This window comes from Vombatus ursinus, unplaced genomic scaffold (genome assembly GCF_900497805.2).
Source record: "Vombatus ursinus unplaced genomic scaffold, bare-nosed wombat genome assembly UNPS02014789.1, whole genome shotgun sequence".
Taxonomy (NCBI): Eukaryota; Metazoa; Chordata; class Mammalia; order Diprotodontia; family Vombatidae; genus Vombatus; species Vombatus ursinus.
The window spans coordinates 19,345,389-19,417,477 of NW_020954567.1; the positions used below are offsets into that span (position 1 = coordinate 19,345,389).

A 72,089-nucleotide genomic window follows, 5' to 3' on the forward strand; every position below is an offset into this window, starting at 1 on the left:
AGAATGTCAGTTTCCAAAAAGATCACAGAGTTAGAGCTCGAAGGAATGTAAACAGCCTCTTAATTTTAAAGATGAGGAAGTGAGGTGCCCAGCAGGACTAAGTGAAAGTAGTCAAGCTGCAGAACAAGTCATCTTAAGTCAGCTTCTCCGACTCTTTCCACGGTACCAAGCACCTAGTTTTACAAATGTTTTCTGTCTGTAATCCGCTGGCAAATTTGCAAGCAAGCCTCTTCAGAATCATTTTAGTATCATGATGTGGTTGGCGGATAAACTTTCTTTTCATTTCTTGCATTACTCAAATATTGCTTTCGTTCTTCGGGTAGAGATTTCCCATATTCTTAACGATGGTCGACTTCAACGTCAAAAACCGAGTAGCTTTTGCTTTCACTAAGTGACTGAAAATACAAACATTTCACCACGATAGGACATACACAGCTCCACTTTACAAATTTATTTTATTTTTTCAATTAACAATTTTTTCCTCTCCCACTCCCACCCCTAATTTACCGGGGGGGGTTAAAGCAAAGTTGAAGTTAAAGCAAAAAATGAATCCCCGAATTATTCATGTCCAAAAACATCAACTTCTCCGTCCGAACCCTTCACCAGAGTCAGGAGGTGGGCAACAGAGCCTCGGGGGTGACGGAACCGGCTCCTATCGGCTCCAGCCGACGGTGGAACGGTCAGCGTGGGCACTTAATGCCACAAACCAGTAGTTTTGTTGACTGTTCAGATTTAACAAAATGGGGGAGGGAAGGGTAATAACGCAGGCTGGCCCTTTAAAGGCGCGTGCCGGCTCTCCCGGCTCCCCCTAACCGTGGCTTCCCGGCGGGGAGAGCCTCGGGAAGGGCTCGGACGAGGCGGCCGGGCTCAGGAATGCGGCGCCTCAGCCTACGGCTGAGCCCCTCCCCGCCCCCCGAGCAGGAGGGCCAGGCTCTCCCTTCTCCTCCTTTTTCGGGCCTCCAGCCAGGAGGGCGGGGGTGACACCCAGCCAGCAGCAGCTGACCGAGCCCCGGCACTGCCTGCCTCACAACCCTCGGGAGCTACCATGGGCCCAGAGGAGGCCGGACACCGCGGCGGCTTCAGCGACGAGAGCGGCGGCGGCGGCGGTCCCGGCCACTCCCAGCTGCCTCCGTGACGGGCGCGGAGCCCCCGCCGCCGTTCCGGAGAGGGACCCGGCCGGCCGGCCCAGGCCCGCGGACCATGGCAGGCGAGGGCTGGGCAGCGCACGTCACGCCCAGGGCCCCGCTACGACAAGGGAGACGCCCGCTCGCCCCTCAAGATGGCGGCGAAAGGGACGTGCTCGCGTACGGAAGCCCCTCGGCTCGACGCAGTCGCCGGCGGGAAGTGAGGTTCTCCGAGCTCCCGCCCCAAGTGTACGGCGACTTCGAGCCGCTTGCGTCCAGAGGAAGTGCCCGAGTGGAAAAGCGGACCCAGACACAAGAGTTCCGCCCTGTGCCCGAGAAAGAGGAAGTGGAGGAGAGAGCCTATTATTACCTTAGGTCTCGGCAGGACGCTCATCTCTCGCGCTCGCGACCTGGAGAGATGAATACGAGGAGAGCGACCCGGCTCCAGCAGCAGCAGGAGGCTCAGCCACCGCCGCAGCCCTCGCCGGCCACTACCAGGAGAGGGCTGCGGGACCTGCAGTCCTCGGAAGGTGAGGGCGGCGGAGGCGCTGGCCGCCGCCGCCGAGGTAACGGGCTGGAGAGGCGCGCGCGCCCGGGGTGGGAGAGAGGTTTCCCGCCTCGGGTGGGCACCACTCCGCGCCCTGCGGGGGGTCCTCTTCTCGCGCCCTGTCGGCCTCTCGCAAGGGATGAGCTCCCGGCTGGGAGACCCAAGGTGGAGGAGGGCATTACTCGGGAGCTGGTGGGGCGGGATGGGCACCAGGGTCCCGCGGAGGATGCGGGCCGTCCCGGTAGGGAGACAAAGGAGGGGCTGGGATGGCATAGACGGAACAAACCGTTTCAGCAGCCCCCCACCTCGCCGGGGCTCCCCGGGCGCGTTTCCCCCGCGAAGGGTCCCCTGGATGCTCAGGCTAGTGACCCCACCCCCACCTGTATCCTTCCCCACCTTCCGTAGAGGAAGAAAGAAAAGAGAGGAGGGGGCACAGGGGGGCAGTAGCCCCCGGAGAGTGGGAGAGCACGGGCACTTGGGTTCTGCTTGACGGGGGGCATTGGCCCCACCCCAGGCTCAGTGAGAATTTTGACATTTGTCTTGATTCTTGAGAGACCTCTTGGACCCAGTCAATAAGTATTTCCTGAGCGCCTACTATGTGCCAGCCTACTATGTGGCTAAGCGCTGGGGAATCAGAGAAAGGCAAAAGACATCCCTGCTGTCAAGGAGCTCACAGTCAGACGGGAGACAGCGCGAAAACAATAGGTACAAACAAGAGCAGGAGAAACTGGAGATGATCCTCAGAGGGAAGGTGCTAGCGTTAAGGGGGACCAGGAGAGGCTTCTAGTAGAAGATGGGGTCTTAGCGGGGACTGGCAGTAAACCCGGAGGCTGAGATGAGGAGGGAAGAGCGGTCCAGGCATGGGGATCAGCCAATGAAAATGCCCGAGGATGGAGATGGAGTGGCCGGCTTCACTAGACCTGGTAAACTTGAGTTAATACCCCTTTCCTCTTTATGAGATCTCCTTCCTAAAATAATATGACCTTGCCCTGGAATATTTGGGGGGTGGCAGAAGAGGGGTCCCCATGGTTGAGAAGGAAGAGAAGGAGAAATGAGAACCCACTCTGGTTATGAAGAAACCTGACACAAGGTGAACTCAAGTCAGGAAGCATCTGTTAAGTGCCTGTTATGTCAGGCATTGTGCTAAGTGCCAGTGTATGGAGGAGAGGAGGGGGATACACCTGGGTTTGTAATTCCAGGTACAGTTGAGGTAGGGAATTACCCCAATTACCCCAAGGGGTGTGTGTGTGTGTGTGTGTGTGTGTGTGTGTGTGTGTGTGTGGTGTGTGTGTGTGTGTGTGTGTGTGTGTGTGTGGAGGGGGGGTGTGGGGGTTGACACTGACTCATAGGCAAAATGTCATGCAAAGGATGTGAGTCACCATTGAGGTTTGACAGACACTGGTTGAATTACAAGGTGATGTGATAAGTTGCATTGATTGGTGCATTTATTAAGCACTTACTATATGCCAGCCACTGTGCAAAGTGCTAGGGATACAAAGAAAAATTAAAAACAGCCCCTGCCATCAAGTATCTCACATTTTAATTGGTGAAACAACATGTAAACCACTATCAAAGTACAAGATAAAAATCTATTATTAACATAAAAATATATTTGCAGGGTAAATTGGAAGTAATCTCAGAGAGAAGTCACTGTATTGAGGGGAGGGGGCAGCAAAGGCAACTTTCACAAGATAGGATTTGGACCTTGAGTCTTGAAGGAAGCCAAGAGGCAGAAAGGAGAAAAAACATTCCAGTAATATGGAACAGGAGATGAAAAGGCACAGAGAAGAGAAATTGTGCCCAAGGAATAGGTGCAAGGCTGGTAGTGTCTGATCTTGTGGGGGCTAGTAAAGTATAAGATTTTAAAAGTGGGAAGGGGCCAGGTTATAAAGGGCTTTAAAAACCAAAGGATTTTATATTTGATCCTGAAGGTAGTAAGGAGCCACTGAAGTTTATTGAGTAGGAGAATGACCTGTGCTTTATGAAGATCATTTTGGCAAATCCTTTAACCCACGGGTGGGGAACCTTCAGCCTTGAGGCCATATGTGGCCCTCTAGGTCATCAAGTGTGGCCTTTTGACTGACTTTAATAAAGGCATTTGTTCTGTAAAACTTGGACTCAGTCAAAAGGCCAAAATTCAGGCTAGAGGGCCACATGTGGTTTTAAGGCCGAAGGCTTCCCACCCCTGATTCAACCTGATTTGTCAGTCAGTCAAGCTCCTGCTATGTGTCAAGCAAAAAGAGACAAAAAACAGTCCCTGTCCTCAAGGAGTTCACTGTCTAATGGAATTTCTGGACCTCAATTTCAAGTTCATCATAAGTAGAATGAAAATAAGTATAGGCCTTATCTACATCATGATAGGCAAAGGGAGGTAGTGGATATCTGTCCAGCTGGCCTTGAAGCCAGGAAATGCGATTCAAGTCCTTCCTCTGACATAAACTGACGTTGTGACCCTGGAAGTCATTTAACCCCTCAGTACTCTAGGCAGCTTTCTAATACTGTAAGTTGCCAAGAAGGTAGAATGCTGCCCTGAATTGTTAGAGGGAGTAGCCCCCTCCCCCAAGTTCTGTCATAATGGATAAAACTCCAGATCCATTCTTCAGCCTTATTGTCTGTTAAAAGGGTGTTGGGAGTAAAGTTCATTATAAATGTGAGCTATATTATTCTTTATGGGCATTTGATGACATTTAAAAGCTTGTTGATTTTAGAGATCATCACCCAAGTTTGCATGATTATTGCACATTTTGTATGTTTTCTCTAAAATATTTTATTAATTTGTGTGTGTGTGTGTGTGTGTGTGTGTGTGTGTGTGTGTTTTCAGCAAGATCACACACTTAAGGGCAGGGCTGGGGTCCTATCATTTTTTCTGGATCTTACCCCCCAGCACCTGTGCACATAGTGAGTGGTTCAATTGGTAGTCATTGAATGAGAAAAGTAAAAGAATTACTGTTTTCTACTCTTTAGTGGATCCTTCATCTCACCAACTTAAGCATGTAGTCCTTCAGTGCAGATTGTAGCCCATCCTTCTTGTACACATAGAGCCTCCAGAGGAAAATACTAGTTTCACTTCTTTAGTACTACTTCTACATACTTTGCTAGTAAACCTCAATATATAGAAATAGTTACTCTTTCTGACCACTTTCATATGTCTTCACTACTACTTGCAGTGTTTCTGACTTTTTTTTAACCTCAATGTAATTAAAATTTACTAAGTGCCTACACTGTGTGCAAAGTATTGTGCTAGGTGCTAAAAAGAATGTAAGTGAATAAAGCCTTCTAGTTTGTGGCCCTGCAGGAGACATTTAGAGAAGTAACTTTAAAACATTAACATTTAAATCTTTAAAATTTTAACATAAGTGCAGAAGATACTGCATTCAGCAGTTATTTATTCAACAGCTACTATGTGCAAGGCACTTAAGAGCTACAGATACATGAAAAATTATACAGTTTTTCTCCTTAAGGAGGAGGATGAGGCATATAACAAATAAATATAATACAAAGTGGAATGTGATAGAGCAAGGTAGAGATGAAGTTTTGTTTAAAAAAAATGTTGAGGAGAGAGCAATGATTTCAGCCCAGGGATTAGGCTTCATTAAATAGGTGGCACCTGAATGGGTGTGTTGTGTTTTTACACACACACACACACACACACACACACACACTCTCTCTCTCTCTCTCTCTCTCTCTCTTTCTCTCTCTGTTTTAACTATTAACATGTTTTGTTCTTTAGAGGATGAACCATCTTCCCAAACCATCATGAGCCAGACAGTCTCAAAAAAATCAATCAGGAGACTACAAGAGATTACAGGTGAGAAAAGTCTGCTTTTCTGACTGCATCAAGTCTCTTAAAGTTGATTGTTCAGAATATGTATGATTTCTGGCCTAGCACGCTCTCCAGCTTAACATTGTCCTTCTTGAACTATGGCACCCAGAAGACTAGACACATTATTCCAGATGGAGTTTGACTGCATTTATGATGTTGCTTTGCATTTAAATACCATCGCTATCTTCCTATTTTGTTGTTAAGTGTATTTTGAAAAAAACTTGCAAATATTTTTCCTGCTTCCTGATGATAATACTGATAATGCTAACAAAGAACATCCTACTAGACCATTGGAATGTAGTCATTGATGAACTAGACAGAGAAAATGAGGATTTATAGATGTAATGAGATGATACAGGGTAGTGGGTAGATAATGAAAGAAGGCTAATCTATGTTTGTTTAGTTGGAGGATCTCACAGACCCATTACTGACTAACTTTTTTGCTGATCTTTTTTTTTTAATAAAATGCTTCATCTAGTTTTATTAGCAAGATAATATTTGACAAAACCTATGCAATTTTAAATTTATCTTATAGTGGAGCCAACTTAAGTCCTACTTCAGAATAAAGAAGGCCAATTATTAAAACTGTAAATTGTTATCCTTGGCCAGTGGGTGACTGAAATACATTACTGAGTGGCTACAGAAAAACATTCTCTTATTCAAGTCTGACCAAATGCATCGGTCCCTATATATAAAGCACTTTGAAAATCTTAAAGCATTATATAAATGTTTGCTGTCAATTATTATCGTAAGTGGAAGTTTGAAGAAGAACTAGAATAACAAATGCTGTGTCATTTTCCCAGTAAGGATCGATGATTGACAGAGTAAAACACGACATGATGATGATACACATTGTGTTCTCTTCTTGAAAGATGCTGCGTTATCCAGCATAACAGCATTGTGTCATCAAGAGCAGTCAGTTCCCACATCAGCTAATAATGATAATAATAACCGCTAGCACTTATATATTGCTTTAAGGTTTGCAAAAGATTTTATAAATATTGTCTCACCCTCACAGCCACACTGGGAGGTAGTGGCTATCATTATTCCCATTTTACAGATGAGGAAACTGAGGCTGAGGTCCAGTAATTTGCCCAAGGTCATACAACTAGTAAATGTGAGGCAGGAGTTGAACTCAGGTCTTCCTGACTCCAAGTCCTGAGCTCCATCCACTGTAATACCTAGCTGTCTATATCATAACAATAGAAAATTCTTTAGAATTTTGATTCCTAGCATATGTGACTCACTTGATCAGTATAGCAAAATTTCAACGTAACAAAATAATTTGGAGAATCTTTTTAGAGTTATTAATGTAAATACTTGTACTTCATAGCTTTTTCAGTGTGGGACCTCTACCCACCAATGCAGATTGGAATCCCTCTGTGCCTTAGTAAACTGTTTCTGTGACTTGCTGTGGCCCAGAATATTCATCACCTAATTGTTAGTCTTCCAGTGATAAGCCACTCTGTGCTGATCCTTGGACAGTAGCCACAATTCATTGGCATCTTGTACTTAAAGCCTTTCTAGATTGGTAGAGCCAACTAAACTTTGTACTCCCTTAGTGTAGCTTTTGATGAAAATCCAAAGTCAGCTCTGTTTTATAACAAAATGTCTGAATAGGACTTTAGTTGAGATTTATACACTTTTGTTGCTTTCTAGTTAAATAATCAATGTGTTTTTATTGAACATCTCTTATCTGGGCTTGAATGTTAACATCCTTTTATTTCCCCCAAGTTTTAAATTTGAATTATTTATTGAGCTAATTTTGCATATTAAAGTCCTACCACAAGTTCTACTGCTCAATTGTAGACAAGCATTTCCACTTGGTGGCACGGTATCCGAAGTGCCAGACTTAGAGTCAGGAAGATCTGAGTTCAGATGTGGCCTCCAAGACTTATTAACCATGTGATTCCCCGAAAACCACTCTACCTCCCTCTGCCTCAGGTTCCTCACATATAAAATGGGAGTAGTGAGAACACCTGCCCCCTTGGGTTGTTGTGAAGATCAAATGATTCCATATATGTAAAATACTTTGTAAACTTTAAAAAGCTATGTAATGCTTATTGGTGTTGTTGTTATTGTTATTTACAACTCAAATTCTACATACACCAAGCCAAATGCGTTATTGTTAGTTTCACCACTATTCTCTGAGGTACCTGGGCTCAAAAAATTTAAGTAATAATTGAATCTTTCCTCCTGTCCCTCCATATACCATCAAAAGTCCTCCTTTATAGTCAACAAGCCTAATAATTCTTCCTTAAAAATCTGTCACATTCCACCCAGAAATCTGTCACATTCCACCCTTCCCATTTCATCTGCTGCCTTACCTTCTTCAAGTTTTCATCTTCTCGTGTCTGCGTTAATGCAACAGTCTCCCCACTGCCACCAGATTAATCTTCCTACAAGCTTATTACATAATGTTACTCTTTAATTACCTGGAGCAACTGACCTGCAGGGAAAAAAAATCAAGATCACATGAGAATCATAGAGAGGATCTCAATTTCCATCCCTTCCTATGTAAAGCAGCAAAATTTAATATTTTTCTTTCTCAGAGAAAATAAAATATTCAACTCAGTAATTATTAAATTAAGGACACGGAGCATAGAAAGAATTCAATAAGTACAAGAGATATTTGAAAAAATCAGTTCCATGTGATGATCAAAGAGGTAGAGAGACTATGGGAGAAGAGGAGAAGAGCCTTGGGGAGAGTGACCGATACGTAAGGTGACTATTTAGTCAGGGTTGTTTTGTTATAGAAAGAGCAGCAGACCCGAGATCCAAAAGCTTGGGTCCAGATCTGGGCACTCCGCTGCTCATTAACCCAAGGTGAGGGCTATTAACAATAATAACTCCCTAAAAGTAGAGTGGACAACCCTTGTCACTGTTGGTTTTCTTTCAACTGCACCTCTAACTCTACTCTCCCTTCTACTCAAATTGGAAATCTTACAGACAAAGATGGAATGGCCACTGGTCATGGGTGCTGTTGAGGGGCTTCTCATTCAGGTTAAATTAGAGTAGGTGCCGTTGAGAGTTCTTCCAACAGAAGTTCTGTAAAGATTGTCTCTGTAAACCTCAGTTTTTTATATATAAAGAGGGGATAATGATGCTTGTATTGCCTGTCACGCCGAGTTGCTGTAAGGATCAAATGAGATGGGATGCTTTAGACTCTAAATCCCTTTAATAAAAGGATTTGTTCTGTGAAGTTTGGACTCAGTCAAAGGGCCATACTTGAGGACCTAGAGGGCCACGTGTGGTCTGGAGGCCAAAGGTTTCCCACCCCTGCTTTAGAGCATGCAAGTTTATTATTACTAATGTTATACATACTTCAAAGCCTCACCAGCTCTCTGACACCAAATTGGTTCCCAGACTTTGGCCAAAATGATACATACATCTGTTTATATTATCACTTAAATCTGGGAAACCAGATATTTTACGTAATCAGATATTTTAAAAATATCTTAATATTTTAATAACTGTATTTCAGTATAATTGGTTTCCTTTGTAATCCTATATGTTTCATATTATGCATTTAAAAATGTTATTCTAAGAAGTCTGTGCCACCAAAACGGGTACTAACCCCTGCCTTAGAGGAATAAACAAATGAATGAAAAAGCTTTTATTGGGCAGCTAGGTGGCACAGTGGATAGAGCACCAGCCCTGAAGTCAGGAGGACCTGAGTTCAAATCCAGCCTCAGATCAAACACTTGCCACTTACTAGCTGTGTGACCCTAGGCAAGTCACTTAACCCAAATTGCCCTTAAAAAAAAAAGAAAAAAAGAAAAAGCTTTAAGTGCTGGGATATATATACAAACAAGTAATATTGTCCTTGCTCTTTAGAAACTGTCATTCTAATAGGGAAAGACAACACTTCTAAGGAATCAGAGTAGGGGCGGGGTGTGTAGAAAATAAGAAATGGGTTCAAAGTGGATAGAGGGCCAGAGGTAGAACCCACTCTCTGAAATTCCCAGGGAGTCTCCAGTCAGAGGAGCATAGATTTAGAGCTTGCAGGAACCTCAGAACATCATTTAGTTCAACGTCCTCATTTTACAGATGAGGAACTGAGGCCCAGGAAGATTGAGTAATTTGCCTAATGTTGAAAAAGGAATAGGCATAAAACCATAGGCATTTGAACCTATACCTTCTGGCCCCAGAGTCCTTTCACTGTACCATGCTGCCTTCCCATCAACTAAGCCTTGAAATAATAAATTTTCTCATTTCTCTTCTAGGCAGACTTGTAGATGGGCTCAATAGGAAAGATAACAAGAGTATTTCAGTAATATGGAAGTGAGTCTTTCCACCACTGGTGACCATAGTAAATCACCCTGAGGACTGACTGAACTCAAGCTCAGGGCCTGAAATCTGACCCCCTTGTTCTTCTTCTCCCCCAGCTTCTTGGGCATTCTAGAGTCTGAGTCCTCCCTACTTCCCTAACCACCTCAACTTCAGCCAGAGCTGATGTCTCCATTGTCCTCTTTTCCTAACTCTCTAATGAGATGTTTGCTAATGATCCCCATCCTCACACCACCTCTACATGAGAGAGAACTGTATACTGCTTCTGTAAATCATTCCTCAACACTGGGCACTGTAAGCATATGCACAGTAACCACTCATTTAAATATTTGTTGAATTGATAGCTGTGGATTGGAGGTAATCTAATTGAAAAGTACTCTTTAAAGCGGTTGCTCAGCTCTGAAAAAAAGAGAGCAAAGAAGGCATATATACCTTGAGTATTATATTTAATTGAACCTAAAAGTGTTTCCTAAAACCTTAAAGTCGGCGGGGGGGGGGCAGTAGTAATAGGGAAGATTGCCTAGTAAGATAGGAGAGGAATGGTCACTAACTAGGAGTACTCTCAGTCAGTTTCCACTCATTTTCACAAGTACAGGCTTCCTTTCAGAATTACTTCTAGAACTCCTAGGCACATCGAAATGTGGGGTTGAAAGAGTTGAAATGGGACTCAAAATAGACTGTGGAATGCTGGTTAAAAGCCCTGTTGAGAACAAAGTTAAATCTACTTTGTTCTGTGGATTTGACCCATGCATTATCTCTCATGTGGCATTTTTGTACTTCCTCCACCTCAATCCAGTCAAGCCTTCATCCCTTCTCTGCTGGGCCATTGTAATAGCCTCCAAAATAGGCTCCCTAGCCTAGAGTTTTTCCTGTCTTCCATCTATCCTTAGCACAGCTGCCCAAATCTTTCTAATGCATAGATCTGACCATGTCGCACCTCTGACTTCAATGGCTCCCTATTGCCAGTGGAGCACAATGCAAACTCTGACATCGGTAAAAATTTATTAAGCACCTATTATGTCCCAGGCACCTCTTATGTGCCAGGTACTAAGTGCTGGAGATGGGAGCCAGGGAAGCCAAGAGGTAGAGGTGAGGAGAGAGAGCCTTCCAGGCCTGGGGACCACCATAGAAAATGCCTGCAGTCAGGGGATGGAGGGTCTTGTGCAAGGAACAGCACGGAAGCCAGTGTCACTGGATCAAAGAGTATGTGGGGGAGTGTAAAGTGTAAAGAGGACTGGAAAGATAGGGAAAAGGCCTGGTTATATAGGACTTTGAAAGCCAAACAGGATATTATAATTGATCTGAAGGTGATAATAGGGAGGCATTGAAGTTTATTGAGCAGAGGTGTGACATGATCAGAGCTGCTTTTTAGGAAGATCAATTTGACAACTGAGTGGAAGTTGAACTGAACTGGGGAGAGGCTTGTAGCAGAGAGACCAACCAGTAGGCTATTTCAGTAGATCAGGCAAGAGGTGATGGGGGGGGGGTGGCATATATGAGCAATATTACAAAGGTCCAAAGAGCAGGACTTGACAACAGATTTTGTATGGGGTGGGGAGGGTTGGTAAGAGAGTGGGGAGTCAAAGATGATACCTAAGTTTTGAGCCTGGGGTACTGGGAAGGATGTGGTACCCTCAACGGTAATAGGGAAGCTTGGGAACACGAGAGCTCAGGGAGAGAGATAGTTCAGTTTTGGACATATTGAATTTCGGGTGTCTTCAGGCCATCCAGTTTGAGATGCGCAGTAGGAAGTTGGAGATACAAGACTGGAGGACAGCGGAGAGGTTAGGGCTAAATAAGTAGATTGGAGAACCATTAACATAGACAATAATTGAATCCTTGGGTCCTCTACAATATGGGTCCAACTTACCTTACTAGTATTTTACACGACTCTCCTACACATACCCGTAGGATGACTTACAAGCTTTTCTTCCGTCTTGTCCTGTATCCTTCCACCTCCATGCATTTGTGTAAACTATCCACATTTCCCATAGGCCTGAACTTCACTCCCTTTCTAGCTTTGCCTACTAAAGAAATTCTTCCTTCAAAGCTCAACCCAGGTGCTACTTCCTCCAGTTCGGTTCGAAAAACATTTATTAAGCTCTGAATATATATGAGGCACCGTGCTAGGTGCTGGTGATACACAGATAAAAAGCAAATAAGCCCTGTCATTAGGGAGTTGATATTTCTACATAATATCGAGGGGTTGGACTAGATAATCTCTTCCAACTCGAGGTATCTGGTCTTATTATCTTATTTTGTTATCCAAAGATAGGAAAATACAAGGTAATTAGAGAAGGGGAGTGAGACTGGAGAAAACAGCAAAGATTTCATGTGGAGGTGGCTCTGATCTGAGCCCTGAAGGAATCCAAGAACTCCATGAGGCATTGGAGAGGTGGGAGCCTCTTCTGGCCGTGAACAGCCTGTATAAATGCATTGTCATAGCAATGCCATGTAGGCTATTTGTCAAGAATGTAGAAAGCATTTGTAGAAAGGAGTTAACGTGAAACAAGCATCACAAAGGTAGGTTGGAGCCATGTTGTTATGGAGCCGAAAGTGTTCTGCAGTGAACTAAGTTTTTCTGGCTCCCTCCTTTCTTCCTATCATGTTCTGCCTGTTACTTACTTATAGTTATGTCAGATCCCCTATTCAGAGCTGATGCCATTTCTCCTCTTTGTATCTTCAGCATCTAGCACAGAATAAGGTACATAATAGATTATTAATTAATGTTGCTTAGTTGAACATTTCAGTTTAATGAAAAATATTAATATAAAGGATATATATTTTTAAATTATGTATATTCAACTCAGTTATCTGTGCTGTAGAACTAGGGAAGTGACGCAGTCAGTGCAGAACCTATTCTTAGAAGGTCTTACAACAGTTGCTGCAGCCAAAAAATTCATCACCCTGAAGTAAAGCCAGCTTGGTGATGAATCTCGCCAAACTGATGTGAACCGGTCTTCAGGTCATCATCGGTTTATACGCGAAGCCTTTGCAGATTGATAGTGCTTAGCAGATCTTGCATTCCACCGGCCATAAGAACCCGAAATCAATCCCCTTGCCATAATGAAGGAAGGAAGGAAACACAAACATTTATTAAGCTCCAACTCTGTGCCAGGCACTGTGCTAAGCACTTTACAAACAGTCTCTGATTTGATCTGTAAAACAACCCTGGGGAATAGGTGCTATTATCATTCCCATTTTGCAGTTTTGAGGAAACTGAGGTAGATAGAATTCTGATGACTTGCCCAGGATCATATAGCTAGTAAGTGTCTGAAGTTGGATTTGAACTGTGGTCTTCCTGACTCCAGGTCCAGTGATCTAACTATTGCACCACCCACTTGACTCATTGAAGTGCTGGAATAGCACTTTAAGGATAGTATTTGGCAAAAATTCATATAGAAGAAAGGTATTTGATGGTTTCTTAAATGCTAATGATTAATGTAAAGCATTAGCTAAACTAAGAGATGTGTTATATTGGGTTTGAGAATACTTTAAATTGGGGGGAGGGGCCGGTTTTGTTTTGTTTTGAGCAAACGACCTTTCTGATGCTGTTTCCCCTAACTTAATATTAAAATTTTAATAATTAAAATTAAGTTTCATTTCCTGAGTGTGTTCAGGCTAATCAAGTAGAATAAGAATGTGCTAGGCACTTGGAAAACAAACTTGAATTTAAAATTTCCATAGATAATCTGTAAAGCAGATAGTGACAAACATATCGGATAAATTTCGTATTGAGTTACACGTTTTAGGATTTAAAAGAATTTTTTTGAGTTGAGGAAAGTAAAGGACTTGTATTCAGTGTTCCCCTTTATCAGTGTAGGATTGCTCCTTCACTGTTGTCCCTTTTTTTTCCCCATCATGGTATAGAGATGTTAAATGTCCACACAGTATAAACACTGGCAAGCTTTGGAAAGGCTTTGAGCACAGGACAGCAAAGACTGCCTGTTGTCTGTCTAAGGTCGAGCCTAGCAAAGGGCAGTTTGATTGGAGGTTGGGTGTGGGGGGAGTAGAGTGTGAAGTGACCTACCCCAGGTTTAAATACAGTATTAAATCACAGATCTTTTGACATTGAATTATTCTTTACCATGTGGCAAATTTAGAGTTGGTTAGAAGTGAGGAGAGCACATACGTGTGGTATATTTACTACTTTCTAATCATTTAAATGTATTTTTTTCCCATGCTAGTAGCTAATGAGAATTCTGCAATTATTGTTGACCTTCGCAGACCACCTATAAAAAGTTCAGGATCTGGTAAGAGCTTATTTTCAGTATGTTTCTATAGTTCCATTTATTACTATGGTGATTTTAAGACTAAGAAAAAGCTTTTCGTCTCTATTAGTTATCTTGGTAATGAAAAACAAAAGGTTGAAGATTTTGTCTTAGAACCATAAAATTATCTTATGCAGAGTAATCATATATATGCCTTTGCTACATGTATTTTATAACTAAAACTTTTTCAATAATTGTATTGGCTATGAGTTGCTTTCCCATCTGGTGGGAAAAAAAACACTGAAATATTCCTTATAAGCATATATCTTTACTTAATGTCAGTATATTGACTGGTACTAAAAGATATGGTCATGCTGTGACTGTACTAATATCAGATGAATTGAAAAGGCACCTTACTCTCCTTTCAGAGGGTTTCTGCCTCCATGTGCTCCTTCCTTTTTTTCTTTTTAAATTGTATATTCTACCATTTTTTATTTTTTAGAAGTACACTGCTTCTTGCTTCCATGTGTGTGGCTTTATTTTCTTCTGGGCTGTAATCATTTCTTGCTCTTTGTTGCAGATTACTCCTCGTTTGGGACAAATGGAAATACTAAAATGAAGGAAACAGGTTGGTGACTGTGCTTTTAATTTGTTCTTTGTGGAAGTTCTGATTTGTGGCTGTATGAATATAAATGAGGTTTGAGGGCTTACTATACCATGAATAAGATATTCTTTATTACAACAGCATCCTGACTTGTGAGTTTTGGTTTCAGCTTTACAAAATAGGCAAGTATGAGATAGCAAGTTTGTTTGTTAAACTTTTGTTTCTACTCATGAGTTTACACAAAAAACGTTTTGTTCATTTTAGCCTCTTTCATATTCACCGTATTGAGGGGAAGGAGGGGTAAATGACCTAGCTAGGAAGCAGCTAATATGGAAAAGACCTAGGAATTCTTGAATCTGTAGCTCAATAGGCATCTACTGATGCAGGCTGCATCCAGCAAAAAAGCCCGTATGATTTAATGCCACATTAAAAGAAGCTTAATGTCCAGAGTGAGGGCGGTGACGGTCCTAATGTGGCCTCCCCAGTCAGGCCCCATTTGGAGTACAGTGGCCAGTTCTGGGACACATCTTAGCAGGGCTTTTGACAGACACATCCAGAGAAGAGAGCAAGCAGGATGACAAAGGGACCAGAAGCTGCCATTTGGCGTAGTTTAAGGAACTTGGGATGTGTTTAATCTGAAAAGGAGAAGACCTGGCAGTGGGGGGTAGGGACAGCGAGGCTTAGGTTTTGGGTTTAGACTTCAAAAAAAGGCATCTCGCCCAGCCTTCTTGCTTTACAGACGAAGAGGCGAAGTCACCTGTTTGAGGTCAGTGAGGCGGTACCCGACGGAGCTCAGATGACAATCCAGGTCCTCCAATACCACAAAACGTCGCAGAGCCCCATGAGGAGGAAGGGCTGGGCTTTGTCAGCTGAGGGCCGTGGGGAAGAGTTCTTGGACTGATGGGTAGAAGCTATGATTTCTTCCACCTAAAACCTTCCCAGAAGTTCATCCAATTTGACTTTTTGATAATATTGTCTCAGAAAGTGATTGAGTTTCCTTTTAGCTTCAGAAGGAAGTTGGATAACTAAGTGTTTGTGATTTGGAAGAAAAGATTCATGATTTAAGCAAGAATTTTTGGACTAGCTGACTCCCTTGATCCCTTCCCAGTTTTAAGCCTGTGATTCTTTGTATCCCGCCAGGCTGACTTGCATTGAGGTGAAGCTGCTTTCATTGGGGGAGCTGCTAGGAACATTAGTTTCGATTCTTATCATGGAACAGCTTAATTTTGCAATGAGTCACAAAAGGAAAGGGTTGGCATTTTCTTTAAGAAACTGTATTTTGGTGTGAAGCTCAGCTTAGAGTTGAACAAAAGTGTTGCTTTCTTCCAAAACCTTCCTCTTTCGGCTACTGAGCATTGAAAGTGGCCTTTGAGAAAGGGCCTCAGGATCATCTACTCCAATGCCCTTATTTTGCAGATGAGCATTTACAAATGGTTTTTTTTTTAAACTATTCTTTACAACCGTAACAAATATAAGTCACTGTTTAAAACACTGAAGTAAAATTGTTCTATAGTATTCACAGAAGTGGTGCCTCCTGATTAGTTGTACCCTAGTTCCAGTGCGACTAGGAATATATGATAGGAACAGTAAGCTTCAGTGGAAATGATTTCCGCAAATGTTGTATCCATTCTGTCCCCATGGTCCACCCCCCACCAAACACAAACACCCACTTTTTTCTTTAAGGCATGACTAGTACTGAACATATCTTTTAACTGTCCTTTTTAACCAACCTTTGTGTTACTTTCCTTCATATACTTGGCCACATCTAGCCAGACTGGACTGAGAGCGGTGCTGGACTCCTGCTTCCCTTTGTCTTCTTGCGTTTGTTTAGGCCATCCTGAGGGCTTTGAATGACTATGTTAACTCTATTTTTCAAGATCCTCATCTTCCTTTAAGGCTTATCTGGATGCCATCTTCTCTGTGACATCTCCATCTCCTCTGATATTAGCCCCCAGCTGAAAATTCTCTCTCCCTCCTCACACTTTTCTAGAGCACTTTTTTGTGAGTCTGCCTTTGCCCACATCCCATCCTGACCTATCTAGCTGTGTGTCTTACTTCCCTCACCACACCCAACAGATTGTAATCTCCCGTGGGCAAGCAACTGTGTCATTTTTAAAAGTCTTTTAACAACAGTACCTAGCACAGTGACTTATTACCCTAGTAGGTTTTTAGTATATGTTTGTTGATTTTGAATTTAAGTTATCTTCTCTAATAGAATAAGGGTAGTAGGTCATTCAAATTGTCAGTAAACAAAAATTCATTCATATGAATGATGAAAATGTATTCAGATGCAATTAAATACATCATAGAGCCACAGTTGGAAAGTACCTCACAGGTCACCTAGACCAACCCCCACTTGAACAAGCATTTCTTCTACAGCAGACCAACTGTGGCCCATGAGCCCCATGGACCTGTGCTTGAAGTCAGAGGGTAGAAGGCTGAGAACCCCTTCCATTGGAAGCCATTCCATTCCAGTTTTTGGATAGCTCTTTTGTTGTTATTACACAACTCCTAGGTTGTCTCCACAAAAGCTATGGTTTCTTCCATAGCTTTTTCTCTTGTCCAGAGACAAGAGAAATGCCGTGCCCTTGGACCTCTGGGATCCATCTGCTTTAGAAGAGTGTCTTTGACAGTGATTCTTTATGGACTGCATCATGATTTCCTTTATGATATCATTCTCATGCGTTTGACCCCTAGGCAAAACAGGGACCTGAACTAAGCCCTCTGTTTTTGCTAAAGCCCTCCCTTTCCCCTTGCAGTGCTCTCTCTACAGCCTCTGGCGGAACTCAGAAGTCACTAGGTTATGAAGAATGTCTTTTATGATGAAATGTGAGACACTTGTATGTAGTTATGGGAAGTTCTTTGGCTTACAAATTCTTAGCTATTACTTCTTAAACAGATGATCTATTTATTTAGCTTTGTTTCAACACTAAGAATATACCATAATCATCTCTTATCTTCTTAATTATTTTGGCTGGGGCAGTAAAGGATGAATTAAAATGAATATCACTGGAAAAGATAGTTATGAGTTAGTCTCATGAGGTTAGAGATGGAAGCACTGGACTTGGAATCAGGAAACCTGAGTTCAAATCCTGCCTCAGATACTTAGTTGTGTGACCCTGGGCAAGTCACTCTCTTTGCATCTGTTTCCATATCTGTAATGTGAAAATAATAATAGGACCTACCTCCTAAAGTTGTTGTGTGAGTTTTTAACTGAGTGAATATTTATAAAGTATTTTACAAACCTTAAAGCACTTACATGAAGTATATATAAATGTTTTATAAATGCTATGTAAATATAAAATGCTATTATTATTATTATATCAACAAAATCACCATTTTTTTGTTGTCCTTAATCATTATAAGTCAGTCACCATAAGGATACTAGAAGAGCCTAGAAATCTCTATTTTAATATTTTTAAAAAAATATATCTTAAGACAATTGTAATTCTCTTTTGTCAAGAACATTTTTTGTCCCCAAATAGGATTTTTATTTAACAAAACTTATGAATGATCATAAAAAGAACCAAATTTTATTTCCTGTATTAGAGAAGCAAGTTAAAATATAGAAAGCTGGAATAGCTGTTAGGGAAGTGAAATTGAAACTTAGTTAGATTGAGAAGTTGCCAATTCATGGTCAGTTTGCTTTTAAATATTTATATTTGTTCAATAGTTTTTGTAAATTTCATTAAATCAGAGATTGCATTTGAAACTTGCATTAAATCTGAGCTCTGAGCCCAACCTTAGCCTGTTGGATGATGCTTTTCTTGTTTCTGGCCACTGCCTCCTGTTGCATAAGAGTCTTTAAAATACAGGCAAAATTATCTTTCCCACCGCTATTTGTAATATGGCTTTATAGCAAATGACCAAATTGTATCCAGGAATTGCTGTATCATGATCCTAAAATTACAGAGTGAGCTTTCTTATACCAATTCCAGAAATACTTCCTGAAGACCTTTAGGGGCTATGAAATATGAGAAGTTAATTCATTCTTTGTAATAAGATAGCATTTTAAATTTAACCATAACTGTTATAGGAATTAATTTTTGGCATGAGAGTCTATATCAGATTTGACTTGGAATTTTTATTTACTAAAATAGGATTTCTAACTCTATTAAATTTAAAATGGTTTATTTAAAAACTAGATAAGGCCAGTTAAATAATACATTGTTAAATAGCCTCATTCACTACCCAGTATCCTGTTCTCAATGGAATACTTTGAGAATATCTAGTTAAACAGCTATGTTAGAATGTAATCTCTTTGAGAGTAGGGATTGTTTTTGTATTTTTATATTTGTATTCCCAGCACCTAGAACATAGTAGGTGCTTAAATAAACACTTGGTGATTGAGTGTCTGAACTAAGGAAAAATCTAAATTATTATATCTTTTAAAAATATATAAAAAATTATGGTTTTGTTACTTTCAGGCATATGCAATGAAATAGAAATAGGCTGGCAAAATATTTGCTTTTGGAGGATTTCAAAAAATTCTATCAATGATCATCTTTATTCTTGATTAATTTTCTAGTATCATTAGTTTTTACTACAAGAAAAAGCTCATTAAATATACAGGAGAGGGAAGGAATATATTCAGTAATGAATGTGATGTAAAAACAAAATGCATTGTGTAAAAAAGCTTTTCTTGCAACTCAAATAAAATGCTTCATTTATAATTGCTGGATTTTTTGCCCATTAGGTAAATTCATTTTTCTTGGTCAAATAAGTTCTATCAACAATCCAGAGAGAAGCACCAGGCATAAGCCTGTGCTTACCCTGCAAGAAACTTGTCTTCTCTCTTCCTTTGTGATGCATTAGTCGATGACGGTGACAGTTCCATCAGAAAAGTCAGTTCTTTTGGCCACTTGTCTAGTTGTTTTAAAAATCCAACTTGTTTATGCTACAGTCGTTGTTGTTTAGTAGATAAGTCAGTCGTGTTCAACTCTTCATGACCCTGTTTGGGGTTTTCTTGGCAGAGACACTAGAGTGGTTTGCCATTCCCTTCTCCAGTTTATTTTACAGATGAGAAAACTGAGGCAAACAGGGTTAAGTGACTTGACCAGGGTCACGCAGATAGTAAGTGTCAATAGCAAGTGTCTGAGGCCACCTTTGAACTCAGATCCTCATGACTCCAGGATCAACACTTTTATCTACTGTGCTACCTTGCTGCCCCTAAAAAATACAGCAGCACATATTCTCATTCCTAATTTTTATGCTAATTACTTTTCCCTTTACTCCTTCAGTTTCTCATTTTGTAATCAGAAATTTAACATATCAGTGGGAATTGCTGTCACTGTTATGCCATAGGAGCAAAAATTTGTTAGTGTCATCACAAGCATCCTCCAGGGCAATTTCTAAATCAGCCAAGTACACATCTAATAATAATAAAAGCCAACATTTACATAAAGCCTTCTATGTGCCGGCACTGTTGCCGGCACTTTACAAATATTATCTAATTTGATCCTCACAACCACCTCTGGGAGGTAGGTGCTATTATTATCCTCATTTTACAGATGAGAAAACTGAAGTCAACAGTATTCAAGTGATTTTTCCAGGGTCACACAGCTAATAAGTACCTGAGGCCAAATTTAAACTCAGGTTTTTTGACTCTAGATGCCCAGCACTCTATCCATTGTGCCACCTAGCAAAGATGTCTTTCTTTCTTTCTTTTTTCTTTTTTTTCTTTTTTTTTTTTTTGGTGAGGCAATCGGGGTTAAGTGACTTGCCCAGGGTCACTCAGCTAGTAAGTGTCAAATGTCTAAGGCTGGATTTGAACTCAGGTCCACCTGACTCCAAGGCCAGAGCTGTATCCACTGTGCCATCTAGCTGCCCCCTAGCAAAGATTTCTGGTTGAGTCTTGAAATAACTCTGGAGAACATGAATAGTTTATCCAACTGAAAATGTTGGAGTGATGAGACTCATATTTCTTCATTTTTACTTTGCATAATTATTACTAATCTAGGTATAATTGCAACTTTATTTATTTTTTTTTGGCCGTTGAAACTTTTGAAACTACATTCAACTTAAATGTGACTTTCTTTTCTTCCCCTAGGAGTCACTAGAATGCAGAAGGTTGATTTCTCTGAAGAAGGTACTGTCTTCACGCATCTGTTATCTCACAAGCTATTTAATACTGGTTATAAGTAATATTATACCCAGAGACTGGGCTAAGAAAACGAAATGTCCTTTGGGGTCGAAATTCATAGAAAAGGGATGGTGAGTGGGTGTCTGCATGGGCTTGCATGCATTTCTTTTTCAGCATACTTTTACAAGGTGCAAATGAGCAGATAAATAAAAATAGTTTTTAGGAATTGATAGTTACCATTCTGTATATATATGTAGTATCTTTCTCAAAATGAATTAGTTCTGGGAAACCAGAAACTCCTGGTATATCCAGAATTTGATTACTATAATTTTTTAAATCATATATTCCAAGGTTTCATATCAGTCTGTTTTTGAATAGGTCACAAGTTATATTTAGTCTTTTGGAGTCCTCGTTTTCAACTGTAATCTGGATTGATCGACCAGCATTCATTGGCATGCTTACTGGTCTTATCAGAATCTCAGTTATATATTAAACTGTAGGCTTTTAGTTTTCCTTGCTCACATTTCTAATACCTAGTGTCTATTTGTTCTCTCTGTGGTTTCCATGGTAAGCTTTGTGAAGTTAATCTTTTAGATTTCTCGTTTGTTCAGGTAATAGACGCCTCGAGAACCACAAAATGGATGTGGCAGGCCATGTGTGGTTGGCGCATTCAAAATAGATAGCGAGGGCACAGACAGAATTTGTAAACCACGTCTCACGTGTGTTCCTGTTAATTATGAAGTATGACTAACCTGTAGTCATATTTAAAAAACCAAGATCCTTTTGGTAAAAAAAAATTAGTTGACATATACATTGCAACAATGACAAAAAATAAGCATAATAAATAAAAAAGCATTTCTGTGTATAGTGTGATGAAAAAATGGACTTTGTCTCTATTGATAAATGCCTCAGTTTCCTAGAAACATAATCAAATTGAGGCTTTTGAACACTGGACTGTAAGCTCTTTGTACCAATAATTCTTTAAACAAATTATGATACAATCCCAGGGGAAACTGAAGAGGAGGAGGCAGAACACCACAACATCTCCGACAGTGACGTGAATCCTCCCAGCCATAGTGATGAGGATTCTGCTAAGTCAAGAGGTAAATGATGGTGTCTGATTATCTTGTTGACCTTTTTATAGAGAGCATATAGATATTTGACAAATTATGAAAACCACTTTGGCATGAATTTTGCATGTTAAATGAGCATTTGTTAAAAGTTTTTGGTCCATTTATATTCTGGAGTAACTTGATGAGATGAATCATAATGTTTGAGCAAGTTAATCAATTGTTAGCCTGCTTGCATCACAAGATCATAGAGCTGAGAGGGACCTCCCTACTCCCCTCATTTTACCCATGAAGGAATAGAGGTGCAGAGAGATGGTAAGTTACCCAATGAGGTCCCACCGGTAGTAAGGAGGTAGGACCAGGCTTTGAACCCAGGTCCTTCGACTACAACTATTCTCTCCCTTCTATCATATTGCCTCTCAGTATTGGCAAAACTATCTAACTTAAATGTGTGAGTAAAATATTATTTCGATCCACACCCAAAGAAAGAACTATGGAAGCCGAATTATTATTTTTTTTTTCTCTTCTGTTGAGTTTTGTTTCCTCTTTCTGATGGTTCCTCCTATTGGCTTTAATTTCTACTTACACCATCACTAATGTGAAAATATGTTTAATATGAATGTAAAAAAAATTATTTTGCCATTATGCTAGTTTTTAAAAAGTTAGAGAAATTATGTTGACATTGGTACTCCAGTTTCTAAAGATTTTTCTGACTTTGAGAAATTGATAATGGTTTTAGCCAGAATTTTATCCCTGAGTTCTGGTTTAAATTCAGCCTCACATCAGCAATTGTTATTCTGTGGTTCATGAATCCAGAGTTGGCAGGTACCTTGCAGACCATCAAGTCCAACTCCTTCATCCTACATATGAGGAAACTGAGGCCAAAGAGAAGGGAAATGATCTGTCCAAGGTCACTTGGGTTAAGTGTCAAAACGAGGGATATGAACCCAGGCTTTGATTCCAAAACTGGGTGCTCTTTCCACCATACCATAACGGTCTTCTCAGTTGTTCAGCTCCTAAACCAGGAAGAATTTATCCAAAGAGAGAAAAGTACCAGTGATATTAACAAGATGTACAAACACAAGCAAAAAATTTTAAATCTCTAAAAAAAAACCAGTAGTCTTAGACTTTAGTTCCTCTGCAATGTTGATTCTCAGACTTTCTTCCCATGATCCCTGCGAAAGCACTGCAGTCCCTTCTGCGCCCAAATAAAAAGCTCATAGTTTTGTCTTGTAGCTGTTACTCTTAAGTGACAGTTTGAGTCAGTGGTCTGCATTTCTGTCATTCCTCTTATTAGCAAAACAGATTTTTCTAGCCAAGAGAGTGAAGCCAGAAAATGAAGCTTTGGGAGCTTGAGGGAGGTGACTGGCCGTTAGTAGTTTTATGCCATTACTTATCTAGGGGAGTCTGTAACTCCCTGGGACTTCTCAAGGCTTTCTTCCATTGCTAGTGATTGTCCCCAGTGACACGACTGTCTATTTATCTGTCTTAATGTTATCCCTTCCTCCTCTTCTCTCAATAGAAGCTAAGCTCCTTGAGAAGGTAGCCTGTGTCTTTGTATTCCCAACTCCTAGGACATTGTCTAAGGGCTTGAAAAATGCTGCTGAAGTGAATCTTTTACACTAAGATAGGTAGGAAAAATATTTCTGTAGAACAGAAATGGAGCGTGTTGATTGACAGAGGAAAGCTATTGCTGTGTTATCTAGGTATGTTTAATGGTGCCACCTTGAAGGTGACTAACCTGCTTCATCTTCTAGCAATATATACTAATTGGGCAACTATATGATATAGCGCTGGACTTAGAGGCAGGAAGGCCTGAGTTCAAACTCAGCCTGAGACATGAGCTATGTGGCCCTGAGCAAGTCACTTAACCCTTTCTGCTTCAGCTTTCTTGGTCTGTGAAATGGGAATAATAATAACTGCCTACCTTCACAGAATTGTGAGGACTAAATGAGATAACGTGTATAGTGCTTTGCAACTCTTAAAGCCTTATATAAATGCTATTATTATTAAGCAGTACTAAGTTATTCAGAACTTTTTCTTGAATCAAATGGAACAGGTTTTGGAATTTTTTAATGATCCCCAGATTACTTAGTATTTGCCTGCCATCTGTCTGACTTAGGCTATAGTTAAAGCACTTTGTAAATCTATAAATATTATAGAAATGTGAATTTATTACCTTAAAAATTTCTTATGTGTAAAGGAAATATTAGTTTTATCATTTTGAAGTTATTTCAGACACTAATATAGTACAGACTCTAAAGGAAGATTACATATAGTGGCAATTAACAAGTAAAATTAAGTAAATTAATTTTAAAATTACAACCAAAATAGATTATGTTGCAGCATAATATATCACAAACATGAAAGTCCTCAAGCATGTAGGAAAGTAATACTTTTTTATTTATTTACTTATTTTTTGTTTATTACTTTGTGAATGTTCATAATCTTACCATAAAATGGGAGAACTCAGATTAAAACCATAACTTTCTTTTACCACGGGCTCAAGGAATTTGTCATTTCTCTGAAGTTCAAGGATCCAAAAATCTTACTGTGTTTAAATGATCAACAACTTGAATCAGTTGAGGTCTCACAGAACATGATACCAATTAAGAGTTATTTGAAGTATATAGTACCTGAATCTCAAGGATTAATAAAACAGTTTCACAAATAGCACATCCATTTTAGGTAGTTGAACATAAAAGACGAAGACAACTGTAGCTTTACTTTTCTGATCCACTTCTTCATCAACGTGAATTTTTTTTCCTCCAGGATTCATTATTCTATGTGATGTATTAAACTTTCAATAGTTTGCTAACTTTATGTTATTTCTAAATCTAAATCTTTCTTTGTTTACCTGTATATACTTAAAAGAAAAATAACACTGAGCTGGGACCTAGGCTCCAGTCTCAGCTCTACCATTAACTCCTTGTATTACCTGGAGAAGTTATATCCCTTCTCTGAGCCTCAATTTTCTCATTTATGAAATGAGTGAGTTAAATTAGAGAACCTATCAGATCCCTTCCTACTCTAATGTTCTCATGCTCTGCTATAGCCTTGTCATTTTGAATTACTAGAATTTTTTACAACTAGAAGATTTTTAATCACCCCTCCTCTATGCCATATTCTTTGTCTTATTATATTTATCTCCAAAGAGTAATACTAGGGAGAAGGCCAAAACCATCTATTAATTTTTTTTTTAATATATAACTGGGACTTCCCTGTGACTTCTCCTACCCACCATCACACCCATCCTGGTAACAAATAAGTACAGTGAAGAGAAACAAGTCAGCATGTCAGCCATGCCTGAAAATGTATGCCTCCTTCTTCATCTATAGCTTTTCACCTCTCTGACAAGAGATGAAAGTATGTTTTTCCCATCAGTCATCAAAAATCATTCCTGTTCACTGCATTGATCAGCATTCTGAGGATTTTCACTGTTGTTTTCCGTCACATTCATGTGCTCATCGTGTAAATTATCCTCATTACTCTGCTTACTTTGATCTGCATCCACTCAGACTTGTCTTCCCATGCTTCTCTGAATTCTTCATCTAGGCTGTTTCTTATGATGAAATAATTTTCCATCAAGTTCATATATGAATTTGTTCAATCCACTCCCAGAGAATGAGCATCCCCTTTTTTTCTCAGCTACTTTAAACATTTTTTTTAATATATGAGATCTTTCCTGCCATCTTTGACCCTTCCTAGTCACAATTATGCCTAATGATAGTGTCACTGGGTCAGACATAATACAGGTACAATTCAATGACTTTTATAGTATAATTCCAAATTATTATTTACCAGAATGATTGGACCAACTCACAGCTCCATAAACAGTGTGTTACACAGTTCTAGCAAATACCTTCAGGTACCATGATAGATTCAATCATTGCCTTGTGGTATGGTTTATTTGTTTTTTTAATTGTAGAACTGTGCTTTTAAAACATGAAATATGTCTTGTTATTCAGTATGTCTGCCTGTATTTTTAGATCTCCTAGTCAATGTCCAGAATGTCACGCAAGAGTTATGTTTTTTAGGCATGTTTCCTTCTTTCCTCTTTACCTTTCTGTTTATGGGTAAGTTCAGGTGCTGTTCTTGTTTTTTCCAGGTCATCTATTGCAGTTTAAGTGTAGCAAACAATAAAGATAAATCAGTGAGAAAAGAGGTGAGAGGGAAAAGCGTGCATCTTAAAGTGTCTGAATTTCTTGAATTCCCCATATCTATTCCCAGGCTTGAATTTGAAATTAAAAAAAAAAAATGTCACTTTCTGTGACCTTCATAGGCGTTGATTCATGTTGATAATGGCCTTGTGATTTTATTCATTGCTTTTGATTACATTGACCATAAAACAGTTTGAACCTTGTGTCCTTTGGTTAGGAAAAGAATAACTTCTTTGCTCTACTCTCTTAGGTAGGATGCACAAAAAAATTTGGGGTAATTATTGGCAACCCCCAAAGTACTCTGTGTGTAAAATTCCACACACGTTGGAAGTTTATTCCCCAATTCCCTTTTTCAAAAGTTGTAAAATAATTCAAGAAACCTTGAGGGTTGAATTGTTTCTTTTATAACCTTCTTTACAGATTTTGATTTTGTTCTTTCATTCATCTAGTGCCTGAATTTTAGCTCAAACATGGCACTTTAGAGATAATGCTCAGAATGGAATAAGAACATTTGAAAAAACTGCTTTTCTAAATCCTCCATTATCTTTATGTGCCTTTTGCTTCTAAGATCTTAGATTTTAGATTTCAATCTGTCTTTATACCAAATGTCACTAAGGTAAATACTTTTCATGGAAACTTGTTAAAATAAATCATGTCTTAGTAACATCAAGATTTTCATACTTGGTTGTACAAATTTTATGGTTCATAACTCACCTTGAAGTTTCACCTGGTAGAGTAACGTAACTCTTACCTTATGACTATCTGGCAATGGCCACAAAGTTGCTTATAGGTAACATCTAGGTTGTCTAATTGATAAAGCGTTATGTGACCCTGGACATAGTTTCCTCATATATGTGCTAAGGTATCAATCATATGACAAAAACATTATTAGTATTGGACAGGTGGAATATTGAAGAAGCCGGAGTCTTGGCCTCCTAAGAGAGGGAGAGAGAGGCAGTCTTAGAATCAGAAAGACCTAGAGGCAGTTGTCTGGTCACCTTGGGCCAGTGAAAATCTTGGGATTGTTATTTTGTTATTTTCTGATCTTTAAAATGAAAAAATAAATCAAAACAACAAATACCATATTCTGGTCTGTAAGAACACTTTTGTTTTAGCCTTCTAAGTATTCTGTGTTTTTTCTACCTCTGCTTTCTGTTGCAGGCCAAGAAATAAAACTTCCCAATAAGCAGTCACCATTGCTAAGTAAGTACATGAATGTGTTTGCTTTTTTTTCTACTGGCAAGGGGAGTAATCTTGCTTTCTTTCCACAAAAAGCATCACGATAGGACCTCAAATTATTTGACTTCTTTTTCCTCTTAAATCATAGGTACGTCAGAGATACACTGTATGTGGCAGTTACTTTTGTAGTATGGATGTGTTATCATGTGTCATCCAGACTAATCTTGGGGTTTTTTTTTTGTTTCAAAGTGGGACAGCAGGGTGGAAAAATGGGAAGGGTCCATCATTCATGGGCAGTTTATCTACAAGTCATTAAATGCATCCCATTTGTTAAAAATTACACTGGAAGATGAAAATAGAATTTTATTTGTGTCATTCATTCTCAGTTAAAAAGTGGTCCCTCCCTGATTAGATATTTATTTTCTGCCTAACTAGTGCCATGACATTTAAGGATGAGTAGAGTAAACACATGGGTTTTAAGGAACACGTCGGATGGGGATTAAGAGGTTTCACCTAACCTTATGTTGGTATCCTGCCTCACATATCAGTGACCCTGGCCCATCTCCTTACTCTCTTGCCTTTTACCTTTATTTCTGAGCTTCATGCCAGTAGTTGTCTTGTTTGGGCCTTTCTGAGTCACTAACTTCATAACACTGTAGTCTTAATGGACATAATTGTTTCTAAAAATCTGTGCATTGAAATCTTGATGTTTTTACTCCAGCCTCCCAAATTCCAATAAAACCTCTGGAATGGTCTGGACAAAATGCAAGACTACGGACAAAATCACCAAGTAAGTGGATAAATCTCCACTTGTTATAAAATGTTCTTAAGGTTATTTGCTAAGAGATATAATCTTCTTAAAGTTCTACTTTGTCTATGGAAATGTTAATTTTTTTGTTAAGTTGAGGATAAAAAAGATTTTTAAAAAGAATTTTTAGGTTTTTTTGCCAGTGTTTGGTTAATTGGTTAGTGATAGTGTTATAAGAATTTGGGTGCGTGATGAGCAAAAAACAAAACAAAATTCCAAGGTTGGGCTCTGACTTGCTCTGTAGACTTGGAGTGACATGTAAGATGCCTTGGCTCTTTTTAAATGGACAGAATGACAATTCCTATGGTACATTGTTCTCGTACTATATTGCCATTTCTTTACTGATAACACCTTTTTCTCTAGGTTCCTTCTCCAATAAGACATTTGAGTTTAGTTTGCATAACATACCTACATTATTTAGAGAAGCTTCACTTACCACAGTTTGAAGTAATAATGGCTATAGCCTTTGGATTTTGTTTGCAGTTATATGTTTGGGGTAACTTATTTTATCAGTTTTTAAAGAACTTAAGAAATGTTTTACATTTTCATCATGGATTAGAGTGATATTAAAAACTCATTCTGCACAATACTTTCAGCAGAAATAGGTCAAAAGTAAAATCTTGTTTTTAGAAGAAAATTGATATAGTACTTAGGTCTGAAGTGACATTCAACCTGTCTATTCTGCATTCATTCACCTAGAGCCTAGGCCAGGTAAGTCCCCTTGGATTTCATGGAGGTTCATGCCATTGCGAGTCTCCTGAAGTTAGATGAGTGAATGAATGTAGAGTATACAGAGAAGGTACAATTTTTTATCTAGGTTGCATCACCCATGTTTTTCCCACAAAGTAAGAATTGGACTTCAGAATAAAGTTGGCCTTCTTCTGTTAAACCTTTTCATATCCATACCTGTATTTTATTATAATTGGGCTTAAGTATATAACATAGGTATCATTGGCTATCATTGTTAAGCCTTGCTAGTTGCTATTCCATTCCCCCGACCACTTGTGTGTGTGTATTTATTGTTGTTAATATTTCTTATTGTCTCTTACCCCTAGAGCATCTCTGTTTTTCTCTTCTGCTCAGTACAACATGGTCTCCCTATGTTTCTCCTTATTTTATGTTCCTACTATTTGCTGCTATTTATCAGGCTTTGAGACAGACTCCATAGACTTTCTTAACGTTCCTTTTTGAGGGGCAGAGCCAAGATGGAGGAGTAAAAGCAGTGACTTGCTTGAGCTTTCTCCCAAACCCCTCCAAATACCTGTAAAAAATGGCTGTAAACAAATTCTAGAGCAACAGAACCACAAAAAGACAGTCAAACAAATTTCCAGCCCAAGACAACCTGGATGGTTGATTAGAAAGATCTATCGCGCTGGGCTGAGAGAGAAATGCAGTTTAGCATAGGCACACGAGCAGGCAAAGACCAGGCTTCAGTGAACCTGGAGCAGACCTCAGAGGACTGAATCATGGGCAGCTGTGGTGGTTTCCAGACTTTTCAACCCACAAATGCCAAAGACAGCTTAAAAGGTCAGTAGGAAAAGTCTGTGACTGTAGTAAGAGAGAAGCTCGGTCCTAGCCCCAGTCTCAGCGCAACCCTGGGGGCAGCAGCTGCGTTGGGAGTTTCTAGCCTACAGACTAAAGGGAAATCGAGTGGCTGATCAGAGGGGGATTTCAGGGATCTCTTTGCTGGTGCTCAGGCAGGATTCTCTTGCTTTGCCTGCGATTGGATCTGGGTCACAGTTCTGAGTGGTGATCCTGGGGCAAGGAGGAGCACTGGCATGGTGGAGCTTGTAGTGGTGGTAGAGAGGGAATCCTCCTCACAGTTCCAAGTCAGAAAAGAGTGCTTGTGATCACTCATAGACCAGAGCACAGGCCAGGAAAGGAGTAAACACCTCACCCTTGATCATACCACCTTGGAAGAACTGAAAACTTACAGGTCCCTATGAGTATCTCTGAAAACAGCTGCACCAAACCCCTGAAGCTTGGGATAGTACATTCTCCACACTGGGAGCAGACCCCTACCTTAACAAAGAGTTTAAAACTCAAGAAATTGGTTGGGATCATGAGCAAACTGCAAAAAAAAAAGTCAGACTGTAGAATCTTTCTTTGGTGACAAAGAAAACCAAAACATACAACCAGAAGAAGACAACAAAGTCAAAGCTCCTACATCCAAAGCCTCCATGAAAAATATGAATCGGTCCCAGGCCATGGAAGAGCTTAGAAAGGATTTTGAGAAGCAAGTAAGAGAAGTAGAGGAAAAACTGGGAAGAGAAATGAGAGTGATGCACGAAAATCATGAAAAACTAGTCAACAGCTTCCTAAAGGAAACCCAAAGACATACTGAAGAAAATAACACCTTAAAAATAGCCTAACCCATCAAAATCTCACACTATATACCAGAATAAAGTCAAAATGGATTCATGATTATCGATAGAAAGGCTGATACTATAAGCAAACTGGGAGAGCAAGGAATAGTTTACCTATCAGATTTATGGAGAACAGAAGAATTCATGATCAAATAGGAGATAGGGAACATTATGAAAAGCAAAATGGATAATTTTGATTACATTAAATTGAAAAGTTTTTGCACAAACAAAGCCAATACAACCAAGAGTAGAAGGAAAGTAGAAAATTGGGAAAGAATTTTTACAACCAGTCTCTCTGATAAGGGCCTCATTTCTAAAATATATATATAGAGAATTAAGTCAAATTTATAAGAATACAAGTCATTCCCTAATTGATAAACGGTCAAAGAATATGAACAGGAAGTTCTCAGATGAAGAAATTAAAGCTATCTATAGTCATATGAAAAAATGCTCTAAATCACTATTGATTAGAGAAATGCAAATCAAAACACCTCTGAGGTAACACATCACATCTATCAGATTGGCCAACATGACAAAACAGGAAAATGATAAATGTTGGAGAAGATGTGGGAAAATTGGAACACTAATGCATTATTGGTGGAGTTGTGAAATGATCCAACCATTTTGGAGAGCAATTTGGAACTATGCCCAAAGGGCTATAAAAATGTGCATATCCTTTGATACAGCAATAGCACTTCTAGGGCCATAGTCCAGAAAGATCATACAATGGAAAAAGGACCCACATGTACAAAAATATTTATAGTAGCTCTTTTTGTGGTGGCAAAGAATTGAAAATTGAAAGGATACCATCAATTGGGGAATGGCTGAACAAGTTGTGGTGTATGAATGTAATGGAATACTATTGTGCTATAAGAAATGATGAACAGGCTGACTTCAGAAAAACCTGGAAAGACTCGCATGGTCTGATGCTGAGTGAAGTGAGCAGAACCATGAGATCGTTGTACACAGTAACAGCCACGTTGTGTGATGACTAATATTGATAGACTTAACCCTTCTCAGCAATACAAAGATCTAAGACATCTCCAAAGGCCTCATGATGGAAAATGCTATCCACATCCAAAAAAAGAACCATGGAGTTTGATTGCAGATCAAAGCATACTTTTTGCTATTTTTTTTTCTTCTGTTATGTTTTGTTTTCTCTCTTTTTTTTTTTTTTCCCCTTGGCAGTTGGGGTTAAGTGACTTGCCCAGGGTCACACAGCTAGTAAGTGTCAAGTGTTTGGTCTGAGGTCAGATTTGAACTCAGGTCCTCCTGACTTCAGGGCTGGTGCTCTTTCCACTGCGCCACCTAGCTACCCCTTGTTTCCTCTTCTGGTGGTTCCTCCTATTGGTTCTAATTCTTACTTACAACATCACCAATGTGAAAATATATTTAATAGGAATGTATATGTAAAGCCTGTATCAGATTGAGCGCCATCTTGGGGAGGGAGGTAGGGAAGGAAGGGGAGAAAAATTTAAAACTCCAAAAGCTTATGGAAGTGATTGTTGATAATTCAAAATAAATTAATTTTTAAAAAATAACATAACCCAAATGGCAAAAGAGGTCCAAAAAGCCAATGAGGAGAAGAATGCCTTCAAAAACAGAATTGGCCAAATGGAAAAGGAAGTCCAAAAGCTCACTGAAGAAAATACTTCCTTAAAAATTCGAATGGAGCAATTGGAAACTAGTGACTTTATGAGAAATCAAGACATTGTAAAATAAAACCAAAAGAATGAAAAAATAGAAGATAATGTGAACTATCTCATTGGGAAAACAGCTGACCTGGAAAATAGATCCAGGAGAGATCATTTAAAAATTATTGAACTATCTGAAAGCTGTGATCAAAAGAAGAGCCTAGACATCATCTTTCAAGAAATTATCAAGGAAAACTACCCTGATATTTTAGAACCAGAGGGCAAAATAGAAATGGAAGGAATCCCCCAATCACCTCCTAAAAGAGATCCCCAAAGGAAAACTCTTAGGAATATTGTAGCCAAATTCCAGAGTTCCCAAGTCAAGGAGAAAATATTGCAAGCAGCCAGAAAGAAATAATTCAAGTATTATGGAAACACAATCAGGATAATACAGGAGTTAGTAGCTTCTATATTCCAGAGGGCAAAGGACATAGGATTCCAACCAAGAATCACCTACCCAGCAAAACTGGTGAGTATAATCCTTCAGGGGAAAAAAAATGGACATTCAGTGAAATAGAGGACTTTCAGGCATTCTTGATGAAAAGACCAGAGCTGAATAGAAAATTTGACTTTCAAATACAAGACTCAAGAGAAGCATGAAGAGGTAAACAGGAAAGAGAAATCATAAGGGACTTATTAAGATTGAACTGTTTACATTCCTACATGGAAAGATGATATTTGTAACTCATGAGACCTTGGCAGTTTTAGGGTAGTTGGAGGGGAAAAAAAATTGTATGTATAGATAGATTGATAGATAGAGGGCATAGGGTGAGTTGAAGATGAAGGGATGATATCTGGAGAATAAAATTAAGGGGTGAGAGAGGATTATACTGGGAGAAGGAGAAAGGGAGAGGTAGAATGGGGTAAATTATCTCACATAAAACAGACAAGAAAAGGCTTTTTACTGTGGAAAGGAAGTGGGGGAAGGTGAGAGGGAATGAGTGAATCTTATTCTCATCAGATTTGACTTAAGGAGGGAATAACATACACACTCAATTGGGTATGGAAACCTGTCTTACCCTGAGGAAAATGGGGGCAAGGGGATAAGAGAGCGGGGGGATGATAGAAGGGAGGGCAGATTTGGGAAGGGGGTAATCAGAAGCAAAACATTTCTAAGGAGGGACAGGGTCAAAAGAGAGAATAGAATAAACAGGGAGCAGGATAGGATGAAGGGGAAAATAGTTAGTTTTTCATGACATGACTACTGTGGAAGTGTTTTGCATGACTACACAAGTATAACCTGTATTGAATTGCTTGCCTTCTCAGTGAGGGTGGGTGGGGAGGGAGGAAGGGAGAAAATTTGGAACCCAAAGTTTTAGAACAAATGTTAAAAAATTGTTTTCACATGCAACTGGGAAATAAGATATACAGGCAATGAGGTATAGAAATCTATCCTGTCCTACAGGAAAATAGAAGAGGAAGGGGATAAGAGAAGGCGGGAGAGATAGAAGGGAGGGCAGATTAGGGGAAAGGGTATTCAGAATGCACGCTATGTTGGACTTGGGGAAGGGACGAGATGGGGGGAAAATCTGGAACTCAAAATGTTGTGGAAGTGAATGTTGAAAACTAAAAATAAATAAATTAAAAAAAAAAACATTCCTTTTTGGCTCAGTCTATTGTCCTTCCCTCCCTTGCTACTCATAGCTAATTTCTGTAGCTGCTGTTTCCCAAGAACAGTGTCAGTTGCCTAAAAGACAACTTTTTATATTATAGTGAGCCTAAAGTACCCCCCAAAATACTTTAATACCACACCAGACTTGCAGTTCAGCATTATAGAAAATTAAATTACTATGTGTGTGGAGTTTATTACATACATGGCCAGTCCATGATGTCATTTTAAAGCATTTCATAAGTGCCTTGGAAACAAAGAAAACAACTTAATGCAAATATAGAGTGGGAAATAAAAATCCTAGGTACTATAGCCCTTAGTACTTCAAACTGTAGTACCTGCAGTGGTAGTAATAATAATAATAACAACAGTAATAACAATAAGAAGTCTCTTCATTTGGGGAAGGACAATTCTACATTTACTTCAAAACAGACTCAACACAGATCTCCGTTCTCCTTTCTTCACTCCTACCCCAACTTAATGACTTTCTTTCCTTTCCTTAGCATTCCAAAATTCATGCCTCACAATCTGACTGCATAGTTTTGTCAGCTCAGGTAGAAAGCAGTACTATACTGTCGTCACCAGTGATTTAATACCACTCTACTAGTATTTCAGGGTAGATGACATGTCTATTTCCCACTAGCCAAAGGCATTTCCTCCAGTTATTCAACTTCTAAAATAGCAAAGAACAGAGAAATGAATGGGCGAAAACATGTAGTTGTCCCTTCAGATTGTGATGTCATATATATCACTGTATAATAATGATGATAATCTCCTATTTAGCACAATAATATTTAGCACAAATATTATTGCCATTTTACAGATAAACCGAGGTTCAGAGGTATACCCAAAGTTACAAAGCTAGTAAGTGTTGGAGCCCAGGCCTCAAACCCATGTCTGATTAAAGTTGGAAAGGACCATAGAGGTCATCTACTCCAACACCCTCCCCCTCACTTTTTATAGACAAGGAAGCTGGAGTCTAGGGAGAAAAAGTAACTAGCCAAGCCCACATTCACATAATTAGTAAGTGGAAAGGCTAAGACTTGAACTGAGGTCTGCTTTCTTCCAGTCCAGTGTTTTCTACTCTTCCCAGAGCTGTGTGCTGCTACTGTGTCATTTCCATGTTAATATGTTAATAACTTGTATTCTCCTTAGAGAGCTAATCTGTTATTGATGAGGATAAAAGGATCACAGTCGTCTGCTTCTTACTGTGTGGGCAGTGACTAATTATCATTCCACACTTTAGGCGGGAAGAATATGGGCCCCACCCCATAAAAGTTTCATTCTGGAAATTTGTGCTACTTTCAGTATTTTAAGTTATTTGTTAAGTTGTTATTAAGAATGTTATTCTTAATGGGATGTGTTCTATATACTGATTTTAAAGCATGTCCTGTCTTATCAATGATATTGTATATTGGTCATTTTGGAGTGGTAACTGTAGTATGTGTGTCAGCTCTGTTTTTTTAATTAGGTAAATCCTAGATATGTTACTTAATAATAACTACTATGGACACTTCATCATGATGGGAAATTTTTTTAAAAATTGAGAGTCTCTGTAATATCTAAGTTACAATCATAGTTTGAGTAAGAACTGTTATAGGGGATGAGTTATCCCAGTCTAGACTTATTTTGATGACTAGCTCTAGCAAGTTCATAATAGCCTTGAGGCATTTGGGATTTTTTTTAGGGGAGTGTACTCGTTTTTTGCTTTTTGGTCTTGAGGCCAAAAATTTATCTATCTGTTGTAGGGATTCTTAACCTTGATATTATATGGATTTGAGGAATATTTGGAAAACCAACTAATCACTTTCCTTTATCTGGAAAAAAAATCCAATGTTAGTTTTAAAGAAAAAAATTTGAAAGCATCCAGGATTTGAGTGATACAGACACCAGACATCAAAGTTTATTTGAAAAAGTCTCTAAGTAGCCTACATTCAATTCTTTCTTGTTCCTTGCAGCATCTACAGTAGGCCAGACCTTGATTCACGATCATTTTTCAGATGGTATGATATAAATTTTATTATGTGCTTGACCTGTTTTCTTCTTTCCTTTGACTTGTCCCAGAACATTGTCTACTCCTGTTAAATAATTAAGAGTAAGATAGGACAGTGATACTTCAATTGATTTAAAAGACCGTGTCACAACATTCAGTATTAGATCTTCAAATTTTATTTATAACTACTTTATACAGATAATGCGGGGATCTAGTTTTATACAGATTTTATAATTTACTGAGCAGTTTAATCTTTCATTTGACAAACATATTGAATATGTACTATGTACACAGTATTATTTTAGGCCCTGAAAGAGGTACAGAGATAAACAAGACAGAAAGTATTATAAACTAATAGGGAAATCAGGAGAAAAATAGCTTATTTCCAGTTCGTATTGGGAGGGGGATGGGGTCCAGATCATAAAATCTGAGATTTAGAACTGGGAAGAACTTTAAAAAGGTCACCTGGTCCAACCCCCCCCTCCTTTTATAGATGAGGAAACTGAGGCCCACGGAGGGGAAGTCCCAAAAGTAGTGGAAAAACCAGGATTTGCACCCAATCATTATCTGGTCCCAAGTTTTACTCTCAAGCCTAATCAATACCGACCTCATCTTTAGGAACTACAGCCATGTAGTATACCACCCCCCCGTTTTGCAGATGAGGAAACTGAGGCACAGAGAAGTCAAAGTAACTTACCCAGGGTCATTCAGTTAGCAAGTAACAGAGCTAGGCTTCAAACCCAGGTCCCCTGACTTCAGATCCAATACTCTTTCAATCGTATGTTGCAGCTCTCTCTGCCTGCATATCATCCTTGTTCCATAGCTGACACCTGGCCTCACAGGGTCCAGGTGTAGAGTCCTCTTTCTCAGGGGCTTATTTTTGCAGTCTCTTCATGGTTATGTTTGGGGATATTTGCTTGGTTGCCTTGGTTACTCAGGGAATGGCCACCCTGAGACTTCCCACAGAGTGTTGTGCCCATAGCTCTAAAGTGTCTAGCAGTGGTGACTGGGATGGTGGTGAGGCTATTAATGGAAATAGGGAAGGCAAAAGGGGGAATAGAATTTGGGAGAATGATGACGAGCTCAATCTCGAATATACAGAGTTCAAATTAGTTAAGGAAATATTTCCTAAGTACCTAAAATACATACAAAGCACCATGCTGGGTTCCAATGATGCAACAGCAATAGGATCCAACACAGGCCATGCTGTTTAATAGAGTGAAAAAAAGTGTGTATTAGAGATTCTAGGAGGAAGAAACCACGTTAGCTGGAAGCGCTGTGGTAGAGGAAGACTTCCTCCCCAGCAGTGCTCAGCCATGCAAAGTGCTTACTTGGGTAAAGACTTAAAGTAAGGGTTCTTAACCTTTTTTGTGCTGCAGACCCCTTTGGCAGTCTGGTAAACACTGGACCCCTTCTCAGAATTGTGTTCTTAAATGCATAAAATATAGAGTATTACAAAGGAAACCCAATTATATTCACATTTCATTATCAAAGTATAAGTTCATGGACCCTAGATTATGAACCCCTGACTTAAATGTTTGTTCTGTTATATGAAGATGAAGGCAAGAGGTAGAATCAGAAATGAACGTAGAGATAGTATTACTAGATGCTACTGAGCTGTCAGAAGCGTTTAGGATTGAGAAGGCCCTTGAGTTTGAAGGTCTCTGGTAACTTTTGAGAGTCAGTTGGGGTAGAGGGCAAAACTGGAATTCATATCGAAAGATATTGAGAAATGAGTGGGTGGTGAGGAAATAGAGGCATTGGATGACTGTTCTTTTAAAATGTTTGTTGATACAGTGAAATTAACTCCATGGAAAAGCAAGGTCAAAAGAAAGGAGGTGGGAGGCAGAGATGATTGAAGGCATAAATGAAGGGGTTAGTTTGGGGAAGGAGCGTTACCTCCTCTTAGACAAATGAAAAGATGGAAAAAATGGGTAGAAACAGAAACTCTGGAGTTGAAAGCTATGACCGCACACTCTTGGTCTCCTTGTAAAGTTCTTTCTTTTGCCATATGACAGAGCTTTTATTTTTCTTATCCTCATTAGAGGGAAATACCAAAATTTTAAAACCTAAATTGAATGACTATATTGTTTTTCTTAATCTTTTCAACAGATGATAACTTCCATAAATCAGACCTTACAAACAAATCATTATTATCTGTCAACCAAAGTAAGTACATCTTGATTCCTACTTGACCTTATTCTTTAGTAAACTATGTTGTGATAAAGCTAATTCACAGAAGTATAAAATCTCAGAATTGAAATAAACCTTAGAGACCACCTACTCTATTCTATATACCTTACCAAGACCCCTTTCTAATTATTCTACAATTAAGTTTTCTATATCGTTTTAACAATCAGATAGTTAAAGCTACTGCTTTTGAAGAAACATGGCTTGAGTTCTTGAGGAAAACATTGATTTTTGCAGTCTGTGTTTCATATAAGAAAAGCCACGCATTGGAATCTTCCCTTTAAACTCTGTTGGCCTCACAGTCAAAAGGATGTAGAAAGTGAACAGACTGGGACAGATTTTGTGATATATTTAATGCTAATGAGCACTTATGCTGGACCTTTCAGAATGCTGCAAAGCTGGAGAGCAAAACAGCACTCTTCTCATTGGTTTGTAATCAAGGATGAGAAAATTCCAAACTGTTTTGCTACTGTTAAATTATATGTATCACAGAAAAAATAGAATAAGCCTGTGATTCCAAAAAACTGGGAAGTATTTATTATGCACCTACTTAATGTGCAGAGCATTGTGTACACCAAGGCCCAGGGTATGTGAAGACCAAAGTGAAAACAGTCCCTCCCCTTGAGGAGGGCTAATAAGTACATATTCTAGGGTCCTATGTACATATACAGGGATATACAAAAGATACAAGATAATTTGGGAAGGGGGAAAGCACTAGCAACTGGAAAAACTAGGTATTGTAGGAGCCTGAATGTAAAAGCAAAATCACAGCTGTTATTAGTAATACATGGAAGAGATTAATTTAAATTATCTTTTTATTTTTATTCTCATATTACAGTTGTAATATTAGAAAACAGTTAATCTAAAATAGTCCACTTTTTGGGTATAATATGAACTGCTAATTTTCTGTAACAAATCGTTTCATAAATTTGGTCTAATATTGTTCTTTTCCAATTTCATGTTGCCCTGTGCCACAGCAGAAATAAACTATATTTAGGTATGCTGTGTGCTGTTCTGAACTGCTTGAGGCGTTTTTTCTATTTATTACTATAAGGCTATTTTTTTTAACCATTTCTGCAGTTTCAGAATTTTAGAGTTGCAATAAGCCTCAGAAATCATCTCCTGTTACCCAGTACCATGTCTAAAGAAACACATATACATATTTACATAAGCACCCTTGAATATTTGTGCATGTATGTAACTTTATTTTTAAAAATGTAACAATTCTGTCTTTAGTTGAAGAAATTATATTCTTCTGTTTGATCAACCTTTCATTTTTTCACTACCCTTCCCTTTATCTTCTAAGTATTTCTAAAAGAACAAAAGGGTATATTACAAAGTTTAATGTTAAATTTCAACAAGTCATTCTTCTGTGAAGCTGAGAAAGTGATGTTTATGTTTGTCACTTCTGTTATTCCTAAGCAGATGAGTCCAGAAAGAAGTCTTCTGTCATAGTGTGGCTGCTGGTTTTATTAGTCATTCTTGTTGCCCCCAGTTTTTTCTACATAAATTGGACTTCAACCACAAGTGTAGAAACCACTGCTGTGCAGAAATTCCAGAACCAGATGAAAAAGCTTATGAATAAGTACCGAAATCAGGATGAAAAGTTATGGAAAAGGAGCCAGATGTTCCTGGAGAAACACCTGAATAGTTCCCACCCTCGGCCCCAGCCCGCCATCCTGTTGCTGACTGCTGCCCAGGATGCTGAAGAAACGCTCAGGTGTCTGAGTGAACAGATTGCCGATGCCTACTCCTCCTTCTATAGGGTTCGTGCAATCCGAATTAATGGGACTGGCAGATCCGCCCAAGACAGTGATGATGTCAAGCAGGAAGTAGATCAGAAACTGAACAGTGGATTCCAGAATGGCCAGAATGCAGCTGTGGTTCATCGTTTTGAGTCACTCCCCGCAGGCTCCACGCTCATCTTCTACAAATATTGTGATCATGAAAATGCTGCCTTCAAAGATGTGGCCCTGATTCTTACAGTCCTCCTGGAAGAAAAGACACTGGGAACTGATTTAGGCCTAAAGGAGATTGAAGAGAAAGTGAGGGATTTCCTCAAGGCCAAGTTTACCAGTTCTGACACCCCTAACTCCTATAATCACATGGATTCAGACAAACTAAGTGGACTGTGGAGCCGTATCTCCCACCTAGTATTACCTGTTCAACCTGAAAATTCCCTGAAAAGTGGGGTGTGCTTATAACTGTGAGAGAAAAGGAGATATGCCTCATGTCCCAAGAACTTCTCAAGCCCTTTGACCAGTAATAAGAATCAGAGTTCTTTTTGCAAGAACTATTTTCTTTTTAAAGGAAATTAAAGTTCTGTTGTAAACATAGGACATAGTGAATGCAAAGCATTGTAAATGCTTTTAATTTCTTAGTCATCTTAATATGGTCTGTTTTCCTGAAGAGGATTTTTTCCTTTGTTACATGCAGAACAGCAAAGGCTGCACCTTAGAGTTGCAGTTAGTTTGCAGGTTCCACAAAGAGTTGTCTTTGAGAACCTGGAGCAGAATCATTATAGGTTTTGTCTGATTAATGAATTGATAGACTCCCCTCCCATCAACTTTTCCAATTTTTTAAGTTAGGTATTTTCTTCCAAAGCTTTCCCTGCCACCTCCCCTGCTCCTGCTCCTGCTCCTGCCCCTGCCCCTGCCCCTGCCCCTGCCCCTGCCCCCCCCACTCCCTACCCCTGATGCTTTATTCATTGGCCTAATGGTATGGCAGCTCCTCACACATAGCTATGGGCTTTCCTGTTTCCTTTCCTTTAGCACATTTTAGGTGTGGATTTACCCTCTTAACTATTTCTTAGAATAACAGAAGCACTGAAAATTTTCAAAGGTTGGGGAAATAGGGGAAAAGTCTTGCACAAAATTAAATTTTAACAATAAGCCATTGAGACTTGGATGATCTAGATGTTTATAGCGTCCTTATCATCCCAGTTAATAATTCAGTCTTTCCTTTTTAGTACAGCCATCTCAAAATATTTTTCCCATAAGAAATTTCTGATCCTGCAGTAAGATTTGGAAGGCAATATATCATGAAACCTAAGTTCAGTCTTACCCCTTGAAGGCTAGGCAAATTCTGGGTAGTTTATTCTGAACATATATATTAAAGCTTTTGATTTTAATAAAAATCTAAAATTGCAGGATCAGTAAATAATATTAACTTCTTTGTCTGTATATGTGTTTTATTCTGAGTCATTTAATGAAACTTCGTGAAAAATATGAAGATTTACTATGCATATAAGTTTATTTTGAGTGCCTCATGCCAAAAAGAAAGTAAAAGTACCACAGATGAAGAATTTTTAAATGTATATTTAGTGTACTTACATATTTCAGTTTTAACTTTCAATCTGTAATTTATAGTATTCTAGTCTCTTAAGTTGCTATAGTTTTTCTTAGGTTCTTACAATTATGGAGTGACCTAGGGTTGGTTTTATTTTGTTTGTGAAACTTGGAAAATCTTTATTCTTATTTTCTCTCAGAGTGTTATTAGAGCTAGACATTGGTTTCATAATTGCCTTTGAATGGCCTGTATTTGATAGTAAATTGATAGATGGTTCAATTCTTCTTTGGTGAGGCTGCCTACATTCATAAATCACATCCCTATTAAAATGATTTTCTGAAGATCCAAAGTCATATTATTTGAATCATTTTCCCAAAAAAATTCACAAATGAACAGAAAGTGATAAAAAAAAATTGTCATTTTGTATATACAAAAAGTATTGAGTGGTAAATGTTTTTATTAAATATTTTGCTGACCAAATAATTTTAAGTGATTAATATGCTACTTGTTATACCTTTTGGAAACATTAATTGTAGCAGCTGATTTGTAAATGACTTTCAAAACTATTTTAGTAATTTAAATAAATTTACCTTTTTGGTTTTTATTCAGAGTGTGGTGTGAACTTAATGACAAGCACTTAAACACATTCCTTGTTCTCCTCTGCCTGGCCAACCAGCTTTTCATCGTCTATCACATTCCATCTCCCACCTCTATCACTTTGCATGTGGTTCTCCATGTCTGAAATACACTCTCTCCGTACCTTGGTCTCTTGAAGTCTTTAATGTCCTCCCAAGTACAGCTCAGAAGTCACCTTCTATAGCAAGCTTTTCCTTATCTCCTCCTACAAGTTTGTTAGTCATATCTCCCTCTTGAAATTTCTTTGTATAATTATGTATTTGCTTATCTATGTGCCTGTAATAATCCCTCAGTAGAATGTGAGCTCCTTGAGAGCAGGCCTGTTTCATTTTTTTCTTTGTTATCCCCAGCACCCAGCAGTACCTTTACACATAGTAAGTCCTTAATAAATATTTGTTGAATTGAATTAAACAGCTCTTGAATAAGCTTGTTTATATTTGGAGTAATTTATTTTGGTGACTCTTGCTAAGAGACATTAAAGCTAAAAAAAGTTGGGTGTCCTTCACAAAAATCATTCAATTCAACAAATACCAAGGACCTAGTATATATGAGGACAAAGAGAATTGGAAATAGAGTGATCCCTTTTTAGCTGGATGGACCTTGGGAGACTTCATGGAAGAGGTGGCACCAGGGTTGGACCCTGAAGGGAGGATTTCAGTAGGCAAAGATGTAGGGGACATATTGACTTAGTAATAAGGTATGCACCTCACATTCCTCTTCAGGAGAAAGGAGCTAAAGAACATCCCTGTAAGCTTCAGTTCAAAGTTCTGAATCCAGAGAATTGGTTGAATAATTTTCGTTGACGAAAACAAGACAATTGATTACAACTTAAGAGTTCTCATATACTACTGTTCAGCTTTTGTTTATGTAATTTTCATATTGGTCACCTCTTGAGTAAGATGAGTTTAAAATGACCTCTGATCTTCAAAAAAGGAGGCAATTTTTATTCCCTTCATTGAGAGGAAAGTGTAGCTGGGACAGGTGAAGTAACTTGTATAGCTCATCGTTGTAGCTCTATAGGCCTCTTGCATGGGAGTGAGAGCTAAAGCCCAGGATTCTTTTTTTTTTTTAAATATTTATTTTTAATTTTCAGCATTCACTTCCATAAGATTTTTGAGCTCCAAATTTTCTCTCCCCTCACCCCATGACAATGTGCAATCTGATATACGCTCTACATATACATTCACATTAAACATTTCACATTAGTCATGTTGTAAAAAGGAACCACAAGAAAGAAGAAATAAAAAGAGTAAATAGTATGCTTCGATTTGCATTCAGACTCCAAAGTTCTTTTTCTGGATGTGGATAGCATTTTCCTTCATGAGTCTTTTGGAGTTTTCTTAGATCCTTGCATTGCTAAGAAGAGGTAACTATATGAAAGCTAGTCATCGCACAGTGTTGTAAAGCCCAGGATTCTTGATGGTAGTAGCATACCTTCTCAAAATGGGCTTCATAATGGTAACTAATTGTGCCAAGATGGGAATCAAATGAAGGCAAAGTAATTATTCTGACAGAACTTATCCATGATGTTTTTTAGTGCATATGCTAAAAGAATATATGGCTATAAAACAGACTTGATTTTTAATAAGCATACCAAACAAAGATCCTAGAAATTAAAATTGTTAAATATTTATTATGCCCTTGCTATGTGCAAAGTTCTATGCTAGGTACCTTAGGGAAATTCGTTTAAAAAAAAAGAAGCTTAAAATCTAAACAGGGTGGACAAGATGTATGTACACATTTTTTAATGTAAAGTATAATGTGAAAATTACACTGTATTAAGGACCTGCTAATGTGCTGGACACTGGGAATACAGAGGAAAAAAAAATGAAATTCCCTGTACTCAAGGAGCGTATTCTATCAAGGTAGTAATCACTAACATTTATGTAGCACTTAAGGTTTGCAAAAGCTGTTTACATATTTGATCCTCACAACCCTATGAGATGTAGTAGATACTATTATCCCCATTTTACAGATGAAAAAAGAGCTTGAATGGTTAGAAGACTTACTTAGAATTGCACTACTAGTATCTTAAGACAGAATTTGAATTCAAGTGCCCCTTAATCCAGTGCCAGACTGGATTCACCACACCATGTTGCCTCTCAATAGGAACTTACATAAGTACACACACACACACACACACACACACACACACACACACACACACACTCTTTTGTTGTTGTTTAATCATTTTCAGTCATGTCCAACTCTGTGATCCTAGTTGGGGTTTTGTTGGCAAAGATACTGGAGTACTTTACCATTTCTTTGACCAGCGCATTTTACAGATGAGGAAAATGAGGCAAACAGGGCTAAGTGACTTGTCCAGGGTCTCACAGCTAGTAAGTGTTTGAGGCCAGATTTTAAAATCGGGTCTTCCTGACTCCAGGCCCTGCACTCTATCCACTGTGCCACCTAGCTGCCCCTATATACACGCATATACAATTTTGTTTTTTGTAGAAATCTGTGATTTCGTTAGCATTAGCAACACTTTTTGGAAAATCCTTCCATGGATATAGATCAGTAACACATAAGCAACTAACATTCTTAGATGGTTGCCTTGGATTTTCCAAGTGGTTAAGTGACTTGCCCAGGGTCACGCAGATAGCGTCAAGGGTAGGACTTGAACAGGATAAATCTGATAAAATCTGTTCATGTGCATGTACATATATGATGGTATTTTGGTCAATCGTGCCTTATAGATAGGTAATATAACAATAATTATAACCAAAATATCCTTACTGAACAACCAAAGATTAGAAGTTTAAGAGTTATAATTTATCACAACTCAACTAGAATTATTGTTAGTAGTATTATTGTTTCCATTCTCCTTGTCTGAGCTTTCTTAGCTGAAAAAGTAAGCGCAGTTATTTGCCAAAGGCCCTCAGTAAAAATCTTGCTGTCATCAACAAACCTAAAGAAATCATGCATCATCATCATCATCACCATCATTATTACATAATAATTTCAACTTCACAAAGAGCAAAAACATCAAAACAGACTCATATTCCAGAAATCACTTGACTTTCTGCTAAACATTTAACCCTCTTCTGTGTTAGAAATATAACAATTGGGGGCGGAGGGAAGAAGGGAGAGAATTTGGGACTCAGAGTTTTAAAAATGGGAATGTTAAAAATTGTTTTTACATGTAACTGGGGCAAATTTTTAAATAAATATATATATTTTTAAAAGAAATATAACAATTAGTTATGGAAATATGCCAAGAGCATGAAGAATAACTCAGTTCAAAAGGTTATTTGGGTGCCTATAATAAGTCACTGCCCAGCGAAAAAGGCTGGAAATTTAGAGAAGCAGGTGTTGTTTCCTGAGTTGGGAAACAGCTGGGACTATAGCATCTGGGAAATCCATGAGTCAGGAAGTACAAGGTCCTTGGGTAACAAGCTCACTTGAAAGGCCGTTCTGGTAACTTCATGACCCTTCACCCTCTGTGGCTTCATGACTTCATCAGTGACTCACAGTGTTTGAATTTGATAATCTGGAGGGGCGGGACTTTTAAGAAAACTTCTTAGGTGGCAGAAATATCACACCATGATAAGATTTCCAAAAGATAGTACCTTGTGACATAAACTGGTATGTTCCAATGGCTCGTCCCTCTGAAATATTTCTGCTCCCTCTAGATAAGCTGGTTTGTAATTTTCAAGCCTGCTTAAGCCCAAGAGAAGGTGTAAAGTTCATTAGTCCCAGGGCAATTCATCTCCCCAGTCCCTGAGTCTTGAAAACTATACCACTGTTATTAAGTCACAAAAACCACTTTCTGTTTCTAAAAGGTCTTTAGCTTATCACTTTTAACAATTTTGGTTTTTAGGAAATCCCAGTACCTAGCAGGTACTACAGTTTAAATGTTAATATTAATCATAGATTTAGGTCTAGGCATCTGTCTGACAACGAGGCCTCTCCCCTTCATGGTTTTAAGGTTTAGTCTCTTTTTTGTACTGCCATCAGGTTGAGCCCCCATTCTGAGTCTGCTCCCTCATTCCTGTGTCCCCTGCCAAGATCTCTTCTTCAGCTCTGTCCCACATGAGGAGGTAGCCCTTCTCCTTGCCAAACGCTCCATCTGCTAAAGCAATCCCATTCCATCCTATCTTCTCCATCTGATTGCCCCCTCTATCATCCACATTCTTTTACTTTTCTTCAATCTCTCCCTATCTACTGGCTGCTTCCATGTTTCTTGCAAACATGCCCAGGTCTCCCCTATCCTCAAAAAAACCCCTTCATTTGCTCCATCCCCACTAGGTACCATCTCATATCTTTCCTCCCTTTTGTGGTTCAACTCCTTGAGAAAGCCATCTACAATTGATGCCCCTGCTTTCTTTCCTCTCACTATCTTGTTAACTCTACATTCTGACTTCTGACCTCATCATTCAACTGAAACTGCTCTCTCCAAAATTACTAATGAACTCTTAATTGCCCTATCTAATGGCCTTTTCTCAGGCCTCATCATTCTTGACCTCTCTGTAGCTGATGACAATATTTTATCACCGTCTTCTCCTTGACACACTCTCCTCTAGAGGTTTCTGTAATATTATTCCTCCTGGACCTGTCTGGACATTTCCCTCTCAGTCCAGACAACATTTCTTGGCGTCTCTTTCTACACCAGGCACACCAATTTTGCTCTAGGGGTCCATGTAACATAAGCTATCCCTTTGGAGTTCCAGGAAAATTTTCCCTGGGTTTCTATACCAAAGAGCACCTGAAATTTTTCCCAATGCATCCCTGCCATTACAAGATGATCAAAATGGAATTTCTAATTCATCCCTCACTAGGACAAGCAAATGGGGCTCAAGCTGACAGTATGAGAAGAATCACCCTATTGTCCCACTGGGATACCCCTAACGGGATCCTCTGGAGGACTAAGCTGAGATGAGGTCCCTCAGAACTTATAAAGATTTACTTGCCTTTAATGTTAGAAAAACAACCTCTCAGGGCTAACCCTGGAGCCCTCATGGATTGTAATAGTCATGGTTAGGGGACCCCACTTCTCAGTGTGAGTGGGCATTGGGATAGTAGCTCCAGAGCATTGTTACAGATATTTAAACACAGTAAAAATTAATTAGTTAATTAGAGATGTTGATGGGTTTGGATACTGTGGTCTTTTACCTTAAAAACTGTATGATTCAGGGGCAGCTAGGTGGCATAGAGGATATTACTCCAGCCTTGGAGTCAGGAGGACCAGAGTTCAAATCTGGCCTCAGACACTTGACACTTAACTAGCTGTGTGACCCTGGGCAAGTCACTTAACCCCAATTGCCTCACCAAAAAACAAAAAAAGAAAAAAAACTGTATGATTCTATGATGGATAAAGCTTATTAGAACTCAGTCTACTATAGCTATCTCCCCTTGTTTGAAAACTGTTCGAACATCTTAAATGCCAGAGTGTAGCTTCTACAAAATAGAAAAAAGCAAAAAGTCATTTTTCAAGTTTTCCCCAAAGCAATCCACTCTCTACAAAAAAAATTACCAACTGTGCAAATAGACATGAGTGAAGCTAAGAACTATGCAGAACAGAAAAAGTAGTCTTCCCTACTTAAAAAGAAAGAGTGTTTAAGTAAAGTGCTAAGCAAATCAGGAAGCGGAGCATATTACATTTCTCATGCAATGTGAAGTCATACCTCAGATAACAAAATACTTCTGGCGCCTTTCATCTGAGGATTTCTAGGCACTTCACTGACATTATCTCACAGTAAATGTTACTACTCACATTTTATAGGTGGATAAACTGAGATACCAAGAGATTAAAAGGCTTGCCTAAGAATATAGAATGAGTCAATAATCGGAGCTGGAAATAATGTCATCCAGGATTTCAGGTTCCTTTGTCTATGACCTAATGACAAGGGGCACCTTCCCAAACTCTTAAAATAGAAAAGGAAATCATTTACATGGATTTTCATAAACCTGCCTTAAAAAAAAACACCCTAATACATTCTACCATAATTAAATTTAGCACGTGTATTTCCAGGCAGAATTGCTCCTTGTGAGAGGGAGGTAATTAGAGGAGTTAATTATTGAAGATGGAATCTCTTACTTGTTTCAATGTTTGGTTGTTTCAATAAAACTGACTCAGAGGTTCTGCTCTTGAGTTGTGATGGAATCTCATCATTTTGTCTTCAGTGTTTCCAGTGCTTTTTTTTTTTCTGGGAGAAAAAAAGCCTAGAGATTGTCCCATACCTAGGACCCTTTACAGAATCTGACTGGATCCTGCAAATGTCATGAGACCAAGAGGCACTCATCTTCTGTATAGGCCGAGGATAGGAGAAAAAGAAACCCTTACTTATTACTGGTTCAAGAAGTCTACTCACCATTCCTCTTTAGTAAGGACTTTCTCACAGCTCTTTTTTTTTTATCCTGTCTTGGAAAAAACATGTTTCCATATTCACAAAAATACTGCTTGTTTTAAAAAAAATCATGAGTAAACATACAGTTTAAATGATCTTTGCACCAGATTCTTGGGCTGATGTTAAACTGGAAAAACAGGATAAAAAATGAAGTACTTGAGGTACCGTGTGTAATTAAATGTGAACTCTTAAGTATATTTTTAGATGGAGCATTCAAAAATGAATTCCTTCTTTTCTAAGGCCTGAGGAAAGGATTAAAGATTTCTTTTTTAGCAGTCACTGACAGCAACAGGTCCTAAACCAGTGCAAGGAATAGTATAGCCACATCTCTGGATAGACTCACCCTTTTCAGCACTCACCCTTCTCAAGTCTTTGATGTTACTGGGGGTAAATGCAGCATTCTTAGCTCTAGATATGCAGGCATGGCAAAACTGATTTCCAGATGTTTTCTTTGTGTGAGCATAGACATTTCTTTTATTGTACTCTTTTGTTTTTCACTCTCATGTACAAGGAGATGGATAGGCAGCAAGGGAAGGGAGAAATAAGCTCAATAAACAGGAAGGGTCTTCTTCCAACACCACTAGCCTTTTTTCCCACTACTAGCACACCACTGACTAGCATCTTTTTCAGGTCACTGCTCATTTGCGGTGAAATCCACATACATGCTTACTACCCTCAAACATTTTGGATGCAATGTTGTATATATGAAATAAATAACAATGAAACTGCACACATAGTTCCAATTCAATTCAATGTAGATTAAGCAGCCTAGCATAGTGATACAATGAGGTTCAAGTAAGATAGTGTGTGTGGGAGGGAGGGGGGAAGTGTTCCACTCTATGCTGTTTCAATAATGAAATCACAGAAAACCCAGAATGTAATCACAAGATGTTAAATGTAAGGGAGGGATGATGTAGTTCACCATAAATGTAACCATAGACTCAATCAACCAAACAACAGGCCTAGAATTTAATCACAAAGTGTAAAATAAATGGTAAGGAATTTTCCTATAATATGTGAAATAGGTCCTTAATCAATTTGAGAGATTTTGGAGTGTTTGTCACTGGCTAGAGACAAATGAAGCAGCAGAAGAAACATCTTGCAGACCTTAAACAGCTTGCAAAACTTTGCAGACTTTGAAGCACTATATAAATATCAGTTATTATTATGAGGTACCAAGACATAGTTTTTGACATCAAGGAGCTTACAATCAAGTAAGAAAACATATATATGTTTTAGTCCTAAAGGTTTTTTTTTCTGGTTTCTTTTTTATTCTTTGCTATATGAGACAGCTTGCTGGGGAGGAAAATTAGGATAAATTTGGAAATATGGGCAATATAAAAACAAAACATATAAAAAAAATTTTTAGTACCTGATACAAAATGCCACACATATTTGTATATTATTAAGCTATGCCTTTGTCAGTGTGAGAACACAAAGCTGAAAATTGCTTCTCTTTTTTCCTGAGAGCTAGGGATAGACCCCAGAGGTCACCTAGCCACCATCACCTAACCACCTGTTCCACAAGTGGAAAGACTGAGGCTTAGAGAAATCGAGTGATTGGCCTAGGGGAACACAAGTTTTAAGTTGGAGCCGAGACTGAAACTCAGGTCCTCTGACTCCCAGATCTAAAATTATTCTTTCCACTGAGGCATGTTCTCACTTCCAAGAGAGTTCAAGTTGGAAGGGACTTCTGAGATCACCTACCCTGGCTCCCTCAATAAAGTTACACAAATTAGATTAATTGTTTGTTTTTTTAAATTATAGACCCGTGATTTCATTGATGTAGGTAGCTCCTGGTGAGGGGTCTCCTTCTCTATTAATGCAAATTAACAATTCTTCTGCAATTTATAGTTTTAGAGAGTTGCCTGAGGCTATGAGAGTTTAAGTGATTTGGCCAGGGTCCTCCAGCCAGCATGTGTTAAAGGTAAGTATTGGACCCTGGTCTCCTCTACTCTAGGGCAGGTTCTCTATCCACTACCCTGGAGCCTCCTTTATGGGTCAATGTTATTTGAACATCATCTGGCTTGTTAGAATGGTATGTAGTTAGAATAAAATACTATTTATTTTGTTCAGGCTTTTCAATTCAATTCAATTCATACATTAAAAAATTGCACTTGGTTCTGAAACCAACCAAGTCTACATTACCTCTCCATTCTTTGTCTGATTTTAGCTACCTCTGCTCCCTTTTTATATTTCCCAGACTTTCTGTTAGAGAATGAAGTTGGATTTGCAACTAAATGTTCGCTTGTTCTCATTCAACAGGTGGAGGCACCCAGGCTCAGAATTCCAGGAGCATTTTCAATAACCGATACGCCTCATTAAAACCTGTGGGTCTTCTTTCAGAACTGGCACCCAGCTGCCTCTTTCTATTTTTAGAAGGGTAACACAGATCGCCTGCCAAGAGTTGACTACTTCCCACTGCCTGTTGAAGCAGGGAAAGATCATCCTGCAAAATATGGCCTGGTCTCATTACACATGGCCCCTGGCAGCTTCATATCGTTAAACATTTTCATTTCTTTAGAATTGCAGCTGTCTTGCTAAACGATGTTCCACAACATATTGCATTTTTACCACTTGTTCATATAGACAGTCCTGAAACTTGTATGAACTCATTTTCTAGAAAGCATTTACTCTGCCTATGGTTAAATGAACTGCCATATTTGTTGATTATATTATTTAAAGGAGATGCCAGCAAGGAATCTCAGAATCAGATTTAGAATTAGGAAGAACCTTGGAGATCATTGAGTCTGGTTTCCTCATTTTACGTATAAGGAGACTGAGGCCCCAAAAAATTAGTCCATTGGTGGGGAACCTGTGGCCTCGAGGTCCTCAAGTGCAGCCGTTTGACTGAATCCAAACTTCACAGAACAAATCCCCATAATAAAAGGATTTGTTCTATAAAAGTTGGACTCTATCAAAAGGCTGTACCCAAGGACCTAGAAGGCCTCATGTGGTCCCGAGGCCTCACGTGGTCCCGAGGCCACAGGTTTCCCACCCGGCGTTAGTCACTTGCGCAAGATCACATAAGTAGTAAGGAATAGAACTGCAACTCTGACCCAAGTCTCTTGACTCCAAATCGTACCTTCCCATTTCTTGAAGAAAAGGAGATGCTGCTTTTTTTTTTTCTCACTGCTGACCATTAAATAGAAGAAATCATTGCAGAGATTTGTAAGTACTACATGGAGACTGAATATGGGAAATTCTGATATGTTTAATTTGATGGAAATACTAGATTTCAAAGATATTTTCATAACTACGATTACAATAATCATCAGGAAACTTATCTGTAAGGATCTATGTTCTTACTGATGTCGTACTCCCTCCAGTGATGCATATGGCAACTCATCTGTGCCTACTCATTGTGTGCCTCTCTGGCCCAAATTCTCCCATAGAAGATCCATTATCACAGGCTGAGGACCTTCTTTTTGTTCTACCCATGGCCAGTTTATCTTTGTTTTCCAGTCATACACATATCTGTCTGATGACATCCTTTATGCCACTTCTTGTAGGCAATTCTTCATTTTTAATATGTCTAGGCTTGCTCATCTAATAATACATTTCTCCATGACCCTTTAGGTGACCTTCAGGTTTACTTAAATCCTCTTAGTTCTTCAGAGAATATAGTATTCTGTATCTCAAAGTTGGATAGTATCACTGGAATGATATTACTAAAAACATGGGTCTTTGTTTCAGGGAGAAGCTTGTGGTCATAAAAACATGGTACATTTTCTCAAGAGAAATTTGCCTCACTGTGCTCCCTCTTCAATTCTGGGTCCAGTCCACTGCCCACTTGCAATTTCTGTCCAAAATATTTGTATTTTCTGATCAATGCAATAACCAATCACCATTCCAAAGGTCCAGTGAGGATGTATGCCACCCACCTCCTGGATGTATTGATAGATGAGCTCTATGAATTGTCCATCCAATATCATCTCCTAGTCTGGACAAGAGACACTCTTTATCTTTTTGCCTTAATACTGTGTATACAGTCAAGAAAAATTCCTTGGAGTGATTATGAATCTCATTTAGGAGACTGTAAAGTGTTTTAGGGCTTGATGCAATCAATGGGGGAGAAAAGGGAATAAACCTTTATAAAATGTCTACTGTGTGTCAGGTACTATGTTAAGTACTTTTACATGTCGTATCTCATATGATCCTTACAACAAGCCAGGGAGGTAGATGTTATTATTATACCCATTTTACAGATGAGGAACTAAGGTAAATAGTGATTAAGTCACTTGCCCAGGGTCACACAGCTAGCAAGTGTCTAAGGCCAGATTTGAACTTAGGTCTTCCTGACTCCGGGTCCAGAGTTCTATCCACTGTGCCACTAGGTGCTTCACGTCAACACAATGTCATCTGTGAACAGAAGTGTCCAATGAAATAATCATTTTAAAAATCCTTCATCTGCTTAAATTTATGGTTCATTTAACTAGATTTAGATTTAGAGCATTTGTTAGCCAAGCTCTTCTGCTAAGCAGTTTACAAATATTATCTCATTTGATCCTTACAGCAACTGTGGTAGGTAAGTGCAATTATTATCCTACTATACCTAATTTACAGATGAGGAAACTGAGGCAAAGTGAGGTTAAGTGACTTGCCCAGGGTCACAGAGTTAGTAAGTATTTGAGGTCATATTTGAAACTTACTTCTTCCTGACTCCAAGTCCAAGGCTCTATCCACTGTGCCTCCTAGCTGCCTACATACCAAAAAAAAAAAAAAAAAAATTATAGCAGCTCTTTTTGTAATGGCAAGGAAGAAACTAAGAAACTAATTCGGGAATGACTAAATAGATTATGGTACATGAGTGTTATGGAATGACTGTACCATCAGAAATGACTAAAGTAATCAGTTTAAAGAAACCTGGGAAGAATTGTATGAACTGGTACAGAATGAATTGAACAAAACCTGGAGCTTTTACACAATAATAACAACATTGTAAAGAGAAACAACTTTGAAAGACTTAAGAATTTTGATCAATTCGATGACCAATCACCATTCCAGAAGACCAATGATGAACTAGGATAGGGGCTATATAAATATCAAAAAAGAGATGTTATAAAGATAAAATTGACAAGACTTGGCAATTGACTGAATGTGGAGAATGAGGAAGAAAAAAGAGTTAAAGATGACTCAGAGATTGCAAACTTGGGTGACTGGAAGAGTGGTGATAACCTCAACAGAAATAAGAAAGTTTGGAGGAGGGATGAATTTTGGGGGAATATAATTAGTTCCATTTTAGACATATTAAGTTTGAGATTCTGGGACAGTAGTTGATGTTGCAGTACCAAAGTTCTGGAAAGAAATAGGGACTAGATAGATAGATCTGGAAGATATCCAAATAATAATGAAACCCATAGGAGCAGGTAACTGAAAGGGTAAGGGTTTTTTTTGTTTTTGTTTTGCTTTTTGGTGAGGTAATCAGGGTTAAGAGACTTGCCCAGGGTCTGAGGTCACATCTGAACTCAAGTCCTCTTGATTCCAACGCCAGAGCTCTTATCCACAGCACCACCTAGCTGCCCCAAGGGTAAGGATCTTGAAGACATTTGGGGGAACTAAGAACAAGAGCATAAGTAGTGGGGCTGGTTTTGGCAAGGGGAAGTATCACCTCTTCCTCTGAGACTGAAGCAATGAAATAAAGAATGGGGATGTGTTGAGGTATACAGTAGGGTGGAAGAGGGAAGGAGCCAAATTGCTCTCTAGAGAGGGAAGGAGTGTTGAAGATAGAAGATGTGATGTGATTTACAGTAACTGATTGGGAAAATTTGAGAGTCAATAAGGGAAGAATAAAAGAATTTCTATACAGTAATGAGGGATCATTTGAGATTAGATAATATAAATCTGTAATAGAACCAATCAGCATGGTGGTATACTTTCCCCATTAACATAGAGCTGCATGAGAGTAGAAGTGGAGAAGGTAGATAATGGGAATAACCCAAAGTTGAGGTTTTTGCAAGGTGTGTCTGGCAATAGCAGGTGGGTGCAAGGGATTCAAGGGTAGAGGATAGCATATAATTGATCAGGCTAAACACAGGGTCAAAATAGTGAAGAGTGGGAAGTCATACCAGAGCAGGAATGATTGAGAACAAAGAAGGGATTTAGAAATCTTTCCAAATTGATTTCATATTACCCCCTCACAATGTTCTGGCCAAATTGGTCTACTGACATTTCATGTCCTTTCTTTGCATAGAGTGTCCACCAGATTTAGAAAGAATTCCATCCTCACTTTTGTCTCTGTCGATACCTAGCTTTTAAGGCTCAGCTTGGGTGCTACCTCCTACCCAAGACTCTTCCTGATCCTTCTACGTATTACTACTTCCCTTTCCCCCTTCCCCATTATAATGTTTATAACAGTTTATATATTTTACATATATAAGTTTATATATGTGTGTATATATATATATGTATGTGTATGTATGTGTGTGTGTGTACATCAATTTATCTGTGTTATTTCCCTCCAGAAGAATGTAAGTTTCTTGAGGATAAGGAACATTTTCATTGTTTTCTTTGTATCCTTAGCATCTAGTATAGAGTCTTGCATATGTCCTAGCTCTTTGCCTTACCTACTTGACTAATGGGATAGGAATGTAGTTATCAAACAGGAGGAGGCAGATAAAAAGGGAATGACCAAATCTGTTAGAAAGTGTAACCGCTGGGGCAGAAATGATAGAGCTCGAGTAATCCAAGAAGAGGGAGCTCCAGGACAGGAGAATGCAGTGTGGGTATGGGAAGAGTCTCCATGCCAATGTCTTTCTTTGAGCACACTCCATCACTCTGCTAGCAATGAACAAGCTTCAAGGAATAATTCAGATCCTATATAATTCAGCTGACAAACCAGTTGCTTCAGGAAATGGTCAAAAAGTAGGATTAGAGATCCAAGCCAGTGACAGAGTGCTAAATAAGAAAAATTGTGAGGAAGAATAATCAGTGCCCTGCTGACTGGACACTGACCCTTTGGAAGGCCATGAATGGAAAAGCAGCCAGGAAACAGTGGCTAGCTCCCAAGCAGGAATGGCTGACGTGGGGGGGATGAGTCTAAGCACTTGAAATGTGTCCCTTGAACCACTGGGTCAGGGATATGCCTATAGATTTGTTTAGGATTACCTGGATTTGGGAGGAGCCAGAGGTATACATATGGGAGTTGTTTTAATATATTTGATTTATTCCTTTTGCTCTTTTGATTCTGTGAATTACATTAAGTTAAGCCACCTTTACACGGTCCACGTCATTTTGCCACAATCACATGACCAATGTTTGTTAAAACACAGGATCAAAGAAAGAAAGCAAAGTCTCCCAGTAGGCAGGGGTTGAGCCAAGAAATATAGCAGTGAATTTCACACAGACCCCACTCCTAGACTAACAAGTAGATCTTGTCACCTAGAAAGGCAGTGGAGCTAAAGAATGGAAGTTATCAGCTTTCTGAGAATCACCTGGAGCCTGTTTCTCTTTGATGCTGGATGGAATGTGATTGCTGATTTCTGGTCCTTCTGGTTAAACAGGATCATGTAAGTAGCCAGCAGTGCCCCTTGCTGGTCAGACTCATAGAAGATGCCTAATACATGCTTGTTGAGTGAATGAACCACTAATGCAGGGGAGAGATGGAAGGGTGAGTGGTTATGATCAGTGAAAGGAATTTCAGACTTCTGTATTATAGAGGGAGCATAGTTAAAGATAATGATGAAACCAAAGGCATGAGCATCCCTAAGAATGAATGAGGTGAAATGAAGATGTAGGTAGGTTAGGGGAAGTGAAGTGGTAGAGGAACACTCGAGTATTTGAAGGGACAATGAGGTATGTACTGAAGTCCCTAGCATGAAGGCAGGGATTAGGGTGAAGAGGAAAGCTGTGGGCTAGGTATTAAACATCTTGAAAAAGAAGTTTGTTTTCTTCTCTTTTCTCCTGAAACACAGAGCTGGATTTTATGACATGTCTGGAGAGACCAAATCTCAAACAGAAGTTGCTGAGCAACTATGCCAAAGGGACAATCTGGAAGTGGCATTGAGAAGCAAGAGTTATTCTTATTCCTCTTCAGGTTTCTTTAATTCAAGAAGTTAAAAAGATGGGCAGTGATGAATGGGTGTTTGTTAACAATGGAGTGGAACTTTCTGATGGCACAACAGAATGAAAGGGCAGAGAAAGGTATGGACTCCAGAGGATAGGGTTGAGGTGAATAGAATAGAGATGAGAGTATGAGGAGAAGCAGTAGGGGAGAAAAGTGTTTTCACTTCAATAGATGTCAACTCTGAATCCCAAGGGAAAGGGGAGCAAGAGCTGGGAGTTTTCCCATCATTGTATGGGAGAAGAACCAGTTGATTGGGACCCCTACCCTTCAGTGCCCTGTGATGACCATGCATGGGTCAATAATATGTAATAAACCAAATCAAGATATGAGGAGTATTCTGTTTTCATTTTTCTAAACTGTTCAATAATAGCGTTTCCCTATCTCAAGTTGTTGTTTTGTGGTGTGTTCAGTTGAGCTCTTGCTCAATTTTGGAGAAGTTTGAAGGCTTCCTTGGGGATGCACTGATCAACTGTTAATTCCAACTTCCTATTTACTAAAACGTTTGGTAATTGCAGGGGTTACATGGGACTTTCCATTCTGGGTCAGATCTGTGGTCCGTTCATAAGGCTTCTCATCCTCTTCCCCTTTTTAGATTCAATATCTGTGGTAATTAAGAGTGATGCAATTACAAATGACTTGTAAGCACAGCTAGGGCAACACTTCAAAGAAAGTCAAAGGATGTTCTGCATTATGATATTTCTGACAAGGAATTAAATATCACAGTTGTGTAAGTATCACACAGTATGCTTGTCACTGTATATCATTTCAGGACTATTCATCATGTCTGAATCATGGCCTTAATAATGAGTTGCATCAGTCATGAGTACAGCCAGGAGATTGGTTTTGTTGAGCATTCATTTTTACTGGAAACCTCATCAAGTGAACAGCTGACTTTACTTAGGTACATTCTTACTAAGACAGACAACATAGTGAATAGAGGGCTAGTCTTGGAGTCAGGAAGACACGAGTTCAAATCCTGTCTCTGACATATATTAGTGATGTCTGAGGCAGCAAGTCAGTTTACCTTTCAGCATCCCTGGAAATCCTCTAAGAATATAAATTACAGATGAGTTTCTAATTTGTATCTGTGGACAGTGTTTTCACACCAGGAATTCCCCACACTTATTAATCACCTCCCACCAAGTTTTACTAAATACAACACTGAAGTAAAAAAAGATAAGTAAATGGAATATACAAGTAACAAGAAATAGAACAATTGTGGTTTGCAAAAAAGTACATTTTTCATCCCCTGGAATAAAATACATATATTTTATAGTTATTTTCAAAAGTATTTCAATACTTCAAGGATCTGCAGCTCCATTCACTGATGCAAATTGAAACCTGTTCCATGCTTTAGTAGACAGTTTATTGAACTGAAGTGGTTTAGAAATCATTGCCTGATAACCAAACCCCTGGTGGCTCTCTGAATTTACAATAGCCCTCAGATGATAGGCATACTGTCTGTCACTGGGCTCATACCTGAAGCTTTTTCAAAATGATGGAGCCTATAAGAGCACTGTCATGGCATTTGGGAACTCAGAGTTATCTCCACACTATGATGAAGCTTTGGAGTAAGACTTTAGAGGGAGTTATCCACAATTACTAGTCCTAAATGCTCAATACTATGCCTGCAGTAAGAGTTCTCACAATCACTATTTCATGGCATTCTAGCTTCTATTTGCCATTCTATTACTATATAAATGTAAGTTTGCTGAAATAACAGCCCATGTTTGGGTCAGAAAGTTTTTGACGAAAGGATATGAGCTGAAGTACTTCCATTATCTGTTCTGAATTGACCCAGACCTAGACAACTCTAGCTATGCCCCATGTACTTCCATATTTAGGGTCAGTAGTGGGTCTAATACTTTTTGACCATTCGGGACATTAGCATAGGATCCTAACATCTTTATTGTAGAAGAGACTGAGGGGACAACATTGGAGGAGAAAAGCATGTTGATCCTTTCTCTTGGAAGAGTGTGTGGGACTTTAGCTTATTGCTAGGAGCGAGTAAGCAGCAGCTCTACTGTCACAGAAGACTGGTTGGAATGTACCCCATTCTCCTCAAGGTAAAAACTTCCCTTGCTTGTTAGGACATATCATGTATGCTTTTCTTCCAGGCAACTTTCCCTTTGCTAGAAGTGTGAGCCTTTGTACAAGAAACAGGTTTAGTCCCTTGCCCATTGTTAGTAGATTCAGAGGTGTTCTGTGTTCTGCCAGCCTCAGTGTGTGCTGCTTGATGACACCTAGACTTATTGTGGTGATACTTTTGTTCTTCTCTTCTCTCTCTTCCTTCCAGGAGACTGCTTTCTTCATTCCAGGTCTTCTCTGCTGCTGGTCATCAATGTTACTTTTTACTCTTTATCCAGGTGGGCTATTGCTACTACCTTCTTGCCATCTTCCTCTCACTCATTTTCTTTCTATCACTCCATTCTTTCTTGTGGGTTAACATTTGAGTTAGGATCTCCTAGTTTAAGATTTTGCCTGATTCCTTCCTAGTGTTTCTAATGTGTTGGGTTCAAGGTTTTTTAATTTTGCATGAGTGTGTGTGTGTGTATGTGTCTGTGTGTGTGTGTTTGCAGCCTTTTTATTGGAATAAGTCCCTTTTGTGACCATGATCTCACAAAGTTCAAATTTGGTTTTCTTCTTTCTTTAGCTTATTCCCCCTATCTAGTCTATTTTCTCTATCCTAACTTGATGTGCTGAAGAATTCTCTAGCTATCTTCTTTCTGAGTGGCTCACGTCAAATCTATATTCCTTTATCTTATTCCTTATCAAAGAAAACCCTTACTAATCAGTTCCAGCTCCTCCACAGTTTGCCCATCTTGCTTGCCTTTAACTCAGTAACAATGTCATCCTGAAAATTTTAGACTCACAACAAAGAATGAGTTTGACAAAAAACATCCCTACATCTATGCACCAAGGCATCATAGGAGTCATTGGGGATATACAAAGACAAAAGTGAAATAGTTCCTACTTTCAAGGAGCACACATTCTACTGCAAGAAACAACATGTATATAGCTAAGTAGATAATGTGTACAGGGTAAACACAAAGTAATCTGGGGGGAAGGTGAGAGAAGGTTGTAGCAGCTAAGAAAATCAAGAAAGGTAGTCTCAGTTAACAAGAATTTATTCATGTAGAAGGACTGTTGAGCAAGGTCTTCAAGGAATCCAGAATTCTAAAAGTCAAGGGTGAAGAGGGTATGCATTCCAGGCATGGGGGCAGTCAGTGCAAAGGCTTGGAGACAGGAGATGAAATGATATGTTTGCGAAACAATGAGGCCAGTTTTGCTGGAATATTGAGTGTCATTCAGTCAAATGGCATTATTTTTAAAAAATATTTTTACTTAAAAAATATTTTTATTTATTTCATTAAGCGTTTCTTAATTACATGTAAACATTTTAAACATAATTTAAAAAAATTAATTCCAAATTTCCTTCCTCCCTAAGAAAGGAAGCAATTTGATATCGATCATATTTGTGAACTCACGCAAAACATATTTCCGTATCAGCCACGTTGTAAAAGAAAACACAGCCAAAAAATAAAACAAGAAAAAGAGAATTAAAAAAAAAAGTATGCTTCAACCTGAAGTCAGGGTTCATCAGTTTTCTCATTGGAGGTGGATAGCACTTTTCATCATGGGTTTTTTGGATTTATCTTGAACCATGGTTTTGATCAGAGTAGCTAAGTCTTTCACAATTGGTCATCCTTACAATATTGCTGTTATTATGTACAATGTCCTCTTCACTTCATTTTGCTTGAGTTCATATGTCTTGGTCATCATTTCTCATACCACAACAGTATTCTATCATAAAATCATATACCACAACATGTTCAGCCATTCCCCAATCAATGGGCATCCCCTTGATTTCCAATTCTTTGCCACCACAAAAAGAGTTGGTACAAATATTTTTGTACAAATAGGCCCTTTTCCTTTTTTTTAATCTCTTTGGGATATAGACCTTGTAAGGCTATTGCTGGGTCAAAGGGTATGCACAGTTTTATAGCTCTTTGGGCATAGTTCCAAATTGTTCTCCAGCATATTTGGAGTAGTTTACAACTCCCATCAACAATGCATTAGTGTCCCAATTTTCAAACATCCCCTCCAGCATCAAATGGCATGTATTAAGTGCCTACTATGTGCCAGGTATAGTGGTACATGCTGGGGATATTTAAAAAAAAACCAGTCCTTGTTCTCAAGGAGCTCACTGTCTAATGGGGCAGACAACATATAAACAACAAACAAGCTATGTACATATATAATGGGATAATCAACAAGGAAAGCATTGGAATTAAGGGGGGATTGGGAATGGCTTAGAGGAGATTTTAGAAGGGCCTTGAAGGAAGCAAGGGAAGCCAGGGGCAGAGAGGAGGAGGAAGGGAATTCCATGCCTTTGTACTAGCTGTCCTTCACGCCTGAGATGCTTTGTCCCTTCACCTCTGCCTGTTAGTTTTCTTGGCTTCCCTCACGACGCAGCCCAATTCCTACCCTCTGGATGAACAAAAGATATATGGTATAAATTGGGGGTGATCTCATAAGGAAGACACGAAGATTAAGTAGGACTGGAAAGACTTCTTGCAGAAATGTGGGGCATTGGTTGAGACTTCAAGGAAGCCAGAGAAAACAAGAGGTAGAGATGAGGAAGAAGGGAATTCTAGGTATGGAGGATATATAATGAAAATACTTGGAGTCGGTAGAGTGAGTAAGAGAAACAGCAAGGGGGCCAGTGTGCCTGGGTATCAGAGTATGTGGGGGTAATGTAAAAAAAATGAAAAGGTAGGAGTGTGCCAGGTTATGAAGGGCTTTGAATGCCAGAGGCTTTTATATTTCATACTGGAGATAACAGAGTCACTGGAGTCTATTGGACGGAAGCTGGGGGAGATGATAAAGTCAGACCTAACATGCAGAATTTCGGAGTTACTGAATATGGATACGGAAGACTTCGAGGCAATAGCAAGATCAAGGGTATGACTATCTGTGTGTAGCTGTTGTTTGCCCTTCTTTTTTGAGGAGGACCGATGACATCATGGGGTGAATTGGATTTAATCGATGCATAACTATGGTGGAGTGGAAGGGAAGTGAGTAAACGGAAGAATTGGGCAGTTTAAGGTTTTGAGTAAATTGAGGAAATGGGAAGTTAGGGTATTTGAAGGAGTATCAAAATGTATGCTGAATCGCCCTAGTATGAAGTAGTTGGGGAGGAGAGGAAGACTGTGAGCCAGGTTCTTAACTCATCGAGGAAGGAAGGAGAATGTCTTAGAAGTCTATAGAAAACAGCTACCAGAATCTTGTGTGATAGATATAGACTGAATGAATCTCAAAGGAGGAGAGGTTATTGAGTAATGGTGGTAGAGGGAGAGCCTATAAATGGCAATGTGGAGCAAGGAGTAATCCATTTCTCCCAAGACCAGTGAGCTGGTGGTATGAGTGAAAGTGCAACCTTGCTGGAAAGGGCAGCCAAGGAAGCTGTACATCAGGAAGGAGCTACTGAGTGAAAGAAGATGGAAGGAGTGATAAAGGAAAAGGTTTAAGATAAAGTTCAGTTTGTTACCTATGGAGCAGGCATTCCAGAAAGCATAGTAGAAGGGTTGGGTAGCTTTACAGTTAGAGGTTGGTGGAGTTGGGTTAAAAGTGATATAAATAAAGGAGAGGTCAGTGGGGCATGGATAATAGGATTTGAATAATGGCAATTGAAGCTTTGGAATCATGGGGTGGATATGATAAGGTGGAAATATGTCAATCACTGAGGAATGAGTTCCAGTAGGTTATCATTATTCATGGGGATTTCTTCTCCACTAGAGTGGTCCTAGACTACAGCATCAGGCAGCTACAAAGCATGTTGGGGTGGAGGATGGTAGGGCACACAGAAAATGCCTAGACACAGTCAAGGCCGACCCTTGTGGGGGTACAGGAGCCTGTGATAGGAAGTAATGTGTAATAAGCTCGGAAAGGTAGGCCGCAGGCACATTGGGAAAGGCTTTATATGCCAAACACAGAAGTTTCTCTTTTATCCTAGAGACAATCAATTCATCAATAATCATTTATTAAGCATTTATTGTGTACCAGGCTCCTTATCCCTTTCAGGGTCAAATTCTCTGTTGGGCATTCAAAGCCTTTTTAACCCTGCCCCCTCTTACCTTTCTGTTTTACCTTACACCGCCACCTCACATACTCTATGATCCAGTGACACTGGTCTCCTAGCTTTCTGTCAAACAAGATACTCCATTTCCTAACTCCAGTAATTTTTAGTGGTTACCCCTCTTATCTGGAGTTCTTTCTCTGCCCATCTCTGCCTCTTGGCTTCCTTCAAGGTCCAGATAAAATCTCATCTCTATAGGAAGCTTTTCCCAATCCCTGTTAATTCTAGTGCCTTCCCTCTGTTTAATATTTTCCAATTTATCCTGTACATAGCTTGTTTGTACAGAGTTGTTTCCATATTGTATTTCCCATTAGACTGTGAGCTCCTTGAGAACAAGGGATGTTTTTTGTTTTTCTTTGTATCCCCAGTGTTTACCACAGGGCTGGGCATATACTTGCCACTTAATACATGTTTATTGACTAAATATTCAGGATACAAAAAAAGGCAAAAAGTATACTCCTTGACTTCAGGGAGCTCACATTCTTATGGGGAATGTACAAAGTCACTGGAGTTTCTTGAGCAGGGGTGTGATAAATGGTCAGACTGTGCGTTAGGAATATCACTTTGATGGCTGTGTGAAGGGAGATGTTTACAGGCTTTGAGAACAGTTAGGGAGCTATTGTGATAATCCAATCAAGAAACGATACTGGCCTGAACTAAAAGAGAGGCTGTGTGAGTAGGGAGAATGGATCCAAGAGATTTATAAATGTAAAATTAGCAACATTTAGCACCTAACTGCATATGGATGGTGATGGAGAGGGAAGAGTTGAGGATGACTTTGAGGTTGTAAACCTGGGTCAACAGTAGGATAGTTTCAATAGAAAAATGGAAGCTAGGAAAATGGGTAGGCTTTTGAGGATCAACTCAACTGTTTTGGACATATTTATCTTGAGATACCTATTGGACATTCTGTTGGAAATGTTTAATAGATTAGCTAGTGGTATGGGGCTGGGGTTCAGTCTACAGAAGTTACATTTGCTTATTACAGATTTATAATTTTATATATATATATATATAAAATGATATATAATATTAAAGATTTATAGACTTCCATTATTCTGATTGGGTTGCTGCCTACAGGTTGGGTACAACATTGGCTCAGTAGATCAAACACGGACTTGGAATCAGGAAATCCTGGTTTGGAATCCTCCCTCAGTAAGCTAATAAGCAATTATTAAATGCCTACTACATGCCAGGCACTGTGATAAACAATAGCTATACAAAAAGAGGTGAAAGAGAATCATTACTCTCAAAAAGCTCATAATAGAATGGGGGAGACAATAAGCAAGTAAATATGTATAAACATATTTAGAATAAAAAGGAAATAACAGAGGGAAGGCTCTAGAATTAAAAGGGGTTGGGAAAGGCTGCCTGGAGAAGATGGGATCTTAGTTAGGACTTGAAGGAAGCCAGGGAAGCCAGAGGGTGAAGACAAGGAGGGAGAGCATTCTAGTTATGGGGGACAGTCAAGAAAAAAATACCCAGAGCTGAGAGGAGTGTCTTGCTCATGTAACAACAAAGAAGCCAGTATTACCAGATCAAAAGGTGGAGGGATGGAATGGTGTAAGAAGACTGGAAAGGAAAGGGAGGGCTAAGTTATGAAGAGCTTTGAATTCTAGATGGAGAGGCTTTGTTTATGATTCTGGAGGCAATGGAAAGCCACTGGAGTTTAGGAGGGAGTGACATGGCCAGGTGTGAACTTTAGGAAAATCATTTTAGTGGTTGAATAGAGGATGGATTGGAGAGACTTGAAGGCAGACTCCTCCCACAAGGCTATTGCAATAGTCTAGGTGAGGGCCTGCACCAAAGGGGTGGCAGTATCAGAGAAGCTGATAGGAGGCTTATTGGAGAGATGCTGCAAAGATGAACTCAAAAGACCTTGCCAATAGACTGGATGTGAAGTATGAGAGATGGTGAGGAATCTAGGATGACTCTTAGGTTTCAAGCTTGGAAGACTGAGAAGATGGAGGTGCGCTAATAGTAATAGAGAAGGGTTTGGAGAAACAATTATGAGTGCTGTTTTGGACATGTTGAGTTTAAGATATCTACTGGACATCCAGTTTGAGATGTCTGAAAGGCATCTGAAAATGTGAACAGGAGGGCTGTAGAGAGGTTTGGGCAGGAGAGGTAGATTTGAGAATTATCAGCATAGACATGACAGTTAAATCCATGGGAGCTGATTCCATCACCAAGTAAAGAAGGAGAGGAGAAGAAGTCCTAGGACAGAACCCTGAAAACACTTACCATTGGAACGTGTGATCTGGAGGAGGATCCAGCAAAGGAGAGAGAGAGAGAGAGAAGCAGCATTCAGATAGGTAGGAAGAGAACCAGGATGAGAGTGGTGCCCAAAATCCTAGAGAGAAGAGCTTCAAGGAGAAGAGGGTGATCAACAGTGTCAAAGGCTGCAGAAAGCTCAAGAAGAGGAGGATGTTAAGTGAAGATGGTGGTTCTTCCTCCGCCTCCTAGGCCTTCTCCTTCTTCTTCTTCCTTCTCCTTCTATCCTCGACTCATGTCAAGATAATTTTGAGTTCTTAGGGATTGACATTTAAGTAACAGAATCAAAACATCGGCAGCAACGCCTAACTACTTACTAGCCTGAGTCTGGGAGTCCTCTGGATTGATCAAATACAGGATGGTAAAATCCTGGACGAGGGCCATGGGATAATTGAATTAACTCTGGAAGAAACTGCAGAGTACCTGGTCTAACTACTTTCATTTTATACATGGGGAAACTGAGTTCCAGAAAGGCTAGAAGTAGCGGAGTGAGGAATTCGAACTCGGAGTCCTCTGGAATCCAAAATGCATCTTTCTTCCTGGTACATCCCGTAGCCAATAAGTACACCACCATCGCCTCGTACCTTTAAATCTTGTCAGTTTCGGTTTTGTGGTTTCCAAGCTGCCCAATCACAGCACAAAACCTGTCTCCCTGCCCCCAGGGTGAAATGCGCAAGAGGGAAGAGGATACATTAGCACACAGATGCGGACAGAATTTAGACTGCACTTACTAGGTGCTCAAACCTGAGCCACGCCTAACATGGTGTCCGCTGGCTCCCTCCGCGCCGGTCCTCACGTTTCAGCCACACTCGTCATGGCCGTCGCGGAAAGTTGAGGCTGGAGCAGGGAGTCTCGGGGCAGTGCTCGCGAGGTTTCCGGGGCCGGGACTGCTCCCGCCCTGCCTCGCGCCTGCCGCCGCTGCCGCCGCCGCCGCCGCTGCCTCTGCCTCCGCCTCCGTCGCCGCCGCAGCTCCTCCTCCGTGTCAGTTGTTGGTCTGTAATGGCGACCGAGCTGCCGCCGCCGCCTCCGCCGCCCCTGCCGCCGCCGAAGTGACTCCCGGCGGGAGGAGCGGAGCCGGGCCAGAGCCAGAGAGAGTCCGGGCGAGCCGAAGCGCCGGAGGCTGCGCTGTCGCGGGAGGGGAAGCCAGCTTCTCCCTCCTCAGCGTCTCTCCCTCCCCGCCGGCCGGCGGGTCGAGGAGGGAGCCGGTGCTAGGCCGGGCCGGGCCGGGCCGGCCGCTTGTCCCAACCCAGCGGACAGGCCGGGCGGGGGCGTCGTCGCTGCTCCTCCCGCCCAGCCCCACGGGATGAGCCGGCGCCGCCGGGGCCGGAGGCGACACTCTCAGGTGAGCGGCGGCCGAGGAGGGGGCGCGGGGTGGGACCGAGGCGGCTAGTCGGAGGCGGGGCGGGGCCAGGAGACCAGCCGGCTGCGGGGCCGACGCCTGTCCGTCACCGCTGTCCCCGCTCGGCTGGCCCGTAGAGCTCCGAGCGGAGCGAGGCACCTGCCGGGGGCCCGCGGCCCGCGGCCCTTCTCTCGGGAAAGCCCCGCAATGGCGAGCCGGTCCCGCTCCCCAGCCTCGGGGCTGACAACAAGTCTCGATAGAGGCCTGGCAGCTGCTGGACGTGGGCTTGGGGCTGTTCGCAAGGGTCCGGGAAGCTGGGGCCAGACGTGGGTTAGGGGCTTCCTCGCCCTCAGATAGGCAGCCCGAGACTCCCAGCTCCGGCTCGTCGCTCCTCGGCATTGATAGGCAGCGGGGCTGGACAACTTCAAGGTCCGGGGTCATGTAGGGCAGGAGGTTGAGCCCTGCACCCCCCCAACTGGAGGTGAAATGTGAGTGTCGTGTAGCAGAAATCTTTGATCTAGAAGAACGTTCCTTGAGAGCAGCGATGGTTGTTGCCACCTTTTTGTATACCTAGCATTTTAGCACAGTGCCTGCCACATAGTAGACCAGTCAGTCAATTAACTGTAAACAATCGGTAAACATTTATTAAGCGACTCTGTGCCAGTGACTGCTAGTTGACACGACTTGTTAGACTCTTTCCCTTCCCTCTCTCCTAGTTTTTTTAAAACTTATTTTTACTTTATTTGGCCCATGACAGGCAATTAATAAATGCTTGTTGATTGACTGACTTCCTTAAATTGTTTTAAGTTTGGAGAAGTCCTATGGTTATGTCTGGAGATTGAGATAATGTTACCCTTTTCCACATTTTAAAATTTCTGGGAGGATTGTATCTTTAGACATTCGGTAACAATCTGAATAACTCTATGAAAACAATAATAAAATAGCCCTTTTTTGAATGCATTTGTAGTTAAGACGTTTTGAACGAAATGGCTTTATGCTGCTAATTAACATGGAAACCCGATTTGATAGGTTTTTATTGTTGTATTAGAAGTTGCTTCAAACCTATATTTATTACCTTTTATTCTGATACTCGTATGTACAAATCTTAGTTGTTGTAATCAAGCAAAACTGAACAAGTAAGCTGACTTTGCATTAAAAATTATAGTATGTAAGGCAGAAAATGAGATTTTTTGGGGGCAAACATTGCTTAGTGCACTTTTAGGCACATAGTAGCTGCTTAAGAAATGCTTCTTGACTTGACAGACATCAACTAAAAATACACTTCTGTGTAAGGCTGTCCTGTTGACATACCAGTACTTGGTTTATAAGTATAGAACTATAACGTAAGTGAATAAAAGTTAGTATTTCACTACTTTGGTGTCACAGTTCATTTTAATAGAAGAATATTAAATATACTTGTCTCCTGCTTCAGAAATAAGTATTATGATTATGCTTTCTACATAAGTAGATTTTCTTCTAAGATTTCCACAATTTTATACTTTCAAATATGCATATGCTTTTGTATGATGGGGTGGCTTTTAAGAATAGGAATGATATTTTTGTTTACCTCTTAACAATGTGTAATAATAATTCTGTATTCTTAATAACCTACTGTAGTCACCTAACAATGTAAATGACCTTCCCTGTGATAAATTTTACATTATGTATGATTAGTCAGTGACTATGTGAGAATTGATTTCTATAATTTTTATTCACATTGCTTGTGAGCATTATTGGTAGATTTTTTTCAGGTGTTGATGGATTAGTAGTTTAAGGCAATATTTCCCAAACTATGTCCTGGGGAACCTGGTGTTCTTTGAGATATGAATAGGGGTTCACAGAACCATTGGGAGGGACCTCAATGGCTATTCAGTCAAACCATATCTGAAAAAGAAACTCCTCTTTCATGATCATTTTGATTTTATTGATAGTTCTCTGAAATAGAAATTGTGTCAAAATTATGTTAAGTAATTTACAATTATCAAAATAGGTTTAATTTTCATTCAAAAATGTCCCTACTACATTATCCTAAGGAGTATTTTATATTCCTATGTCAGCATTTGTATGTTCTGTTGACAGTTTGAGCCCAAGAGTATTTCAAGTCCAGATTACTTTTCGGAATGCTGATCTAAGTTCTTTGCATTTTCTTTTTCCTCTGTTCATCAGTTTTTGTTTTTTAAACTTTGCTTCTCCATCACACTACTGGCAGAAAGGGTCTAATGAAAACTAAGAGTCTAATCAAAACTAAAAAACAAGTTTACTACTTATTATTTCTTTAGAAGATTTGGTGGGATAGGAAGTTGAAGCTTTTGACTGAATTAAATGGTATTCTTTGGCGATGACTTTAGTCAACATATATTTAGCCTCTGCTATTTGCAAGATACTGTGGTAGGCTGGAGAGGAGAGAGGGTTGTTAGTACAAAGATGAGTGAGATAATCCGGTCTTAAAAGTTTATAGCCTGAAATGTGATTGCAATGACAGTACACAATGTTATGGAAAATAACATAAAAATAAACAAAATCCTATGACAAAATGTTGTGAAGAGGGAGAAATCACATCTCATAGAAACTGTACTTTTCATTATGCTTTCATATACATTTTTTTCATTTGACTCACAATAACTTTGTGAGGTATTTTTTTTTCAGTTGAGGAAACAGACACACAAGAAAGTTTAACACATGTCTTTACATTTGATGTTCCCACTTTTCTAACAGTACAAATTATCAGCTGGATGAAACTTTTTTTTTGAGAGAAGAGAATGTGATTTCATCTACCTTCAGGGATCTTTTAGTCTAGGAAGAGGAGTGGAATATGTACACAAATAACTAGGTTTCATATTAAGAACATTATTTTCAGAATGTCTCCTGAGCAGAGTCTTGAAGGATGTAAATAGATATGAAATGAAGATGAAAGAGAGCAGAATGAGATTGGGGAACAGGGAAGTAAGCCAGTTTGCCCAGAATACAGAGTATGTAAAAGGGAATATGATGAAATAACCTAGAAAATTAGGCTGGATCAAGCTTCTATTTTATTGGGGAGGTAATGAGGATCAGTAGAGGTTTTTGAGATATCTTTGGCATCCTGAAGGATGGCTTAGAAATGGGGAAAGACTCAGACCAGGAGACTATTTAAGATATTAGTGCACTCCTGCCAGGAAGTGGAGTACTAATGATAATACATTTATATAGTACTTTAAGGTTACAAATGCTTATTGTAATTTTACAGGTGAGGAAGCTGAAACCCGGAGAGACTGTGACTTGTATGACTTGTCACATAGCTAGCAAGTGTCAGACTTGGGATTCATACTCTGGTCTCCTGACTCTATCCAGTTTTCTTGTTTACTGTACCACAGTCCCTGAAATAGGGCTGGCGTTCTCTTTTGATAATGCTAATAATTTTATTTCTTGTATTTCAAAAAATTTGACAGCTTTGCTTAAATGTGAAGTTAGGCCATGACATCAGCAATATAACTAAAAAGCCATAGACTTTTGGTTGGGTTATTTTAGTTTTTTTAAATTTTAGAAAACACAAATCTTCTGAAACTTAACTGTATCCAGTAATAGCCATAGCCATAATAATAATAGCCTACATTCTCATAACTTTTAATAGTTTATGAAATGTTTTCTTTATAACCACGCAAGGATATAGGTAGTTGTGAATTTTATTTTACCATTTTATAGATGAGGAAACAGGCCCCAAAATTAAGTGAATTAATCTGTGCTTGGACTGGAATCTTGGGTCTTCTGATTCAAAGTCCAGTGTCCTGAACTATTGCAATATTTATTTGATTCATCTCCATGCCTCAAATCTCTTCCCTCTGCACTCTGTCCTCCATGTGGCCAATAAAGTGATAGTCCTAGAGCAAAGGTTTGACCTTGTTACCACCCTATTCGGAAAGCTCCAGTGGCTCACTGTTGCCTCTAGTATAAAATACAAATTTGTTTGGCATTTAAAGCCATTCACAATCTGGCTTTAGCCAGACTATATACATTTCCAGAATTAATATTTATTACTCTTTTTCACTGCTTCTGCCTAGTTCTAGCCAAGTTGACCGATTTGTTGTGCCTCATCCCCCCTCTCTGGGTCTTTGCACAGACTGTCTCCTATGCTTCAGATGTACTCTCTTCATCTCTGTCTCTTAGAATCCCTAGCTTTCTTCAAAGCTCAGGTCAAATGCCACCTCCTTACATGAATCTTTTTCTAATCTCCTTTCCGCATTATCTTGTATTTATTTTGTATTTATTCATATGGGTCCGTGTAATTTTCCCCCAGTAGATTGTAGACTCTATGAGAGAGGGCAGAGATTATTTTATTTTTGTCTTCTATCCCCAGTGACTAGTATAGTTCCTGTCCCATAGTAGGTACATGAGTAAAGATTGATCGATTTGGCTTCCCACTACAGCCTGCAACTATGATGAGAAAATGTACTATTTCTGTTGTTGGAGAAAAGTTTTAAAAATTAATTGCTTGTTTTTCTCCTTAAAGATAATTCTTATTAAAGTGGTATTATCATACATAACCTTAAGAGATTATATTATCAAAAGATTGTTTGGGTTTGGAATCTAATGACTCTTTGCACATTAGCTTAATTCTTCTAACAGTTTTCTCAGGCTAATGTTAAAAACTGGTTTGCATTTCTCCCTGAGTACATAGCAACTTTTGGTGGGGTTTACCAAGTAGAAGTATGTTTAAATGTGTTTGGAAAGCAACTGAGGATGAAATATTTGCTCCAGAAAATCTACGTATTTATAGATTTTTTATATTTGTTTTGATTTTATATTTGTTTTGGCGATAGTCACTCTAACATGATAAAAAGTGGACTTAAGATAGCCCTGGTGTGTCACTGGACTCAACATTATAATATCTGTAAATCACTTCCTCTTAGTCACAGAATTATAGAAATTTAGAGCTGAAAGGGGCCTTAAAGATGATCTTATTGAACTCCTTTATATTACAGATGAGGAATTCAAGACTCAAAAGAGGTTAAAATGATTTGCCTAAGGATAAGAAAGTATCAGTGGGGTCCAGAACCCTATTTTACCAGCTCCCAATCCAGTTCTGTTTCCTCTCTGCTATGAATCTATATTTATTTGATATGTCAGATTGATTTAAGTAAATAAAAATTGATCTGATTCAAGTGTGGCTCTTAGCTTGGGAGTAGTGGAGATCATGTCTGTTGGAGATTATGTCTGTCTGTCAATTTTGGTACCTAGAAGAGGGGAAAAGTAGCAATGATCTCTTACAGTTTTCACCAGCCAAAAAGTATTAGACTAGTTATTAATTCAAATGACTGCTTATACTTCATTTAAAAAAAAAATCATTCCATCAGCACACATGTACCAGGCACTCTGCTAGGCCCTAGTGATAAAAATACAAAGATTAAATAACCCCTGCCCTTAAATAACTTACTTCTATTGGGGGAAACAACAGCTACAGCTATAAGTAAACTAAATATATATGAAAAGTAAACACCAAGGAATTTTTTGGAGAGTCATAGTAATTGCGGGGGAGGAGATCAGAATGGGCCTTACATAAGAGATGACTTTGAAGGAAGCTAGAGATTTTAAGATGCAAAAGTAATAAGGTAATTTATTGCTGACCAAGTGGACAGCTTGTGTAAAGGTATGAAGACTATAGGTAAATATCCTACAAGGGAAACAGCAAATAAGTTAGTTTGTTTGAAATGGAGAGTATGTGGAGGTGAGTTATGTATAATAAGCCTAAAAAGATAGGGTGTAGAGGCAGTTGTGAAGGACTTTAAATGCTGAACAGAGTTTATATTTTTTCTTAGTGGCAATAGGGAGCCACTGGAACTTTTGAGCAAGAGAATGATAATAGAGGAGTTTTGTATTTTTTTTTTTAAAGTAAGAATTCCATTAAGTTTTTTTAAATTAAAAACAGAAATGTCTTGGAATTAATTGCTAGGTTTTTTTTGGTTACATGTCTAAGGTGTAGCCAGGTGAGGCTGTGGAATACTTAAAGTGTATGCATATATATGTTTGAACAGAATTTGGACTTTAAAATAAAAGGCACTTAGTGTCCTGAGGAGGGGAAAAAAGAAATATTATTTTGGCAGCTGTATGGAAGGTGGAATAGAGAGGAAACCAGATGGAGACAGGGAAGTAACTTAGCAGGCTTTTGCAGTTATTCAGATAGGAGGTAATAGAAGAGATGTTGTGGAGTAAAATCTTGAAGACTTGGTAGCTGATTGGATATGGGAGGTAAGGGATAAGAAAGAGTTGAGAAT

The 72,089-nt window shown here is 39.4% G+C and overlaps 2 protein-coding genes and 1 long non-coding RNA gene across 6 annotated transcripts in view; 2 read left to right on the forward strand and 1 right to left on the reverse strand.

The window, feature by feature from the left end:
* The first annotated feature begins 1,200 nt into the window (after positions 1–1,200).
* On the forward strand, positions 1,201–41,642 carry TOR1AIP1 (torsin 1A interacting protein 1). 2 transcript variants are annotated; one of them, XM_027868491.1, is made up of 11 exons: positions 1,201–1,690; positions 5,402–5,479; positions 13,972–14,037; positions 14,576–14,623; positions 20,649–20,687; positions 21,689–21,784; positions 27,073–27,114; positions 27,812–27,880; positions 35,526–35,570; positions 37,673–37,729; positions 39,173–41,642. In XM_027868491.1, the coding sequence occupies exons 1-11, from the start codon at positions 1,201–1,203 to the stop codon at positions 39,952–39,954; spliced, it is 1,812 nt and encodes a 603-aa protein (XP_027724292.1). In that variant the 3' UTR covers positions 39,955–41,642. The 2 variants fall into 2 exon arrangements, with proteins under 2 accessions (XP_027724292.1, XP_027724293.1); XM_027868492.1 differs by having other exon boundaries at positions 1,286–1,654.
* A 10,657-nt stretch (positions 41,643–52,299) lies between these two features.
* LOC114047627 lies at positions 52,300–65,317 on the reverse strand. The gene is made up of 3 exons (XR_003569640.1): positions 65,234–65,317; positions 52,677–52,726; positions 52,300–52,386 (listed from the first exon to the last, which is right to left on the reverse strand). It is a non-coding gene; the product is annotated as an uncharacterized LOC114047627 (long non-coding RNA).
* A 480-nt stretch (positions 65,318–65,797) lies between these two features.
* The window catches only part of CEP350 (centrosomal protein 350), a 160,457-nt gene continuing 154,165 nt past the window's right edge, over positions 65,798–72,089 (forward strand). For all 3 annotated transcript variants that reach the window (XM_027868604.1, XM_027868606.1, XM_027868605.1), the window contains exon 1: positions 65,798–65,844. The gene's annotated coding sequence lies outside the window, so the exon portion shown is untranslated. The remainder of the gene's footprint in view (positions 65,845–72,089) is intronic.

What these genes read in the sequence shown, in the direction of transcription:
- TOR1AIP1 (XM_027868491.1), top strand. Translation starts at nt 1,201, where the DNA reads ATGGCAGGCGAGGGCTGGGCAGCGCACGTCACGCCCAGGGCCCCGCTA. An exon ending in CGCTGGCCGCCGCCGCCGAG is followed by an intron (nt 1,691 to 5,401) that starts GTAACGGGCTGG and finishes TTTGTTCTTTAG; the next exon opens with AGGATGAACCATCTTCCCAA. An exon ending in GGATTCTGCTAAGTCAAGAG is followed by an intron (nt 21,785 to 27,072) that starts GTAAATGATGGT and finishes TTTCTGTTGCAG; the next exon opens with GCCAAGAAATAAAACTTCCC.